Source organism: Lolium perenne, chromosome 2, assembly GCF_019359855.2.
Source record: "Lolium perenne isolate Kyuss_39 chromosome 2, Kyuss_2.0, whole genome shotgun sequence".
Lineage (NCBI taxonomy): Eukaryota > Viridiplantae > Streptophyta > Magnoliopsida > Poales > Poaceae > Lolium > Lolium perenne.
In genome coordinates, this window is record NC_067245.2 from 330150339 (window position 1) to 330222427 (window position 72089).

The window sequence follows — 72089 nt, forward strand, 5'->3', positions numbered from 1 at the left end:
GCTAGCTCAGGTCCAGGCGGCCCAGACCTTCTCGCCGATGAAGCGCACGAGCTTCCCCACAGCGCTCTTCTCGGCGGTGCTGGCGCAGTCGCTGTCGTCCGTGAGGGCCTCGTCCTCGCGGTCCCCGCCGTAGACGCTGTCGGCGCCGTCGTCGTCGTCGCCCTCGTAGTCGCCGTCGTCGTCCCCGCCGCCGTCGGAGGCGCAGCAGGGCTGGAGGTCAACGCGGCATGCGTCTGGCAGGAGGGCGTCGGCAGCGGCGGCGGCGTCGAGGGCGTGGCCGGCGCGCCCGCCACGGCGGCGGCGGCGCTGTCCACCGCGGCGCGTTGACGGGCCGGCGGGGCTGGAGGCGGCGGCGGAGCCCTCCTCGACGGCGTCGATGATGCGGTGGATGAGGTGGCGGTTGGGGGAGGCGTCCCAGCGCGCCCAGTAGGTCTTGTAGCAGCCGAAGCAGCCGCAGCCCATGTCCGGCAGGTGGGGCCCGTTGTGGCGCTTGGTGGTGCGGCGCCCGCTTGGTGCTCCTCCGCCGCCGGTGCCGATGCCGGAGAGCAGGTAGGCGAGCACCTCCTGCTCCTCGGGCGTGAGCGTGGCGGCGAGGGCGAGCAGGGCGGCAGGGAGTAGGGCGAGGGCCGCGTCGGGCGCGGGCGGCGGCGCCGGGTGCACCCGCCGGCCCTTCCCCTGGTACAGCTTCTTCATCCCCGACACCGCCGGGCTCGCTAGCTCACTTGTAGTGGTCGCTCGTAGCCGGCAGGCAGGCAGAAAGGTTAGGTGCGCACTAACGAAAAGGGCGCGCGAGGAGGATGGATGTGAAGCTCCCTGGTTGCCGGCGGCAGTGGTTGGTGGGGGTGGGTAGGGAAGGAGCTAGCAAGTCGTCGGCTGGGAGGTTGCTGTTCGTCCCCAACTGCCGGATGGCGCCCCGGCAGCTCTTCTCAGCTTCTTCTTGGGAGCTCAGCTCAGGCGAGAAGGACTGGAGGAGAAGAGGGTTTGGGTTGGGTCTGGTGGTGGGTGGGATAGCAGGAGGAGAGCCCTATTATTGCAGCACCACGGCACGGGTATCTGATATCTCACTGCCTCCCAATTTCCCGGTCCAAATTGGCTTTTGTTTCTTGGGTTTCTTTGGCTTGGCTACTTCCGTACTACTACTCCCGCTTGTGGTGTGTGATCTCCTGTTTGGTCGTGTCGCCACGCCAAACAAAGTCTCATTTTTTGTGAAGAATCGGCAGCCAAAGTCCTGGTTACGACCACGTAAACGGAACACGGTCTACGGCGCAGGCACGGCGCGGCACGCACACGAGTGGACGCCGTGGCTCCACCCGTCACGTTCAGACCTTGTTAGCAGCAGTCAGTCACTCGGGTCACCACCTACCACTCGCTACGCTACTAGCTCGAACTACTGCGGCAGTGCAGCCACGGTGCAAAGTTTTGAAACGGAGGCGATAGCTTAGGGCCCGTTCGGTAGCGTAGTGCGAAGAAGTTGCCTGCGCGTCGCAGATGTATCATGGACCAAAAAAGACACGTTATTCGGTGGCATGCACATAATTTTTTTTTGGCCCCGTCGAGATTTAGGCTCTGCCCGTCTGGTAGGTCGGTTTTCAGGTCTATCAGCAGCCCAGAACTGCCCCCTGTTATTTGGTTACAACTCATAATCTGCTTCTGCTAAACTCTTTCCTTCAGTGGTGAGTTTACCAGCGATCAACGGCATAACAAAGAACACAATAACAGTTCAGACAAACTTAGCACCGATCATAGTTCAAACAGGGTCATAGTTGATGAAACATGACGATCATAGTTCACGACACACCAGAGACGATCATAGTTCAACACACGATAGGAACAGCAACTAGGCATGGTAGCAGCGACACAGAACCAGGTAAGCTTCATACATGACTTTGGAAGACGACACACCTGGTGGCGTCGCCATGGTAACGGCACCTGGTCATCACCTCAGTGCAGGTGTGGTCAAAGATGACCACACTGCACTCGAAGGAGGACACCTTCTTGAAGATAAGAAACTGGCCTATCTGCAGCTGATGCGCGACGGCGAAGCCCGCCCACCCCTGGTCGATGTATGCGTCATCGCCTTCTCAAACCGCAGTTATCCTCCAGTTGCAGCCAGTGTTGGTGGTGACGATGATGTTCGAAGGGATTTCTCCGAACCACCTGAAGAAATCTTTAGGGATTCAGAGCCGGCTGAAGGTTGGCCTAAAGACGATGCTTAGGAACTGGTCCGGCCCTACGTCCGGCTGGAAGTGGCCAACGTTAGCCGCCCTTCGCTTCCTCGACGGTCCCTCCTCGGGGGTCTCAGGTGACCCAAGGTTGAGCTTCTCAGTCTGCCACAAAAACACATGCCATTAGAGGTGTGCCTGCTCACAAGTATATAGATGAAAACGAACATTAAAAACATGTGATGCCTTATACATTGGATCACACGGCAGTTCAAGGGACTGCCCTCAAACTAAGTCTAGTGTGCAAGTAATCACACACACACGACTAAGTTTGAGGGCAGCACCTTGACTACCAGTGTGCTATTGTTCAATCATTGGCCAATGCACTAGACAAAGAAAATGAGGCCTAACAAATTGGATCACACGGCAGGCAAAGGGACTGTCCGCAAACTAAGTCTAGTGTGCAAGAAATATGGAACACATGACTAAGTTTGAGGGCAGCACCCCGCCTTCTGTTGTGCCATAGTTAAATTATTGGCCATTGCACAACTGAAGAAGTACAAACACGAAAAGCAAGGTAGCATATGCCTCATACAATGAGCACATATGGAGGAGATATTTGATCAGAACCAATGACATGGTGATGTTCAGTCATGCCATAGGTTCTGATCAATCATCTCCTCACACTATGATTTTTGGTTACAATTATTGGCCTAGTTCAATCAGAAACAACACAATCTATAACAAACTAGCACGACTAATTCCGCACAGCAATCTGAACATGCTAAACCCCAGCACAAAAAACCCTTCCGCATGCACCGTAAAATCAGGCAGTTTCAGCAATCCACTGTCCAATCTAGGAAGGATCTACCGCAATCTGATATTAAAGTAACAGATCTAAGCAAATCGACACCGTGAACAGCAAGAACTGGACAAGAACAGCAAGCAATAGGGACGAACACCTTGAAAACATCAATCCGAACCCTATCCTAATGAAAACCCTAGCAGATCTAATGTGCATGTCGTCGCAAATGCCCGAGAATGGCATGTTCTGGCAGAACGAGTACGAAGGTGACAAGGAGAAATCGTTACCGCCATTGTTCCGGCCGAGGGCGAGCTCGAGGTCGCGGGCGAACTCGAGATGCCGATGAAGACTGCGGAGCAGGTTGCGGCCGATGTCCCGGTGCTGCTCGCTGATACGTCCCCGACGTATCCATAATTTCTGTCGTTCCATGCTTGTTTTATGACAATACTTACATGTTTTGCTTGCACTTTATGATGATTTCATGCATTTTCCGGAACTAACCTATTAACGAGATGCCACGATGCAGTTCCTATTTTCTGCTGTTTTTGGTTCCAGAAAGGCTGTTCGGGCAATATTCTCTAATTGGACGAAATCAACGCCAAACCTCCTATTTTTCCCTAAGGCTCCAGCACAGCGAAGAAGAGTCGGAGAGGGGCCAGGGGGCCACCACACCACAAGGCGGCGCGGGCCGGACTCGGCCGCGCCGGCCTAGGGTGTGGCGCCCCCAGGTGCCCCCCTGCGCCGCCTCTTCGCCTATAACATCCCTTGCGACCCTAAAAACGCAGTACCAATTGACGAAACTCCAGAAAGACTCCAGGGGCGCCGCCACCGTCGCGAAACTCCAATTCGGGGGACAGAACTCTGTTCCGGCACCCTGCCGGAACGGGGAAGTGCCCCCGGAAGCCATCTCCATCAACGCCACCGCCTCCGCCATGCTCCGTGAGTAGTTCCCCCATGGACTACGGGTTCTAGCAGTAGCCATGTCGGTATACTCTCCCCCATGTACTTCAATACAATGGTCTCATGAGCTGCCTTACATGATTGAGATTCATCTGATGTAATCGGTGTTGTGTTTGTTGGGATCCGATGGATGATACATTATGATTAGTCTATCTATAAAGTTTGTGAAGTTATTGTTGCTGCAATCTTGTTATTCTTAATGCTTGTCACTAGGGCCCGAGTGGCATGATCTTAGATTTGAGCTCTATATGTATTGCTTAGATTGTATCTACAAGTTGTATGCACATGTCACTGTCCGGAACCAAAGGCCCCGAAGTGACAAGAATCGGGACAACCGGAGGGGATGGCGGTGATGTGAGGGACACATGTTTTCACGGAGTGTCAATGCTTTACTCCGGTACTCTATTAAAAGGAGTACCTTAATATCCAGTAGTTTCCCTTGAGGCCCGGCTGCCACCGGCTGGTAGGACAAAAGATGTTGTGCAAGTTTCTCATTGCGAGCACGTACGACTATATTGGAAAACATGCCTACATGATTAATAATCTTGATGTTCTATCTTAATGCTTTGATTCCTATCAATTGCCCAACTGTAATTTGTTCACCCAACACTTGTCACTTATTGGAGAGTTACCACTAGTGTAGATCGCTGGGAACCCCGGTCCATCTCTCATCATCATATACTTGTTCTACATGTCATTGGAAGTAGTATCAACTATCTTCTGGTGCCATCGCTCTCATACTGCTATTACTTCGCTGTTATTCTTGTTACTATTGCTCTCATATTACTGCTACTTTCACATCACCCCTGTTACTAGTGCTTTTCCAGGTGCAGCTGAATTGACAACTCAGTTGTTAAGGCTTATAAGTATTCTTTACCTCCCCTTGTGTCGAATCAATAAATTTGGGTTATACTACCCTCGAAGACTATCGCGATCCCCTATACTTGTGGGTTATCAAGACTGTTTTCTGGCGCCGTTGCCGGGGAGGCATAGCTCTACTCATAAGTTCACCTGGGGAGTGCACTCTACCTCTCTCTCAGTTTTTATTTTGTTTTATTTTGTTTCGCTTAGTTTACTTTTATCTAGTTTATTTGTGCTTAGTTTATTTCTGTCTAGTATTATTTTGCGTAGTTTACTTTTGCTTAGTTTATTTTTGTCTTGTTTTATTTGTCTCATATACCCAAAAATCCATAAAAATTTGAAAAACCAAAAAATTAAAAACTGTTGTTATGGGAGAACCTACAACCTACTTGGAGCTTATAGAATGTTATAATAATTATAGAGAATCAAGAACTGGTAAAATAATGAGTGCTATGATAGAGAAATTAAATACAATTGCTAGAATCTTGCTTAGACGCCATGATATAAACTGTTGCTCTCAACAGGATACTAAACATCTTAAATTTCAATGTGGCTTTAGTGAGGAATTTTTTATTAAGAACTATAACCGGAATTGCTATATTCGTTATGGGTTCGAAGAGGTAGAACAATTTGTCTTATTTATGGGAGCCTCCGAGATAGAATCCTTCATGGTTGAGAATTATGAAACTTGTGCTATTTGTAAGGACCTTAAAGATTATGTCTCTACTATCCTTAATTCTTGCATAGAATGCTACAGTAGGAATCCTTATATCCTTGATTATAAAGAGAGACACATTAATGCACAAGAATGCACTCACAATTTGCAGGAACCGGTGGAAGAAGAAATTGATGAACCTGAAAGCTCATTGGATGAAAAAGAGGAGGAAATTGATGAACCTGAAAGCTCATTGGATGACAAAGAAGAGGAGAGCGACGAACAAAAGGGGGAAGAATGGATTAGCTACCCATGCCAACCTTCTAATGAGAGTAACTCTTTATCTCTTACACTATTTGATTGTCCTCCATGCTTACCGGAAGAGGTTGAATGTTATGTTCCTGTGGATTCTCTTGAAATACTACCTATGAGTAAAACTTGTGAGAATAATTATGCTACTGTTATATATGATAATCCATGCTACTTTGATAAATCTTATGATAATGCTTTGTTTGTGCCTGATGTCGAAATGCATGGTACTAAAGAATTTTGCTTAGCAAATGTTTATGATAAAGCTCTAGATGATGGTCCTATGTTACTTGATACTATTAATTGTACTACTAATGAAAATGGGATTGGAGAGTTCTTGACTTTATCTATGTGTCCCATATCTTTTGAGATTGATCAACTACCTTGTTATATTATTAATAAAAGTAAGCTTGAAAGTTTTAATTCCACTATTCTTGAGATTGATAAAAATTATGAGTTTGTGGATCATGAAAAGTATGCTGCATGTGATAGTTATATTGTTGAGTTTGTTCATGAAGCTACTGAAAATTATTATGAGAGAGGAAAATATGGTAGTAGAAATTTTCATGGTACTAATACACCTCTCTATATGCTGAAATTTTTCAAGCTACACTTGTTTTATCTTTCTATGCTTGTTGCATTATGCTTCTTGAACTTGTTTATTTACAAGATTCCTTTTCATAGGAAGCATGTTAGACTTAAATGTGTTTTGAATTTGCCTCTTGATGCTCTCTTTTGCTTGAAATACTATTTCTTGCGAGTGCATCATTAAAACTGCTGAGCCCATCTTAATGGCTATAAAGAAAAGAACTTCTTGGGAGATAACCCATGTGTTATTTTTCTACAGTACTTTGTTTTTATTTTGTGTCTTGGAAGTTGTTTACTACTGTAGCAACCTCTCCTTATCTTAGTTTTGTGTTTTGTTGTGCCAAGTGAAGCCTCTAATCGAAGGTTGATACTAGATTTGGATTTCTGCGCAGAAACAGATTTCTATCTGTCACGAATCTGGGCTGTTTTCTCTGTAGGAAAATCAGAAAAATATGCCAATTTATGTGCGTGTTCCTCAGATATGTACGCAACTTTCATTAGTTTTGAGTTTTCTGATTTGAGCAACGGAATATTTTATTAAAATTCGTCTTTACTGGCTGTTCTGTTTTGGCAGATTCTGTCTCTGTTTTTTGCATTGTCTCTTGTGGACTTTAAGCGAGCTTTTCTAGACATAGAGAGCTGTAGCTAATGTTTTATTGAGTTCTTGCAATGTGCCACTACAGGACCAAGGTGGATTCAAATTTTTTGAGTACTAACCCCTCTAATGAAGTTTATGAGAAGTTTGTTGTGAAGGAAGTTTTCAAGGGTCAAGAGAGGAGGATGATATATGATCAAGAAGAGTGAAAAGTCTAAGCTTGGGGATGCCCCCGTGGTTCATCCCTGCATATTTCAAGAAAACTCAAGCGTCTAAGCTTGGGGATGCCCAAGGCATCCCCTTCTTCATCAACTTATCAGGTTCCTCCCCTGAAACTATATTTTTATTCGGTCACATCATATGTGCTTTACTTGGATCGTCTGTATGTTTTATTTTTGTGTTTGAATAAATTCGGATCCTAGCAATCCTTGTTTGGGAGAGAGACACGCTCCGCTTTTTCATATGAACACTTGTTCTTCGTTTTACTTTTAATATTCAATGATAAAAGTTGGAAGCTACAATACTTATGGTTATTTGGTTGGAAACAGAAAATGCCTCATAATGTTTTGGATAATTTGACACTTGGCAATTGTTTTGAGCTCTCAAGTGGATCATGATTAAGTTTTTTCATGTAGTTTAAACCTATTAGTGGAGAACTACTGTAGAGCTTGTTAAAATTGGTTTGCATAATTGATCTCTCTTAAGGTCTAGATATTTTCTGGTAAAGTGTTTGAGCAACAAGGAAGACAGTGTAGAGTATTATAATGCTTGCGATATGTTCTTATGTAAGTTTTGCTGTACCGGTTCATACTTGTGTTTGCTTCAAACAACCTTGCTAGCCTAAGCCTTGTATCGAGAGGGATTACTTCTCATGCATCCAAAATCCTTGAGCCAACCACTATGCCATTTGTGTCCACCATACCTACCTACTATGTGGTATTTTCTGCCATTCCAAAGTAAATTGCTTGAGTGCTACCTTTCAACAATTCAAAATTTATCACCTCTGATTTGTGTTAATATTTTATAGCTCATGAGGAAGTATGTGGTGTTTATCTTTCAATCTTGTTGGGCAACTTTCACCAATGGACTAGTGGCTTCATCCGCTTATCCAATAATTTTGCAAAAAGAGCTGGCAATGGGATTCCCAGTCCCAAATTAATCAAACTAAATAGACACTCCTCCATGGTATGTGATTGTTGGACGGCACCCGAAGGATTCGGTTAGCCATGGCTTGTGTAAGCAAAGGTTGGGAGGAGTGTCATCATAATAAAACTAAAATAAAAAGGCACTCCTTCATGGTATGAGATTGTTGGCAGGCACCCGAGGATTCGGTTAGCCATGGTTTGTGAAAGAAAGGTTGGAAGGAGTGCCACCCAAAAATAAAAATAAAATGGGAGCCGCTCTTTGAAGGTTTGTCTGGCAAGGGGGTTAGAGTGCACACTACCATTCGTTGACAACAACAAACACCTCTCAAAATTTTACTTTTATGCTCTCTCTATGTTTTCAAAACCAAAGCTCTAGCACAAATATAGCAATTAATGCTTCCCTCTGCGAAGGGCCTTTCTTTTACTTTTATGTTGAGTCAGTTTACCCATTTCTTTCTATCTTAGAAGCAAACACTTGTGTCAACTGTGCATTGATTCTTACATACTTGCATGTTTGCATTCATCATATTACTTTATGTTGACAATTATCCATGAGATATGCATGTTGAAAGTTGAAAGCAACCGCTGAAACTTGTATCTTCCTTTGTGTTGCTTCGATGCTTTTACTTTGAATTTATTGCTTTATGAGTTCACTCTTGTGCAAACCTTTTGATGCTTGTCTTGAAAGTACTTTCCATGAAAAGTTTTGCTATATGTTATCTATTTGTTAGCAACTATAGATCATTGCCTTGAGTCACTTCATTCATTTCATATGCTTTGTAATAGTATGATCAAGGTTATGTAAGTAGCATGTCACTACAGAAATTATTCTTTTTATCGTTTACCTGCTCGGGACGAGCAGGAACTAAGCTTGGGGATGCTGATACGTCCCCGACGTATCCATAATTTCTGTCGTTCCATGCTTGTTTTATGACAATACTTACATGTTTTGCTTGCACTTTATGATGATTTCATGCATTTTCCGGAACTAACCTATTAACGAGATGCCACAGTGCCAGTTCCTGTTTTCTGCTGTTTATGGTTCCAGAAAGGCTGTTCGGGCAATATTCTCGGAATTGGACGAAATCAACGCCAAACCTCCTATTTTTCCCGGAAGGCTCCAGAACACCGAAGAAGAGTCGGAGAGGGGCCAGGGGGCCACCACACCACAAGGCGGCGTGGGCCAGACCCTGGCCGCGCCGGCCTAGGGTGTGGCGCCCCCAGGTGCCCCCCTGCGCCGCCTCTTCGCCTATAAAATCCCTTTCGACCTAAAAACGCAGTACCAATTGACGAAACTCCAGAAAGACTCCAGGGGCGCCGCCACCGTCGCGAAACTCCAATTCGGGGGACAGAACTCTGTTCCGGCACCCTGCCGGAACGGAGAAGTGCCCCCGGAAGCCATCTCCATCAACGCCACCGCCTCCGCCATGCTCCGTGAGTAGTTCCCCCATGGACTACGGGTTCTAGCAGTAGCTATGTCGGTATACTCTCCCCCATGTACTTCAATACAATGGTCTCATGAGCTGCCTTACATGATTGAGATTCATCTGATGTAATCGGTGTTGTGTTTGTTGGGATCCGATGGATGATACATTATGATTAGTCTATCTATAAAGTTTGTGAAGTTATTGTTGCTGCAATCTTGTTATTCTTAATGCTTGTCACTAGGGCCCGAGTGGCATGATCTTAGATTTGAGCTCTATATGTATTGCTTAGATTGTATCTACAAGTTGTATGCACATGTCACTGTCCGGAACCAAAGGCCCCGAAGTGACAAGAATCGGGACAACCAGAGGGGATGGCGGTGATGTGAGGGACACATGTTTTCACGGAGTGTTAATGCTTTGCTCCGGTACTCTATTAAAAGGAGTACCTTAATATCCAGTAGTTTCCCTTGAGGCCCGGCTGCCACCGGCTGGTAGGACAAAAGATGTTGTGCAAGTTTCTCATTGCGAGCACGTACGACTATATTGGAAAACATGCCTACATGATTAATAATCTTGATGTTCTATCTTAATGCTTTGATTCCTATCAATTGCCCAACTGTAATTTGTTCACCCAACACTTGCCACTTATTGGAGAGTTACCACTAGTGTAGATCGCTGGGAACCCCGGTCCATCTCTCATCATCATATACTTGTTCTACATGTCATTGGAAGTAGTATCAACTATCTTCTGGTGCCATCGCTCTCATACTGCTATTACTGCTGCTGTGTTACTGTTACTATTGCTCTCATATTACTGCTACTTTCACATCACCCCTGTTACTAGTGCTTTTCAGTGTGCAATTTGAATTGACAACTCAGTTGTTAAGGCTTATAAGTATTCTTTACCTCCCCTTGTGTCGAATCAATAAATTTGGGTTATACTACCCTCGAAGACTATCGCGATCCCCTATACTTGTGGGTTATCACTCGCCGACATCTCCTCCTCCGGTACCGGTGCTCCTCCGTGCGGCGATGCGGCGGATTGGTTGGCGGGAGGGGAACCGCTGGGCGATTTATGACAGTGTGGGGGGAGGTCGCGAGTGAGAGGAAGGAGAGGGAGCGGTGAGCCTAATTATGGCGCGTGTTCTCGAAGGGACGCGGCGTTTCCGCCTCCCTTCTCCACGCGTACAACCTTCTGGCCGCAACGGGCCTGGCCCCGGAGAAACTGCCATTCCGGACGTTCCTCCAGGGCTTGTCTCGGGGGTGCTTTAAAACCCGGTTCGTGCAAGAATGTGACGGCCTGCAGGCATCCAAACGGCCCATTCCATGACCCAGCCCATGCAAAAAAGTCATATGCAGGCTACCAAACGCGCCCTTAGACCTCGTCTCATTAGAGCTCGTCGAGTTTATTAGCGAAAAACCGTCACAAAAAACCTCACGTTTTATCCAACCGTCGCGAGGGCACACGCCGGCCAACCTGGTTACCCAAACACGTCCCGCACAGACCACCTCAAAGTCGACAAATCATCGTTAAGGTTGCCTAGGTGTTACCGCCGTCACTCCCTCCACGAGCCGGAGGCTCCGACTTCATGAAAGAAAAGACCTGCTAGGAAGTCATCGCCATAGCTAGCGGTGTTGCAAAGCCCACGTCGGACCATGCCAAACAACCGACAATCCGCGCATGCAGGCAGCTCCGATTTCGATGGTGAGCTCTGAAGAGGAGATGCGCCTGACCCACGTCGACAAAGATCTTCATTCCACCACTCTCCGCCGAGGCTGCAACTCCGACTTCGTAGTTTGAACAAGAGCCAACTGTTAGGATCTTCCCGCAACCACACCACGTCGTTGCCGCGCTAGACAACAGAGGAAACCTTGCACCTACCACCAAATATGCCCTCTGTTCCCTGTAGCCGATGCACACCTCCAACAATGATGCCCCGATGGGGAACGACAGAGGAACACCGCCATCATTTGATCCACTGATCTGGGGTTTTCCCCGGAGGAAGTAGAACGAAGTAACACCTCATCTGATATCTTTAGAAAGTATAGATGGTGCCCAAAGCACCGCCACCGTCGGCTCCAAACACTCAGATCTGCTCCTAGAGACCTCCATTTTACGCATCGAACCCAACCTCTTTCAAGCCCTTGACGTCGAACAAAACAGACCTAGGCCAACATTGTAGGGCCCAAAAACCAAATCAGGAGAGTTGCTCTGTCGCCAGGGTGCACCACACGCCTTGGCCCAAACGCCTCGTCGAAGAGAACCCCGCCACCGCTGCCCGCTCAAGCTTTGCACGACGATGCATGCCAATGGCATTCGGGGGAGGGGGAGTTAGGGAGGGTGCCAATACCGGTTAGGTCTGGGGCACCCCATGGCCACCGGAGGAGACAGGGAAAGAGGTTATGGCCCGTTTGGTAGGCTGGGCCGATTTCCTGCGTGACTGCACCAGTGAGACGGGAGTGACCGCGCGTTGCGAACCGACCATGGGCCAGAAAACGCCTCTCATTTGGCAGTCTGAGTAGAAGATTTTGGCCCAGCAGGAACGTATGACTCAATCTGTTTGGTTTAATACGAGCCAAGCTTTAGCCTCACCACTTATCCACATGGTGACATAACCTCTCACCTCACCTATCACAGAGCCTCACGCCGCTGTTACAAAGCCTGGCACCACGCCGGTGCGCAGAATGACCACCATGCCACTCTCGCCAACGGTGGCCAAGGCGGTGTGCGCAATACTAGGCTGAATATGATAGGCCGAAGCTTTTGGTGTAGCACAACAAGAACGTCACCGCCACTGGCTACACCTACACGGTTACCGCCATGGATTAATGCCTATCACATATCATAACCATCACCACCATGACATTGCCAGTCACGCCCGCCGCAGGCATCACCACGTCGCCGAACACGAAGACGAACACCACCATGACACCGTCGTTCACGCACGTCACAAGCATTACCATGTTGCCGACGATGTCGCCAAACACCACCATGACACCGCCGGTCACGCCGGTCATATGCATCACCACGTCAGCGAACATGAAGACGAACACCACCATGAAAGCGCTGTTCACGCCCGTCAGAAGCATCATCATGTCGCCGGCCACGAAGCTGAATACCACCAAAACACCGTCGGTCACGCCGGTCATAAGCATCACCACGCCGTCGACCACGAAGACGAACACCACCATGCCGCCACCACCATAGATTATCAACTCTCACTTGTCACATATCATCAGCATGTCGCCCTCCATGAAAACGCCAAGCGAGAAGTTGAGCAAAAGTACTCCAAACCTTACTCACACCTACGTACAGATTACAGTATACTAGCGCGTCATTTATCTTTCTGCGTATGTACACACCAAAACAAAAATCTGTCAAAATGAAAATTATGCGGAATGCTGAGGTGAACCTACTGCTCAAAGGAAATTTCAAACGGTTGAGCGTGTGCAACGAATTTGATGAAATTCGCTTAAAACTTCATACACGGAATTGATAATTTACCACTGACAAAACTTGAAACCGATTGTGGGAATTGATTCGTATCATTGACATATCTTTTTCATGTACAACTTATTTTGATTCGGAGTATGGTTGTGGTTATTTGAAAAGAGGGTGTTTGAAGTAGTGTAAGGGAGAGTGAGATATAAACAGTCCACGTGCACAAGTTGCATCGATCAAGCAGACAGACGAGGAAAAAGAATGGGCTAACCCTCGAGAAACCGCCGATTCGGACGTTCCTCTAGATCAGGGCCGGGCCGGCAAAATTTGGGGCCCTGTGCCGAGATAGAAAAATGGGTCTAACATTCCAAAAAAAAAAATCAAGGTGAAAGTTGGTTAATCTGTTGGAGATAACTAAGGTATCTAAATGATAGGTACATCATCACAAAAACACGATCGCATAGTTGGTTAGCTCAACGTCTCCACCCTATTTCACTTGGTGGCGGTGTAGAGATCGAATATTACTGTGACCATATAATTTTTATCAGCTTAAAACCATCTGTTGTATTGTAAATGGGCCGAATTTGGGGCCCCCGAAAATCCAGGGCCCTGTGCGGGCTGCACTGGTGGCACACCTGTCCGCCCGGGCCTGCTCTAGATGTAGGCAAAACACTGCTTTAAAAATCATGCGATGCAGTAACTCGAGCGAGCCCACAAACCAAACGAGGTGTTTTGTTTCTCCATCCATGTAAAAAAGGTAAATCTCAAAAAAAAACCCATGTAAAAAAGGCCCTCCCCGCGCCCTATGGGAATCTAGGTCCGAGAACAAATTTCGAGCTCGTCCGCCCCAAACCTGTCGATTTAGCAGTCAAATGGCATGGATTTCACGGAAATTTTCCACAAGGACGACATGATGCGGTTGCCGAACGCTTTGGCATATGCAGCGCTTCCCTGATATGGATATCGTACGTCTGTCTCCCAGTCACTGGTATGGGTTCCTGAACTGCTTGAGGAGGTCTGGGATGTCTTTTTTTTAGAGGAGGTCTGGGATGTCGTAGGCGAGCATGTCGTCCACACCCTGCACCATCTTGGGCCGCAGCCGCTCGAACCGGTCGAAGTTGTAGGCGCTCATCCACGCTCGGGATGTCACCGGCGGGGAGGTGCATCTCCTTCTGAACCTTGGCGAATTGCTCGTCAAGGGTCTCCAGCAGCTTCTGCTGCGCCTTGGCCTTCCCCATCAGCGCCGGCATCTCCTTCTTCAGGTGGCTGATGATGTGCGCGTGCACCTTCGCCGAACGAGCACGCTTCACAATCTCGTTGATCTGCCAACAAAATTGTTGCAAAATTTCTTGGTTTTAACTGGAGTACCGAGACTTCTCTGAACATTCGCGAAAATAATGCCTGTTCATGCTGACTGATCGGCCTGCTTACCCGGCGGTCGCAAGCCTTCTTCGGGGTGTCGTTCAGGTCGGAGAGCCAGTCCTCCTCTCTCTCTCAAACAGCTCCATGCCCAGCGGCCCGGCCGCCGTCTCCCGGATCAGCTTGTCGCTGAACGATCTACAAACAAAAATAGTTTAGTGTAATCATCATCATTGACGATGCTGCATAATTAAATAACACTACTACATCAGATCGATTAGTGAGTTGACGCTGTACCTATGTACACACGCATGACCTCTGGCGTGTTCAGGACTTTGCCCAGCGACCATAGCAGCGCTCCGTAGACTCTCATCAGCTGCAAATATATTCAACAAAACAAAAACAGAAGTTGTCAATTTGCTCACAATCTACGTGGATAGATACCATATGTTCTGCTGCCGCTTGCCATGCGAAAACCTTCATAAATAAACATATGTATAAATCTGATCTCACCTCAGGCATCAGCTGCTTTGAAATATCTTAATTAGATATTCAGTGTCACTAAGATATGACACCTTCAAGGGGTATAAATATGTACATTATTTGCTTTCGCTTTTAGGTATCTGTTGCCTTCGATCAGCTTAGTTATTCTATTTGCTGCCACTTGGGATATGAAAACTTCAACTCCGATGTTTTCAGGAATAAAGGAATATGCTCAAATATTGAGGGAGGCAAGGCAATAGGCAGGCGCATTCACCTGCTGCGCGTCAACTTGGTCCGCTTAACCGCTTTGTTGAGGACTATCCGTATCTTGTCGTCGTGCCCACGAAGCGACCCGATTGCAGGCTTGAACTCGTCGCTGATGTCGAGCTTATGGGGATTAAATAGGAGAAGGATCAGGTCACACTTGGCTGCGAACCATGATGTAACTCCGGTGAAATCGTAGCTGCGCTGAGTTCGCTGCTTCTTCCCTGATAAAACTCCAGGGGTGTCCACGAAGGTAATGTGATCCAGTAACTGGAGAGACAAAATGAAGCTGATTATTAATTATTTTCTCTAAAATGCAAAAAATCGTGAATAAATACTCAGTGGAAGAGAACATATACTGGATGAGGCATTTGAGAACACTCATAAAAATGCAGTTCCAAACGATGACAGGCCACTGTATGGCATGTCAGCTTGCACTGCAATTGTGTTCCCAGGAATGTATCTTTCATCTGGTCCAGACTGCAGAGGTTGAAAAATGTATCATCAAAATGGGAATGTAACCTATATGTACTGGACTAAATTATGCAGAGTAGCATTAACCAATGTCAGGCAGGGAGTGACATTGAAAGGTCCCCCTTCTTTTCCCCCTTCCCCTCTCTCAGTGCTGAACAGTAGCTCCCGAGTCTTCCTCTCTGTGTTGGGCCTCTCCGATGCCCTCTCCGCCGGATTAGCCGGCCGGAGCTGGACATGGAGCAGAGCCAGAGTAGTTTCTAGTTGTTTTAGGGTTTGTGCTTTGTCCTTAATGGCATCTTGGAGTCGGTCACCGGATCTCTTCGGCCGGATCGGGTGCGTTCTTTGCTCCGTCTTCTTCGTCGGCCCGCTCTCGTGGCTGGAGCGGTTGCTTACGAGGGATCTGGAGCGAGACATCTCCAGCAATAAGGCCGTCTCTCCCTTCTACTCTAGCGATATGCCGTTGCTGCGTCGTTCTCCATCGCCTCCGAGCAGCGACTGGAGAAGGTTCCTTCTGCTGCTCTGCTACTGTCCATGGTGGATGGAGGCGGATTGCAGTAGATTTGGAGAAGGCGCTATCTCAAATAAGCTCGAAGATCCATCAAATCTGGTGGATTTGTTTTGCCATGTTGTGATGTGGAGCTTTGGCGCGGGTAGGCTTCCTCCGGCCGGCCTTGGCGGCGAGGGGAGGATGTGGTCTTGCGTTTACTGCTCTGGAGCACAGCGATGGTGGGGAAGTTCGACTGCAAAGTGGAGTTCACACACAGCAGATTTCCGCTGCTGTGATCTTGGGCAGGTCAGGCGGCCACTCCACGCGTTTCTTGAGAGCTTCTTCTCGGCGGCACTTCAGTTTCTGTCGTCGAACTTTCTAGCCGAATGGCGGCTGCTCTCGCCTTGGTCGCCGGAGTCAGATGAGAATAAGCAGTACTCTCTTGGCAGATGCAAGGTCTTGCTCAACCTCCTGGCTTTGATGCTGATATGGAGGCCCTTCGTCTTCAACACGGTGTGCTCCCGCTGCAGCGCTCCAAGTGGCCATGTCCCCGGTGGTGCTGTGGTTGATCGTGTTTGCAAGATCTGTGAAAATCTCGGTGGTGATGGAGCTGGGAGAAGACCTGGAGTGGATCGCGTTTTCTTTTTTTATTCTAGGGTCTTTAGTGCAAATTTCAGGGATCTGGTTGTACTTTTGTTTTCTTCTGTGATCCTTTCTATAAGTTGTAACCCACCGACGATGCAATGAATGCAGTTTCGGGGTCCTTCGAGGCCCCTTCCCCTGTCAAAAAAAAAAAAAAAAAAAAAAACATTGAAATAACAACAAATCTGTCGGCTGTAGGCTCTGGTCCAAAATGGGCACCTAAAGAAGTAATATCAGGGATACTATTAAACGGTTGACAGGAAATGATGACATGCAAATGAAAAGGAACAATTGATTCTCAAAGCTCGCATGGGTATCTCACTTCACTGCCTCCCCATTTCCCGGTCCAATTTGGCTTTTGGTTTCGTTTGGCTACTTCCGTTCCGTTCCGTACTTCACTTGTGGTGTGTGCTCTCCTGTTTGGTTGGGTCGCCACGGCAAAGAAAGTCTTATATTTTGTGAATTCCATCAGCAGCCAAAGTCTTGGGTACGACCGCGTAAACGGAACATGGTCTCCGGCGCAGGCACGCACACGAGTGGACGCCGAGCCTCCATCTGTCACGTTTAGACCTTGTTAGCAGTCAGTCAGCTCACCACCTACCACTCGCTACGCTACTAGCTCGATCTAGTGCAGCCACGGTGCAAAGTTTTCAAACGAGGCGATAACTTAATCTCATCTCATTAATTAGGAATTGTCCATTATCCTATATAATGGAAATCGATCCCACGGTTGTTGGGTTTCGCGGTGAATTTTTTTATTTTATTTTTTTGAACAAGTTTTTTTTTTTTTTGAACAAGGTGAATTTTTTAAAGGAATTGTCCATTTTATTAGCAGAAACCGGGCAAAAAGAAACCGTCACAAACACCTCACCTGCAATCATGAATGAAACACCACCGTTGCTAGCCTAGATACAGAAGGGCCGTAGTACCCTAAGGCTAGTCATAATGGGGAGTAACTTAGACTAGTAATATGACATATGTTACTAATCTAAGTTATTACCTCCATAGTGGGTAGTAACTTATATGTGGTATCATGCATTGTGTCATTTAATATGGTGTAGACTCAACTTGTCTTGGGGTGTGTGATGTTATGGTAACATAGCTAGTTACCACCCCACTCTCTTTCTTCATTTATTGTCATGCCATGTCACCAAAATGTTTTGGGTTGTGTGATGTTACTAGCTAAGAGCATCTCCACTCGTCCCCCCGACGAGGCCCCCGGCGAGCGTTTTTTCCATCCGGACGGCGTAATTCGGCCCAATCGCGCCCCCGGTTCCTCGTTTTCGTCCGGATTTGGGCCTAAATCCATCCGGCGATCCCACGCCATCCCCGGCCCCCCGGGGAGCGCTCGGGGACTCCGGACGAAATGAAAGCGCGCGTGGCCCCAACTTGTCGGCGACAATGGCCTCCGATCTACGGCAAAACCCTCGTCTTCCCGATCTACGGCAAAACCCTCGTCTTCCCGATCTACGGCAATACCCTCGTCGAACGAAAGTTTTGAACTCTCAAGTGGTGCAACATAGATAGATTATATATATATTTCGAATATAATTCGAATAAACATAAAAATTACATATAAAAACTTTAAAACTAAACTACTTCTTCTTCTTCTTAGAAGGCCCCGCCTCATCGTCGTCGCGGCGACGCTTCCGGCTCGTCACCTCCTCGTCGGAGGAAGTTGAGTCCTCGTCGTCGTCCTCATCAGCCTCTTCGTCCTCCTCCTCCTGCTCCTCCTCCTGCTCCTGCTCCTCCTCCTCTTCCTCGGCCTCTTCCTCGGCCTGCTCCTCGGCCTGCTCCACGGCCTCTTCGTCCTCCTCCTCGTCGTCCCACTCGTCCTCGCTGGCCGGCGGGGGAATCGTCGCTGCTGGACGATGCAGCTGGATCCCACCAATGGCGCCATCCAGGCGGCTTCCCCTCGCTGTCGGTGTCCGATGGCCAAGAGATATCGCTCATGGTTGACGGAGGATGGTGACGAGAGAACAGATGAATGGCGTCGCCCGTCGAAAACCGTATATGTAGGTCTCTCGACGAAAGAGAGCGCCGGTTGCTCTTCCGCGGAGTTCGTGCTCCATTACGGCGGTTCTCGCATCGAGGCCACTTCGACCGTTCCCGACGAGTCGTTTCGGCTCTCCAGTCCACTTCGCGACGGTTCAATGCATCGAGGGAACTCCGACGATTGCCCTTCCCGGTGACTGCGCCGTCGCTATGCACGCGGTGGGTGCGCGTCCATGGGCTCGCGGCTGGAAAAATGGGCCTCCCCAGGCCAAAAACTACATCCATCCGGCGCTAAATTTCGCCGGATTTGGGCGTGGGGAGCCCAAACGAGTGGGGATGCTCTAAGTTACTCCCACTATGAGCAGTCTAATAGCACCGCGCTTTCTAAAAAGGTATCTTCGTGTTTTAGAATTTATTCATGCTTTACAACATCATTTATTATATCTACTACTACTTGTTTATTTCAAGTATCGACATGCCATTCGTGTTTTCATTGAAATGTGGTACTAGAATATCAATCTAGATTGTAAAAAAAATCCTATTTTAAAGTGAGGACATATGGTTCAAAAGGTACATCACGCACCAGACACATGGACAGACATTTCAGCTACAGCTCGTTCGTTACCAGACAGATGAATCTCTTTAAATATTCGAGTTTAATAGCTATATCCATCATCGCCGAGCACAAACCCAACACGTCGCACTGCTCAAACAGCTCTCACTCACATTCTCGAGTCATCACTGAGCTCCAAACAAAAAGGGGAGACAGTTCTGTAGACTCTGGATACGCGACCTAAATCGAGTACAATTGCCGGAGAACGCCATACATGTCTTCTTACCACTACAACTGCTACCACTATATCGCCATCTCCATCTCTATCTTCTTGTGCGGGTCGTAGCCATCCAGCTTGAAGTCCGACGCCACGAAAGAATCAATGTCCTTCTTCAAAGGGTTTATCTTCAGAATCTGAACGCGGGGACCATAAAAAATTACTATGTATGAGAACCAAAAGCCACACAAAAGGTAAACGGCATCACAAGAGTTGCTTTTTTTTTTTTGTCTGCAAATCTTGTGGGTTTGAATGAAATAGATTTGCTCAAATCTGCTTACTGGGAACGGTTTGGGCAGCTTCTGGATCTGCTCCTCTAGAGCTCGAACATGCGTTCTGTACACATGGGCGTCCCCTATGACATGGATGAAATCTCCAGGGGAGAGACCTGCACACAAATATAGACAGATGATACATGAATAACAGGATAGGACAAGGATGTTAAGCATCTTCAACATTACACGACAGGGTACAGTTCGCAGGATGACTCTTCCCCAACTACTACTGCCCTTCTAAATGCAAGAAATAGGTGGGGAAAACAAAAGCAACTCTTACAGAGAACAGTCTAACACTGATTCATGAATAACTGCTGTAAAAAAAGGCATTTGAGTTTCAGAAGTCCTCAAAATGTTTCCCTGGCACTTACTCCTAAAATCAATCGAAATTCGCAGTGACATGCACAGCCACTTACTAAGTTATTAACGGCAAACAACATTTTTAACTGAACATTAAGTTGGACATGTTGCAGTTAACCAGAGTCCTGTAATCAGGGAGATAAGAATTAAGAACATACCACAGACTTGAGCAATCATGCATGTCAGAAGAGAATATGATGCAATGTTGAAAGGAACACCAAGTCCCATGTCTGCAGAGCGTTGATACATCTGGCATGATAGCTCCCCATTCTCAACATAAAACTGCAAGACATAATTTACAATAAGCAAGCAGCATGATTGTTGTCTCTAAAATTACCACACGAAATATGTCTATCATTGTAAATATATTTAAAAGGCAGAAGAGCATCTAGACTCTAGAGGATCTATTGGTTGCATGCAAGAATCAGAACCTATTCACATGTGAAGCATATCAACAGCATTAAAATTTACTTGTGAAAAGGATACATTTAGAGGGAAGAATAACTCGCTAGGCTTACCATCATAATGAACAAACTTTAATAAGTAAAAAGTTCTTAGTGGTCGTAGCAAATACAGTGGACTCAGATTTTACCAAAGCATTATTAAAATACACTAACTTGTGCAAACATGTGGCAGGGAGGAAGGGCCATCCTTTTTAGATCTGAAGGATTCCATGCAGACATGATGATTCGCCGATCGTCAGGATTATTCTTGATCTTGTCAATCACATCGATTAGCTGATCAAAACCTTTTCCAGTATAGTCAGCATGCATGTCGGTGTATCTGTATATATCGTCATTGCTTAGAAAAGAGGGATAGAAGTACAAAGGGAGGATGAGAGGGAGAGGGAGCAATGCGAACTTACTCAGCACCAAAGTGTCGCCATTGAAATCCATAAACGGGGCCTAAATCACCTTCCTCCCTATTTGCTAAGCCGACACTACAAAATATTGCCAGGTAGATCAGATCTCAGAAATAATAGTGTCCATTGTTTTTTAGTCACTTATATCCAAGAGATATACCTGTCAAGATATTCTCTTGACGCATTGCCATCCCATATATGAATACCCTTTTCCTGCAGAACCTACGAATAGAAAATAATACATTATCGTACCAAAATCAGAAGTCTGAAGCACAGTAATTTCATGTGAAGAAATTAAAAACTAATAACATATGTTTCTGCCTTAAGTGCTGGTAATGTTAACAAATACACCTAACGAAACTGGTAGCATTAACTTTCTTTCAGGATACGAGGGATAGGACTTGTCTCGATTAAGATAGGAGGGACACTCGACCATCACTACACCCAAGGATCTCAATGGATACAGAAACTAGACTCGCAGATATGTTTCATAAAATTTGTTAACAAAGCACACACCCAACTTATTAACTAGCATATAACACATTCACAAACAAGCAACACAAAGAAACCTTTTACTTCAGTTAGAAAGCAGGGAGAAAATTAAAAAAAAAAAATTAGAGGTCTCTAAGAACAACTACATGCATATCCGGGGATCACGTAATATTTGTCTGAGCTTTCCAAAAGCTTGGAAGCCTTGCGCTATTTGTGTGAATGGGCAAGTAAAGTTAATGTGGTTTTCTTGAGAGCTTAACTGAGCAAATCCTCTCCAAGACTTGCAGACACCATATGAGACTTCACAATAAAAAAAAAATCAACAATGTAAAGGTACTCCCTAACATCTCAATGCAACAATTTGAAAAGGGGAAGTTCCCAACTAGCCATGGAAAGCAACTAATGAAACAAAGACTCGTAAAAAGTCATTCAAGGCAAAAGATCATGCACCCAATCTTTCAGGTGTACAGGTTTTATAAAGTTGATAGACACGATAATTCTTTTCTTGCAAATAATGTAAAGCCATGGGAATTGTTAGTCATGGACAGTTAGATACATGGTGCAACAAGATGAAGCGCTAGTCTTTTATGGTGCATTCTAGTCTGTGGATACAACCTGGGGCATAAACATGATAAGTGACCAAAGTATTGAGTATAGATACAAAATGAGACATGATAGAAACTGATCCAATAAAACATTTAAGAAGGAAGTACCTTTGCACTTGTCGAGCCACTGATGAACCACAGCAGTTCTTCAAGAACACCACGCCAAAACACCCTCTGGTAAAGAGGAGATGCTATTATATTATTCATTAAAGCAAAAGAGGAATACCAAAGCTCTCAATTCACAGTTCAAGGCAGGTCAGCACAGTTTAAGGACGTTAACACTGATATGCATCAGTGCCCACATATCAGCATTCACCATCATCACTACTGAAATAATGAAAGGATAAGCATCTTCCTAACGTGAAGGGTCAGAAGCGGCAACATAATACATACATCACACACAGCTTAGTTTTCCTGAGTGAGAGATATAGCTATTATTACTAGACAATAACTATAGAAATCAGATAATGCAATAAGTTTCCACTTAACCATGAAGTACAAGCGCTGTGTAAATTCTCTGCAATTATAGTAACTTAGTAAGACTGAAAGTACCGCGGCATCATATTAAGATTGAAAGTACGATAAGTTTCCACTTAATCACGAAAATGCTGTGCAATTATAGTAAGATTGAAAGTACAGCAGCATCATAATTGATAGGATATACAAGTAAACATCGCAAAATAGAGAAAGCGGCAGCAACCTAGGTGGCATGCATTGACACTAGGTTTGATACACTAGGAAGATACGAAAACTGGGGAAACAGATGCAATTTTCAAATCGCTGTTTTCCCTTGTTTCTTTATTGTTATTTTTATTTCTTTAGTATAAAAGGAGGCAATTCTAGTAATGACCCAGTGTTGTTAAGTAGTAATTACACCTGGGTGTAGTCCAGTGCAAATAGATGCATACCTTTGTTGTCAGCAAGGGGAAGCTCTTCCTTAGGTTAAACCGCATCTAATAGGAAAAAGGAAGACAAAGTTCATTATGTATTTTCATCAAAGTAAATATTAAGGAAAAATAGAGAAATACCTGACAACCAAATTTAGACAATGTTCCTGTTCCAGTCCTGTCACCTTTCTGAGCACCACACCTTATAATATCATCAACAAGGTTGAGGTAGTAATACTCTTCATGGCGCTCAAATATCATCTTAGGGAGAAAAGAGAAGTTCTCGATTTCAAACTTGCTACTCTTGGTATCTTGCTCGGTTGATTCCTTGCCATTTGAGTCATGAGATTCTGAAACTGATGTTCTCACACGAACAAAGGTCACAAAAGAATGCCTAATGTTGCTCTCAACCACTGGCAAAGATGAACACCATGGTTGGAACACCGAGAAGTCAACTGGAGGAATGAAGGTGTCGCACTCAATGTTTGACTGAATGTCAGTTAGATGGATGGCCTCACATGCAGGTCCATTAAGTGAATCCCTGCACAACGATTTTGCAGACAGGGTCAACAACAGTACCGCAATTCAGTTGAATATATATAACATAGCGCAGGTAGAATAAGTTCCTGGAGAAGGCGATAACTCACCTCAGTATATGCCCACCCCCTATCACGAAAACCTTCTCAATCGACAAGCAATACGGAGTGGACGCTAGAAGTTCCAAGGCAGAGTTCATGCTTCCACAGATAACAACATTCTCAGCAGTTGCAAAATCAAAACTACCAGACCGGGTCAATATGACGTTCAGACGACCAGGTAAAGGCCTTGCTTTAAGGGGTATGCTCTCCCAGGTTTTCCGTCCCATTATGACCGCGTTCTTCTTTGCAGGGTCAGACGTAGTCAGCGTAAGCTCCTTGAAGAACTTAAGGTCGCCAGGAAGCCTCCAAGGCAAGACTCCATCCTTCCCAATGCCCATGTCACGCGTAGCGGCAACAACAACCTGGTAGTTCCTCTGAAGGCTGTTCTGTGAATCACCATTGGCAAGAGTGGCAAGAGTGGCTGCCATGGCTATGAGCCGAGGTTGATTGAAGCTGTAAGATCTTCTTAGGCTGCTGATGTACAGAGACTGACGTTTTGCAAAGCGAGAAATGGGTGCAGAAGTAATGCTGAAAAATCTCGCAGCCTGAATCTGAAGAAGCAAGATGTAACTTGTAAGCTCACAGTTTAGTCAACTGTAGGAAACTATACGGCACAGAACACTACACAAATAAAAACACAAAAGGCTCACTATTTCTTGGAAAACAATAGAAGCGCCATGATAGCAACAAGATATATTGTGTTTTCTATACCACTACTAAGAAAAGGAAATGAAGGTCATGGGCCATCACAATATAAAGATAAGTGTCCACGCAACAGGCAATCGAGTAACGATCTACACAACCTCCCGATCAAATTTCTGCATCCCATTTGGAAGGAAAGGCATTTGACAAGCAATGTGCTATGATTTAGCCAGTAGTGGTATACTTGGGATGTATGTCGAGAAACCCTAGTGATGCAGGCTCCTGCTCTGAACACCTCTGCCAGTAGCATCTGGATCCTGGACTAACAAAATGAGAAAATTACCGTGTCTGCTTGAATTTCAGCAATTGAAACAATAAAAAGCAACGAACTGGCTGAAGCAAAAAGTAGACAGAACAGAGTGGCATTATATGCAGTCCTAAGGTGATGGAAATGTTATTTCTATGCAATGTTATTCAATCAGTTGTTCAACCTGGCGATATTTGGTTGGCCACTTTATGCTACAAACCCCAGTATACAGCTGAAAATATGCGTCAGAAACACGAAGTACCCAAGGAAGCATACAGAATAATATTAAATAAAAGCCTAGTCGGTACTCGGTGGTCTTCTTGTGGGGTTGAACATCATGATAGGTTACTAGCTGCTTTCGTCTTGGATCAGAACTCGAGATCAAGCAACAAATCCATCAAACCGAGCAACAGAACTACGCATGGCGTGCTCGCTCGGCATGTCAGTTACAGCTTGCAACGTCAACGCCGGCAACCCGAAAGAACAAAACTGCTAGCGCCGATACATTGGGGATCTCCGAACGAATGCAACGAAATAGCAAATCTACCAAGTTGCTAGAGAGATGAAACGGTTGCCAGATTGAAACGCACTCGGAGTCGTCAGCGGTGGTGGTGGACGGCAGCCGCTCGCCGTCGCTCGCTGGGAGGAAGCAGACGAGACTCGCTGCGGCGTCGGCGCAGTCTTCCGTTGTTAGGGCTGGCTCCCTCCCACTCCTCTCGCTGCCGAGTGGTGGGTGGGCCGGAAGGGTGGGGCGTAGGCCTTTTGGATGGGCCTTCAACTTCCAGATTTTCCTTTCGGCTGTTCTCCAGCAGGAAACTGAAGAGGAGGTGTTCTTCATCAGGCTGCAATCAGAGGTGCCACAAACACACCTGAATTTTTTTTTTTGGAATTGTTACGTATTTCTTGTCTTTTGGGGACAAGGATCACATGACCCTGCCATGGACCATAGTTCCATTATTAATTGCCTAGAATGTGGATCTATCCTAAGAAATTTTCCTTTAATTAGATTTCTCGACAAGGACCACGTCGACCATTTGGAAGGAAAGGCATTTGACAAGCAATGTGCTATGATTTAGCTAGTAGTGGTATACTTGGGATGCATGTCGAGAAATCCTAATTAAAAGAAAATTTCTTAGGACATATCACATTCTAGGCAATTAATAATGGAACTATGGTCCATGGCAGGGTCATCTGATCCTTGGCCCCTAAAAGACAAGAAATACGTAACAATTCCAAAAAAAAATGTTCTGGTGTGTTTGTGGCACCTCTGATTGCAGCCTGATGAAGAACAGTGACCTCCTCTTCAGTTTCCTGCTGGAGAACAGCCTAAAGGAAAATCAGGAAGCCGAAAGCCCATCCAAAAGGCCTATGCCCCATCCTTCCGGCCCACCCACCACTCGGCAGCGAGAGGAGTGGGAGGGAGCCAGCCCTAACAACGGAAGACTGCGCCGACGCCGCAGCGAGTCTCGTCTGCTTCCTCCCAGCGAGCGACGGCGAGCGGCCGCCGTCCACCACCACCGCTGACGACTCCTGGTGCGTTTCAATCCGGCAACCGTTTCATCTCTCTAGCAACTTGGTAGATTTGCTATTTCGTTGCATTCGTCCGGAGATCCCCCAATGTATCGGCGCTAGCAGTTTTGTTCTTTCGGGTCGCCGGCGTTGACGTTGCAAGCTGTAACTGACATGCCGAGCGAGCACGCCATGCGTAGTTCTGTTGCTCGGTTTGATGGATTTGTTGCTTGATCTCGAGTTCTGATCCAAGACAAAAGCAGCTAGTAACCTATCATGATGTTCAACTCCACAAGAAGACCACCGAGTACCGACTAGGCTTTTATTTAATATTATTCTGTATATGCTTCCTTGGGTACTTCGTGCTTCTGACGCATATTTTCAGCTGGGGTTTGTAGCATAAAGTGGTCAACCAAGTATCGCCAGGTTGAACAACTAATTGAATAACATTGCATAGAAATAACATTTCCATCACCTTAGGACTGCATATAATGCCACTCTGTTCTGTCTACTTTCTTGCTTCAGCCAGTTCGTTGCTTTTTATTGTTAATAACGTTGCTTTTTATTGTCTCAGAGGTGTTCAGAGCAGGAGCCTGCATCGCTAGGGTTTTTCGACATGCATCCCAAGTATACCACTACTAGCTAAATAGTAGCACATTGCTTGTCAAATGTCTTTCCTTCCAAATGGTCGACGCAGTCCTTGCCACGGCTGTAGAGCGGGACGAGCTTGTCCTCCTCGACGATGGCCTTACACACAGGGCACTAGGGGGAGTGCGAGTGGATGTGCAGCCACTTGTAGAGGCATGGCCTGCAGAAGAGGTGCCCGCAGAGCGTCACGATGGGCTCATGCGGCAGCTCGAAGCATATGTTGCACTCGAAGCTGCCCCCACCATCGCCCACCACGCTGTTGCCGCTCGTGGACTCCCCAGCGTTGGCCACCATGCTGGGCGCTGTATTGGAACCACAATGAGCTGCAATGGTTGAAAATTGTTGCAACCACAAGTAACAAAGAGTAGGTAAGCTGGAAACAAAAGCAACAACCGGCCAAACGTACACTAGCAGTAGAGATATTCAGGGTTTTAGTTCACCATGAATACTAACGATGCGTGTGCATGGAAGATACAGAGTTTATGCGCTCAAACAGGGTCAAACGAAATCCCTAGTAAATAAATCTACTACACAAAACCAACGAGTCGGTTCTCGGTTAAGTGTGTAAATTTACAAATTTACAGCACCAATTGGCAAGCAGTGCTATACAAGGAAAACTGAAATGATAGTCATTAATTAAGAGGAGGAATAATAACGCAAAAATCTACTACATGGTACAAACAGACAAACAAAAAATCACCAACCTCTCTTTCGGCAACATCAGTCAGAGAGAGAGCGCGCGCGCCACCGACGGGATCTGAAGCTGAAACTTAGACAGAACAGACACCTCAACGGTTCAACGAAGCTCTACTACTGCTAAAACAAGCTGGTGCCGGCAGCACGCCTGGGACAGCCAGAAACTCCCCCGGCCAAAATCCGACGAAACCGACAGCGCTATATCGCCCCCAAGGGAAGGAAGGGCCATAAACCGTGAACGCGCGCCGACGAATCTACCCTCCACCACCCACGGCGACAGATCGCCTGGCTCGATCCGAATCGGCGATCTGGCCTGTACTACGAATCGCGTCGACTGCCGAGCTATGAATGGCGCCGAGGGAGAGGAATCCGGTGAGCGGATCGGGGAGACTTACCGGCGACTGGACCGAGGAGACGACGACGCGCCTCCCTCCCTCCCGTGCGCTCACGACGAGAAGCTTCCAGGAAGAAGAAGCAGAGTAAAAGTCTTTTTTTTTTTTAGGGATTGAGTAAAAAGTCTACTAGTTGTTAGGTTAATCTCTCCGCGTGGTGCCCAACGGCCCACCGGATGCCCTTTACTGTTGGTGGGCCCGTGTCGCATGTGCTATAAAGATAGGTGGAGGCCCGCGGTACGCAGTACGAGGTTCACCACGAGGCCGCACGGCACGCCCCACTGACACACCCACCGATTAGGGTTAGCGCTGTGCTGACGGGAAGTTCCGTCGCCGCCACCACTTGCTCACCCACACGCATCCGTCGATCCAACCATGTCGACTTCGGCGGGTTCCTCCTTGAAGGGAGAAGGTAATACCCTCGGTCTCACTCTCTCTTGTGGCACAGATCCTACACCTAGTCGATCTAGTGGTTCAACATAGGTATCAGAGCCGCTAGAGTTTGTAGATCTTGCGCTCGGGAAAAGAAATCAAAGAGAAAACAGAAAAGGAAACCCTAGTTCATCCCCAAAACCCTAACCCTAGATCGAAATCGAGAAGGGGAAAAGGGCAAAGAAAAAGAAAGTGAAACCGGCCGGGGCCCTCGGGCTCGCCGGCAAAGCAGCGCCGCCACCAGGCCGCATCTGTTCCTCTCCATCCGACGCGCATCGGCAAGCCGAGGCGTCGGAGGAAGAACGCTAACCCTACGGGGTAAAATTCTTACCAGGCGTTGCTGCGGTTGTCGTTGTTGCGGCTGCTGCTGCTCGTCGCTGGCAAAGCAGCGCCGCCACTGAGCCAGTTGACGGCGGCACGTTCACCCTCAGGGTGCTCGCGCACGCCGGCAATGGGGCCAGAGGGGCGTCGGGTCTTCGCCGCTTCATGTCCTCGTCTCCGTTAGTTTTTTTGGTGGAGAGGAGGTGGAGAGAACGGCAGGAGGGAAAGGAATCGTCTTCGCTCGCCGCCGACCGGTATTTTTGGTGGAGAGGAGGCGGGAGAGAACTGCTGCAGAGTGGCGCCGTCGTCGGTCGCTCGCCGCCAGAGAGGTCTACGGAGAGCAGTTGCTCCTCGTGTGCGGCGCAGGCCGCTGGCGGGCCGTGGGCCACGGCCAGCAGGCCACAAGGAAGCGCGATGTGCATCGTGTAAATAAGTTTCGCTCGCGTGGGCTGTGGGCCGCGCAGCGTTTTTAGGCCCTGCACGGTATTTTTCAAAAAAAATCTGTTTTATTAATTTCTAGAGGCATTTTTGACATTTTTGAGCTGTTTTTTGTCCATATTTTGTCTTTTTTTTCCTGGACAAATAGGACCAATGAAATATTTGTTTGGGAAATTAAAGTTGAGAGTTATGGCTCTGAAAAGTTCAAAGTTAATAGTTTAAATTCAAAGTATCCGCTGCAAATAGTTAAAAGATGCATTTTAAATTGAATAAATGCAAAAGTGATTATTAAATTTTAAAAGCATGATTAAAAGTGATTGTTGAAAAAATTAGTATTATGTCATTTTATGACCAACGTTATTAATGACATGATCATGTTTTGTTGCAATACTATGTGCATTTATTTCTATTTTCTGCCCAATGATGATATAGTTTTAATTGCACTAATAGTTGCATGCCTTAATTTGGACCAACGTTGGATTATAACATGCAATTGTTGTACTGTTCTCACTTATCTGTGGTGTTCAGGAGGGTGCTACTTGATGAGCTGCATCAAGGATGTTCCAACCCTCAGAGGAGACAACTACACTGAGTGGAGGAAGAAGGTAGATTTCGCCTTCGTATGTGCTGAGGTGGACTGGGTTTTGGAGACCCCAAAGCCCACAAAGCCAATAGATCATTTCAGAGATTACAAGGATAATGATGATGCATGGGAGAAAAAGAAAAGAGACCATGCTCCAGTGGAGATGGCATACACTTTAGAGAACCAAAAGTGGCTGACAGCCGATAAAAAGTGCATGGCATTTATAAAGAACACAATTGAGAATGCCATTGTGGGCTCAATTGCAGAGTGTGCTTCCGTAGGGGAGTATCTTGAAAAGATAAAGAGCTAGTTCACTGGATCTTCAAAGATATATGCCACCTAGTTGCTGAAGCAACTGATGACAGAAAAGTACACAGGAGGTGGACATGGCAGTAGAGAGCATATCCTCGGGATGTGCAACATGGTTGCAAAGCTGAAGCCCATGGATGATGACTTGGATCTTAAGCCTGCACTTCTTGTCCACCTGGTCATGGCTTCATTGCCACAACAGTTTGACACCTTTGTTGTCAACTACAACATGTCTCCTAAAAATGAGACATAGAAAATACCATAGCCATGTGTGTGCAAGAGGAGGACAGACTCAAAGCACAAAATGGAGGTTCTCTGAACTATGTGAAGGACAACAAGAAAAGAAACTTCACTCAAAGCAACAATGGCTCCCCTTTCGAGCCATATGGAAAAGCTCCAATGCAACATCAGAACAATCCAATCCAAGTGGACAAAGATCAGTGTCTTCACTGCAAGAAGACTGGGCACTACAAGAAAAATTGTCCTGATTGCCTAAAGTCTATAATGGCAAAGAATGGTAACAACATAGTTTCCTTTGTAAATGAATCCTTGTATCCACGGTTTTCGAAATCTACTTGGTGGATTAACTCAGGTGCAACTGTTCATGTTGCAAATTCTTTACAGGGATTCCATTCGACGCGGACTACGCAAAGAAGCGAAAGATGCATTGAAGTTGCGAATGGAGTTCAAGCAGAAGTTGAAGCTGTTGGTGACATCTCTTTGGAGTTAGCTGATGGTTTAAATATTCTACTTAAAGATGTTTTATTTGTTCCTTCATTACACATAAACTTGATTAGTGTTTCACGTTTGGACAAAGACAGTTATGAGTGTTATTTTGGACATGGCAAGTGTGCCATATGGTGTAATAATACTTATGTGGGTGTTGCTTTACTTCATGATGAGCTTTACTTATTATCCCTGCGTGAAAAAATGTTGGCTGTGTGTAATGTGAATGAGCAAGTATCCGCGTCGGAAAAAGAACAAAAGAAAAGAAAACAAACTGATGAATCATTGAAATTATGGAACTGTCGCTTAAGCAATATTTCGAGGGGGAATAAAAAGACTTGTTAAAACTGAAATTCTTCCTCTATTAGAATTCTCAGACATAGAACAGTGCATAGATTGCATTAAAGGAAAATTTGTAAAGCAAAAATTAAAAAGGGTGCAAATCGAAGCACCGCAACACTAGAAATAATTCGCACCGATATTTGTGGACCATTTCCTGTGAAAAGTGTGGATGGTTATGATTCATTCATAACATTCACAAATGATTACTCTCGATATGGTTATATTTATCCAATCAAAGAAATAACAAAAGCATTGGATAAATTTAAAATATTCAAAGCTGAAGTTGAAAATCAGCATGATAAATGAATAAAAATAGTAAGATCTGATCGTGGAGGGGAGTACTATGGTCGACACACTCCATATGGCCAAGTCCCGAGACCTTTTGCAAGGTTCTTACAGGAGACTGGTATAGTTTCCCAGTATTCGATGTTGGGCGAACCTCGGCAAAATGGAGTAGTTGAAAGGCGTAACCGTACGCTTATGGATATGGTGCGCAGTATGATAAGCTACGCCACCCTACCATTGGGATTGTGGATTGAGGCGTTAAAAACCTCTATTCACATTCTCAACATAGTACCAAGCAAATCGGTGCCCAAAACACCGTATGAGCTATGGGCAGGGAGAGTGCCTTCTCTATACCACCTGAAAGTGTGGGGGAGGCCTACTGAGACCAAAGTGTTTAATCTAAATATTGCAAAGTTAGATACAAAAATAGTCAGCTGCCATTTTATTGGCTATCCTGAAAAGTCAAAAGGTTATTGTTTCTACTGTCCAGACAAATACACAAAGTTTGTAGAAATGAGACACGCAGTCTTTGTGGTGACCCGGCATACCACTGCACGGTGTAGTATGCAAGTCTGACATAACACCAATGAAACACCGTTCCACTAGTGTTACATCGCTCAGAGTGGTACAACAGAAACATATGCGGGTCCAAGGCATGTCTATAGAATTACAACTCCGACTCTTTACATAAGATCAACATAGCCTCCTACTTTACAATGAGGTAAGACTGCAAATAAACTCCAGAAGAACGACTCGTAGTCTAATCTTATCACTAACTCTACTTGTAGAGGTTTTTACTAGCTATAGAGGCTATGCATATATTCTAGCTAAATAGGAGCTAGGTTTAGGAAGCTAGTTCCCTTATATTGCTAATCTAGGTTTTCTCCTTGTTGGATGTGGTGTTTGACTCTTCTGTCAGAGTTCTGTCCCTTGAAGTAGTTGTTGATTCCTCGGCCTTCGAGTTGCACTGTGTATCCTCCTTCGATGCCTCCAAATCTAAGCAGGGGATTTAAGAGTGGGATGAGTACGAGCGTACTCAACAAGTTTATTATAGGAAAGAGGTGTTTAAGGCACTAGCTACAATCAAGGACCAGAAAGTCCAAGACGATGCAGGTTTTTGTAATCATTTCTTCAAAAGGTTGCTTTTATTCTGAAGAGCTATGTCCGTCAGCCTTCACCGGTTTACTAGAACTTCATGGATTTCCTTTCCGGCAGCGTTCGCAGTTCCATAACCCGAAACAGGGAGTGACAGGTCACGATTCATTACACTCTGCAGAGGTGTGTTGCTTTACCCATAAGAGATCTTAACCTTGGTGCCAACCGGGCAATTTCCCCGTTCACACTTCCGTGGTGTGAGGCCCGGTATAAGGTCCTAGCCAATATTGCATTCTCCCGCGACCTCGCACACCCACCCTTTGTTGCAACTCCGACCATGGGTCCTCGCCGGTGAGCGTACCCCTTTGGATAGCCTCTGACCCCGACTACAATCAGGTCTCTCCCTGATTCCTTCGCCGGTGGTTGCAACCCATCATAAACTGCATTACCGTGGGGACTTAGGGCTCCCCAACCACTCCGCTTGTCCTTAACTGGATCAAGTGGCTATGGTAAGCGCATCCGTTGATGAACGAGAGGAGTGAACACACTTGACTACTCCGTCCCATTCCAGATCTTATGGTTAACACGGGTATTACAGCACAAGAATCACTGGACGACATTTGTTGTTTAATCCAAGATGGATATAAACCCTTGCAATGGAACCTCCACCATACGCATACCATGGTTCCATTGCCCACCACATAGTCATATTCATAGTTATGAAAATAGCATTTTTGCTTTTCATGCAAGAGTGATAAGTATAGTACTTTGCAAGTAATTTGGTAAAAATATTCAAATGACATGAGCAAGCGATGAACTTGCCTTTCTTGACTGCAAGATTATGCAGGCAAGGTCTTCGATACGCAATAACTCCAAATTCTGAAATAGCATCATCGTCCGGTAAGGACGATGTTTAAAAGATTGGCAAGGATGCAATAATGCATAAGTATGAGATGCAATCGTTCTAAACGTGACCTAACCCTGATGATTTAGGATTGGTGAGTTGGTATGATTGGTTTAGGGTGTGTTGCACTTTTAGAGTGATTCACAAACAAGGTTCTTATGCAGGGTTGGTTACTTGGTATCATAAACAAGTAATGCAATATATCATAACAATAACATTACTAACACACAGCAAAAGCATTTGGTATAATTGTAACATGTAATGAATAGTTGTTTGTTTTAGTACTATATGACACGGTTAATGATTGCTTATCATATACTTCAAAAGAATAACTTTTGAAGAACATGTTCTTTAATAGAGAACAAGTATGATAATTATGGTTGTGGAGTGTTATGGTTTACTATGGGTTCCAAACTAGTTTCTGGAGTAAGTATGGGATGGATCACAACAAAGTTGGATTCATCAGCAACTAGGGCTTGTATTGTTTTAATTAAGCATAAGCATCTTAATTATCAATTGTTGCTATCAAGGTATATTTTGCTGGTGATAGCTGGCTATTGGCTATAAGTCTTATTAGGCAAGGTTGATGACTACTCTTTATTTTCTTCAAAAGAATAACTTTTGAAGAACATACTTCTTAAGTAATAAGAAGTATTATAATTAAGGTTGAGGCTGTCTAGGGTTTGCTATTGGATTCACTAGGTAAGGAATAGTTGATTCCTAAATAGGATGGTTCATAAATATCTAATACTAGTAAGATTTAGTGTGGATGGTATATGAGGCTCAATATTGGGTATGGTTACTATGAGGGTTCATCACAATGTGTGATGCTAAAGATGGTTAGATAAGGATGATGTCTCTGAGAATAGGAACTAGGGTTTACATTTATAAGTGGCCCTACTAGATCTTTTAGGTTTTATTAGCATGAACATAGGGAATACCAATTCATTATTGAAAAGGCTCTCCCTATATTTTATGTGAACATGGGTATGCATCTAGTTGCTAACTATGGAGCTATAAGTGATAGGAAATTATCATGATCATATTATATAACCTAGGGTTTAGGTTAGGAGCAAGTTAAGGTTCACATAAAATAATAGAGTTAGGGTTTGGGTTCATAATGGAATTAGGGTTTTAGGTTTTCACAAGAACTTGTGACTTTAGAATTTGATTCTTAATGGAACTAGGGTTTCCTAATTACCATATAGTTCTTAGGTTAATAACTTCATTATAAAGTTGAATTTATTAATAACTTTGAAGTAACAATAATATTGGATTTGACATTTTATTATTTTTAAAGAATTAATAATTAAGATAATTATTATTCAGGGTTTAAATCCCTCTAATAAGGATTTAATAAGATAATAAATAAATAAAATAAGTTTTAGTGTTTCTTTATTTACTTAACTGTTTTTACTAAATTTAGAAGTTTTTCCTAATTATTGAATTTTAATTGAATTTAGAATTAGAATAAAAGGCTTAAATAATGAGTATTAAATAATTAAATTTTTTTAAAAAATAAAAATTTCATATTATATTTTTATTGGATAGATTTTATTTTTATAAGAATTTTTATATCTCATTTATATTTTTCTGAGCTAAATTGAATTTTCTATATTCTTTCAAAGTTACAGCAATTTAGGAAATTTAAATTTAAAAGAAAACAATACTAAAGCTACCCGGTCAATCTACCCACACAGTCTCTGACTGGTGGGGCTAGGCCACGTCACCCGCCACGGTGTCATTGACCAGGGTCAAAATAGAAAACATGGCAGGGGTTCCTCTGCCGGCGGAAAGTCGGCGACGGCGCCGCCGTTCCCGGGCATACGCGGACGGACTTCTCACACCACTCGAACTAGCACGTCACGGTGAGCATAATGGTACCAGCGCCACCCCGAAATGGTCATCGGAGCGTGCTCGCCGGCAAGGCCGAGCGGCGGCGGACACGGGCACACACGGCTAGGGGGCTACGGGCGACGATTCGATGCAACAGGAAGCTCAGGAGATGCGTGGGCTCACCGTGAGCACGACGGGCGTGTCGGCGAGGCGAGGGGAGGTCGCAGTCACCGGGATTGCTCGATGCCGACGTCGGGGCTTCTCAGCTCAATTCCTCCCGTATGATGGGCATGTCGAAGGTGGTGGTGACGATGGCATCAACAACGAGGCTCGGGGAGGTCTCCACCGGCGGTGATAGTCGGAGTCCGGCGTGCTAGGGTTTCGTGATTTTTGGGAAAAAGAAGAACAGGAGCGAGGGAGGCTTCGGCCTAGTATTTATAGGGTCGAGGTCGGTTGTCGTCGGTCGCGCGGTCCACAATGGCGGCCGGGATGTGGAGCTCGTCGTCGCCGTGGCGGTCTCCCGTGCGTCGACGGTGGCGAAGACGGAGACGACGCTCTCCTCGCTCTTATCCGCACGAAGCGGTACACGGCTGGGCTGGGCAGCCTTCGTGGGCTGCTGATACGTCTCCAACGTATCTATAATTTCTGATGTTCCATGCTTGTTTTATGACAATACCTACATGTTTTGTTCACACTTTATATCGTTATTATGCGTTTTCCGGAACTAACCTATTGACGAGATGCCGAAGGGCCAGTTGTTGTTTTCTGCTATTTTTGGTTTCAGAAATCCTAGAAAGGAAATATTCTCGGAATCGGACGAAATCAACGCCCAACATCCTATTTTTCCCGGAAGCTTCCAGAGCACCGAAGAAGGGCCAGAGGGGAGCCAGGAGGGCCCCACCCCACAGGGCGGCGCGGCCAAGGGGGTGGGCGCGCCCCCCTATGAGGAGGGAGCCCTGTGGCCCCTCCGACTCCGTCTCTTCGCCTATAAGATGCCTCCTGACCTAAATCCTCGACACGGAAAAACCACGATACGAGAAACCTTCCAGAGCCGCCGCCATCGCGAAACTCCAATTCGGGGGACAGAAGTCTCTGTTCCGGCACGCCGCCGGGACGGGGAATTGCCCCCGGAGCCATCTCCACCGCCGTCTCCACCGCCATCTTCACCGCCATCGCTGTCTCCATGATGAGGAGGGAGTAATTCACCCCTGGGGCTGAGGGCTCTACTGTAGCTATGTGGTTAATCTCTCTCTCTCTGTACTCCAATACAATGATCTCGTGAATTGCTTTGCATGATTGAGATCCATATGATGAGCTTTGTATCGCTACTAGTTTATGTGCTACTCATGTGATGTTATTAAAGTAGTCTATTCCTCCCGCATGGTGTAAAGGTGCTAGTGTGTGCACCGTGTGGTTCTTGTCGTAGGCTATGATCATGATCTCTTGTAGGTTGTGGAGTTAATTGTCATTATGATAGTATTGATGTGATCTATTCCTCCTTTCATAGTGTAATGTGGACAGTGTGTATGCTATGTTAGTTCTCGGTTTATTTTGCAAAGATCTATTATGCTCTAAGGTTACTTAAATATGAATACCGAATGTTGTGGCGCTTGTTAACTCCGGCTTGAGGGAGCTCTTGTAGCCCTACACAACGACTGGTGTTTGTCATCCAACGAAAGAGTGTATGTAGCACATAAGAGAAAGAGTTATTTATTATGCGATCAATGTTGAGAGTGTCCACTAGTGAAAGTATGATCCCTAGGCCTTGTTTCCAAACATCGAATCTCCGTTTATTTACTGTTCTGTTGCATGTTTACTCGCTGCCATATTTTATTCAGATTGCTATTACCACTCATATACATCCATACTACTTGTATTTCACTATCTCTTCGCCGAACTAGTGCACCTATACATCTGACAAGTGTATTAGGTGTGTTGGGGACGCAAGAGACTTCTTGTATCGTGATTGCAGGGTTGCTTGAGAGGGATATCTTTGACCTCTTCCTCCCTGAGTTCGATAAACCTTGGGTGATCCACTTAAGGGAAACTTGCTGCTGTTCTACAAACCTCTGCTCTTGGAGGCCCAACACTGTCTACAAGAATAGAAGCACCCGTAGACATCAAGCTATTTTCTGGCGCCGTTGCCGGGGAGGTAAGGTAAAAGGTATTCACATCCTCCGACTACTAAGCTATTTCCTAGCACTGTTGCCGGTGTGTGAGTGCTCGAAGCTATCTCCTTTAGATTCTGCAATTGCATCTTTTTGTTTCTTGTTTTTATTTTCACTAGTTAGGCATAATGGAAAACAACAAAAAAATTGGTGAGCTTTTTAATCTTTTTCCTGATTTAGAATTGTTTGATGCGAAAATTAAAAAACCTATGGAACCTTATTTGCATGCTAGTAGCGATGTTATTAGTATGAATGCAATTACTGCTAATGCTATGGAGAAGTCTAAGCTTGGGGAAGCTAGTTTTTGTGATCTTTTTAGCTTCCCATTTTTAGGGGAGAAAATTTGCTCTGATAATACTTTATCTCCCATATGCGATAACTCTAATGATGCTTGTGATATTTTAAATGCACCTACTGAAAGTATTCCATATAAAATACCTATGAAAATTATTGAACGTGTTATGGATAACCGCAATGAAGGGGATGGAACTGTCCATCCTGGAGATCATTTACTGTTTTTGCATGAATTATGCGGGTTATTCAAGTGTGCAGGTATCTCTATGGATGAAGTGAAGAAGAAATTATTCTCTATGTCGTTGTCTGGTGAAGCGGCGCATTGGTATAAACTGCTGAAGGATGAGCATCCTCTTGATTGGAAGGATATTGTGCCTCTATTTTATTCTAAATTCTATCCTCCAAGTGAAATTCACAAAGACCGAAACCGAATATATAATTTCTGGCCTCATGATGGAGAGAGTATTGCCCAAGCATGGGAGAGATTGAAGTCTTTAATGCTCAAATGCCCCAATCATGAGCTTCCTGGTAATGTTATTATTGATAATTTCTATGCAAGACTTTCTTTTCAAGACAAGACCTTGCTGGATACTTCTTGTTCTGGATCATTCACGCGCAATAAAGAAGAGTTTAAATGGGACCTTCTTAATCGGATTCAGGAGAACGCTGAAGATTGGGAGAACGACAAAGGTAAAGAATCAGGTATAAACTATGATTATGAATGCATTGAAACTTTTATGGATACTGGTAAATTTCGAAATATGAGTGCTACCTATGGTCTTGACTCTCAAGTTGCTGCAAATCTTTATAAATCTTTTGCCTCTCATTTTGAATTGCCTAGGAAGAATTTTGATAAGTATCATGAACCTTTTAAAGAGGCTTGTATGAAAGATGAAATTGTTGTTAATAATTGCAATAGACATGCTCAAACTCCTAAGAATGCTATTTCCTATAAGCATGTTAATTTTTGTGGAATGCATAGACCTTGTGGAATTAATCAAATCGAAGATGAATATTGTATCCATCATACTAATGAAAAAACTAGAAAGTGGTCTAGGGCGCTAGATGATCTTGGTAAAAAAGTTTGTGTCCTCTATCCTTTTATTTGTGAACTTTGCCATAGAGTGGGTCATTTTAATTTTCAATGCTCCTCCAATGATAATTTGAACCCCATGAGCGCTGCAAATTTGTATTGTGATGATGAAATTACTCCTAATCAGCATGATGAACTCACTTTATTTTTGTGGTGTGAAGAGTTATCAAGAAAAATTTCTTTGTTAGATATTAATGATCTTGATGTTGATGATGTCCTGCATGGGTGTTTTTCTTATTGCATTGATAATTGCCATATAAATACTTACATACAAAATATTTTAGAAGATGACACCTTGCCAAAATATGATAGGACCGCTGTGTGTTTTGAACTTATTAATGAAAAGGAGGAATCCTCCCAAGTTTCTTCTATTGTTTCTGGAAATAAAGCAGGTTATGTGGAGAAGCCTCTCATCAAGCCTCTCCCTCCTAAAGAAGGGAACGAGGAAAAGGAGAAGAAGAAGAAGAAGAAGAAGGGAACGAAGAAGAAGAAGAAGAAGGGGAATAAAAAGAAAGAGGTAACAGCATATCCCCGCGTGTATGAGATAACGATAGGTAACCGTAAGTATGTTGCCCCTAATGATTATTATGATAATGAATCTGAATACAATGATCTTCCTATGCCCTTTACATACATTAGTGATCATGATTTGAATGAGCACACTACTTTTGATATTGCAAATCTCTGGGAAACTAATTCTGAAAATGATGATGATAATAATTGCCATAGTATCAGTGCTATCCATGCTTCCTCCCATAATGATATAGAAAGCTCTAAGCTTGGGGAAGAGGTGTTTGAAAATCCTTTTGCTACTGATCATTATGTGTTTGATACATCTCCTTCTAATAACAATGATGGTATGGTTACAGATAAACCAACTGTGAAAGATAACTATTCTATTTCTTATGATGACACTGTGCCTCCGACCTTTAATGATTATTATAAAGAATGCTATGATATAGGTTATAACTATCCTTATGAAACTTGTCATAGTTATGATTGGATTGCCAAAAACAATTCCCTTAATATGCAACTTGTTTACCATGTTCAAATTCTTGATAATAATCTTGCTCCAATTACTATTAATGAGAACAACTCTTCTTATGCCAAAATTAATGATACTTCTATACATATGAGCCATGATAAGAATGTTTTAAGTGATGGATATATTGTGGATTTCATTAATGATGCTACTGAAAGTTATTATGAGAGAGGGAAACATGGTTATATGCATCTTAATAATATTAAGTTTCCCCTCTTTATGTTGAGAATCTTGAAGTTACTCGTGTTTTATCCTCTTATGCTTGTCACTTTGTTCTTCATGAATTCATTTGTGTACAAGATTCCTTTGCATAGGAAGTGGGGTAGACTTAAATGTGTTTTGAATTTGCTTCTTGATGCTCTCTTTTGAAGGAGATATGCCCAAGAGGCAATAATAAAAGTGGTTATTATATATCTTTATGTTTATGATAAATGTTTATATATCATGCTATAATTGTATTAACTGAAACATTAGTACATGTGTGATATGTAGACAACAAAGAGTCCCTAGTATGCCTCTTAACTAGCCTGTTGATTAATGGATGATTAGTTTCATAATCATGAACATTGGATGTTATTAATAACAAGGTTATATCATTATATGAATGATGTAATGGACACACCCAATTAAGCATAGCATAAGATCACGTCATTGAGTTATTTGCTATAAGCTTTCGATACATAGTTACCTAGTCCTTATGACCATGAGATCATGTAAATCACTTATACCGGAAAGGTACTTTGATTACACCAAACGCCACTGCGTAAATGGGTGGTTATAAAGGTGGGATTAAGTATCCGGAAAGTATGAGTTGAGGCATATGGATCAACAGTGGGATTTGTCCATCCCGATGACGGATAGATATACTCTGGGCCCTCTCGGTGGAATGTCGTCTAATGTCTTGCAAGCATATGAATAAGTTCATAAGAGACCACATACCACGGTATGAGTAAAGAGTACTTGTCAGGAGACGAGGTTGAACAAGGTATAGAGTGATACCGATGATCAAAACCTCTGACAAGTAAAATATCGCGTGACAAAGGGAATTGGTATCGTATGTGAATGGTTCATTCGATCACTGAAGTCATCGTTGAATATGTGGGAGCCATTATGGATCTCCAGATCCCGCTATTGGTTATTGGTCGGAGTGAGTACTCAACCATGTCCGCATAGTTCGCGAACCGTAGGGTGACACACTTAAGGTTTGATGTTGAAATGGTAGAACTTGAATATGGAATGGAGTTCGAATATTTGTTCGGAGTCCCGGATGAGATCCCGGACATCACGAGGAGTTCCGGAATGGTCCGGAGAATAAGATTCATATATAGGAAGTCATATTCCAAGTTTGGAAATGATCTGGTGCATTTATGGCAGGTTCTAGAAGGTTCTAGAAAAGTCCGGAAGAAATCACCATGGAAAGTGGAGTTCCGGAGGGACTCCACCTTGCATGACCAGCCAACCCTAAAGGGGAGGAGTCCAAGGTGGACTCCCCAAAGGGTGGCCGGCCAACCCCCCAAGGAAGGGGTGGGAGTCCCACCTTGAGTGGGATTTCCCCCTTGAGTAGGTTTCCCACCTATGGGAGGTTTCATCGTTGGGGTCTTATTCGAAGACTTGGATACCAACACTTGGGGATTTCCACCTATATAATGAGGAGGAGAGGGAGGGGGCTGCCTACTCTTGGCCGCACCACCTAGGGCTGCCCTTGGCCGGCGCCCTAGCCTCCCCCTCTCCCCAAACCCTAGCCTCTCCTCCTCCACATAATACTCCCGCAGCGCATAGGCGAAGCCCTGCCGGAGTTCTCCACCACCACCGCCACCACGCCGTCGTGCTGCCGGATTCAAGGAGGAGCTACTACTTCCGCTGCCCGCTGGAACGGGGAGGTGGACGTCGTCTTCATCAACAACCGAACGTGTGACCGAGTACGGAGGTGCTGCCCGTTCGTGGCGCCGGAACCGATCGTGATCAAGATCTTCTACGCGCTTTTGCAAGCGGCAAGTGAACGTCTACCGCAGCAACAAGAGCCTCCTCTTGTAGGCTTTGGAATCTCTTCAAGGGTTAGTCTCGTTCATCCCCTCGTTGCTCCCATCTTCTAGATTGCATCTTGGCTTGGATTGCGTGTTCGCGGTAGGAATTTTTTTGTTTTCTATGCAACGTTATCCTACAGTGGTATCAGAGCCGTGTCTATGCATAGATGGTTGCACGAGTAGAACACAATGGTTTGTGGGCGTTGATGCTTTTGTTATCTTTAGTTGAGTACTTTGCATCTTTGTGGCATAGTGGGATGAAGCGGCTCGGGCTAACTTTACATGACCGCGTTCATGAGACTTGTTCCTCGTTCGACATGCAACTTGTATTGCATAAGAGGCTTTGCGGGTGTCTGTCTCTCCTACTATAGTGAAGATTCAATTTACTCTTCTATTGACAACATTAGTATCACCGTTGTGGTTCATGTTCGTAGGTAGATTAGATCTCTCTCGAAAACCCTAAACCACGTAAAATATGCAAACCAAATTAGAGACGTCTAAATTGTTTTTGCAGGGTTTGGTGATGTGATATGGCCATGATGTGATGATGAATATGTATGAGATGATCATTATTGTATTGTGGCAACCGGCAGGAGCCTTATGGTTGTCTTTAAATTTCATGTTGAGTAGTTTTTCAAAGTAGTTGTAATAGTTGCTACATGAGGTGAACAACCATGAAGACGGCGCCATGAACCTTGATGCTACGCCGACGATGATGGAGATCATGCCCGTTGATGATGGAGATCATGTCCGTGCTTTGGAGATGAAGATCGAAGGCGCAAAGACAAAAGGGTCATATCATATCACATATGAATTGCATGTGATGTTAATCCTTTATGCATCTTATTTTGCTTAGATCGCGACGGTAGCATTATAAGATGATCCCTCACATTAATATCAAGATAATAAAGTGTTCTCCCCTCGTATGCACCGTTGTACAGTTTGTCGTTTCGAAGCATCTCGTGATGATCGGATGTGATAGACTCAACGCTCACATACAACGGGTGTAAGCAATGTTGCACACGCGGAATACTTGGGTTTGCTTGACGAGCCTAGCATGTACAGACATGGCCTCGGGACAACGGAAACCGAAAGGTTGAACACGAGTCATATGGATGATATGATCAACATATTGATGTTCACCATTGAAGCTACATCATCTCACGTGATGATCGGTTTTGGTGTAGTGGATTTGGATCGTGTACCACTTAACAACTATGAGGGATGTTGTATTAAGTGGGAGTTCATTAGTAATTAGATTAAAACATGAACTAATTATCATAAACTTAGTCTGAGTAGTATTTTGAATTAGTTTTGTAGTATTGGCATCCGTTTACTACTATGCGCTAGTCTTGTTATTGAGATAGAAATACTGTTAACATCTGACAAGAAACTTTACGGATTGGTACCGTATTGTTAAGTATCAAGAATTGTTTAAGTCCTATTGCAAACTTTTAGTAAACCTCACATTGTTGACTCAAAGAGCTATGTTTTCAATTAGTACCTAAAGTTATCTTGTCTCCGTTCAAATCTGTTTGAAAAGTAAGGAGCTGAAAATTTAGTTTTCAGAAATAATCAAGGTATAAGATATGTGTGATATCTAAGACCTTATTGCAAGATGATAGAATATAATTTGGTGAGACTACATAAACTCATAAGTTTTATGGGAATGTATGAAGGTTGAAGACGCAAGGCGTCACAATCCTCCAACTATTGGGGCACTAACGACATTCGCATATCCATGAAGTGACCATCCTTAATATGCACCGTTGCTAAGACTCGTCGTTTCGAAGCATCACGTGATGATCGGGTGTGATAGATTCTACGTGTGCATACAACGGGTGCAAGCTAGATTTGCACATGCAAATACCAAGGTTAAAACTTTACGAGCCTAGCATGTACAGACATGGTCTCGGAAAGTCGTCATGATATGATGGATAAAATTATGAGTGAAATTGTTCATCATATTACAAAGTTACTAATAGTGAAATCTGGAACACTTGTCATATGATGATCAACTTCAAAGTAAGAACCTCAAGGTTATTGGTATTTGACCAACAAACCTAGAAGTTAATGATGTTGAAGTGTTTTTCTGAATAATGAGGAAAGCTAAAAGAGAAACTGCAAAAGATATTTTGGCAAAAAGAAAAGAAAAGACTAGAAAGTCTAGCTCAGGTGTATATAAATGATATACATGTTATGGTTGTATTCCTAGTTAAGTCACACTTTGAAATTCTTGGGTATTAGTACTATAATTGGTTGGTATGAAGTGTCATACAAAACAACGCAATACAAGAATACAATGGCCTAAGTGACTGACAAGGAATATGATAAGAATGCACGCCTGGAACAAAATAAAGTGTTATTATGTTCGTCATTAGCATTCTATCTAGCCCTTAGAATTTATAATAAAGAACTTAATAATTGTTATTTTGCTCTGGTCAAATGAAAACAATGAGTTGTTTAAATTATGACATTACTCCATGTACAATGGATAAGTTATTATAAATATTAATGGTGAAACACACATACATAACACTGACGCTAAAAATGCCATAAGGCAAATGATTTGAATTCCACTTATTTGTGGAACCGCCATTTAGGTCATGTTAGAAAGGAACGCATGAAGAAACTCTATGCAAATGGATTTTTGGAGTCATTTGATTTTTGAATCATTTGGCGCTTGCAAATCTTTTCTAAAGAGAATGATTAAAATACCGTTCATAGGCCAAAAGTTGAACGGGCAACTAACTTAGTGAAAAAATACATGATGATGTATGTGGTTCACTAGGCATAGTTGTGTGCGGGAGATTCTTCTACTTCATGAAAACTTTCAACAATGAATTGAGTATATATATGTGGATATATTCAATAAGGAAGAAGTTTGAAACATTTGAATGGATTCAAATAAATTTCAGCATGAAGTGGAAATCATCGTAATAGAAAAGTCAAATATCTATGATTGGATCATGGTGGAAATATTTGAATTACGAGTTTTAGCGAACATCTAAGAGAGTTATGAAATTGTTCTACAACTCACATTTCTTGGAGTATCATAATGATGATATAGTATCCAAGATATGTATCCAAACCTTGTTGGATTAATGATGAGATAAAAATATTATGACGCCATTATATTTTTGTGGATTATGCTTTAGTGACTACCGCTTTTACACTAAATAGAGCATCATCATGATCCGTTGAAATGACACCATACGAGTTATGGCATAGGTAAAAAAAACCTGATAGTCTTTTCTTAAATTTTGGTATGCATAGCATAAGTAAATAAGTTTACAACCAAAATCAGATGAATGTCTTTGTTGGTTATCCCAGAGATTTGATTGGGAATTCTTCCCACGAGACAAAGACAAAAGTGTTTGTCAATGTTTCTTATTTCCGAGAAATTGTTTCTAGTGAAGTATTTGAGTGGGAGGACAATATAATTTGATAAGGTTTATGAACCTGAGCATAATGATCAGAGTAGCGCAGCATCGGAATTGGTTTCGGAAGCGGCCGCAACGATCATGGCTCCCATGACTACAAAGTGTTTTAGTCATGGAGATCGAAGTACATATTGAACCTTGTAGGTATGGTTTACTTTGTGATCAAATAAATGATTTGTGGACAAATGATTGATTTTGAACAATGATAAACCAACTACAAACAAGGAATTTATGATGGGCCCTAACTCCGTTAAAAATGGCTATACGCCATGAAATCCAAAATAGATGAATACTTTTTGAAAGTAAATGGATCTATAAAATTGATGGACTTGGATGGAATATCCTTGAAGAAGCTCGACTTGTTGAAAAGTTGTTTACAACAAAGTTCAAAGAGTTGACTACGATAAGATTATATATTCCGTAGCAATGCTTATAGTCTATATGGATTATTCTAGTAATCACTACATATTTCTTTTATGAGATATGCTAGTAGGATGGCAAAATACACTACTTAACAGAAGTGTGTATTAAAGGTGTATACAAGATACAACCAATTGATTTGCTAGTTTGTAGAATACTAGATAGGTATACGAACTTCAATTGGATGAAGTGAGTATCACGGAGTTGGAATCTTCACCAGATGAAATAGTCAAAGAGTTTTTTGATTTCATCAGAGACGATGAAGAGACTTGCATTTGCAAGAAATTAAGTGGGGGCGCTGAGACATATTTATAATACTTATGTAGGTGACATATAGTTGGTTATAAATGATGTAATATATACTTGATTAAAAGGTTTCATTGAGAAATTAACTTCAATGAAAGGATATAGACAGAAACAAATTTTGTGTCAAGATTTATAAAGATAGATTAAAACACATAATATGTTTAAAGTCAAAGTACATAGAATAGATATTGAAATAGTTCAATATAGAAAATATTCTTGTCATGTTAAGTTTTAACAAGACTTGAGTGTATCTGACACTCAATGAGTAAAAACACATGAGTGATTATAGATCACAAATAATATGTACACAATCAGATGTCATGTGCTATAAAGTGTTATGAGCATATACCAGAATGATTCAGATGATGATCATTGGACGACGGTAAGAGTATCCTTGAGTACTTTAGAAGAAACAAAGGATATATATATAGTTTTGTATGGAGAAATGACAAACAAATCGCTGTAAGGTGATTACACCGATATTTGTTTTGTCACATATAAAAAATAGAATTTCAATCTCAAATTAGACTAAGTGTTGTTTTAAAGGTAGCACGATGAGCTAGAAGTTGTCTATGCTAGATTTAGAAGAGTTCTAAATATTATGACGGATTCTATAAAAGAAGGCAGAATATGTCATTGTTTTGACAATGACAAAGGATGTTAAAGTCAAGAGGTTCTTTGAGAACTTGGTGTAGTTCCGACAGAGTCAGAACTTTGAAGCTATATTGTGTGTGACAATACTAGTAACATATTTCAGACCGCGGAATTAAGGTTCCACCAGAAGACCAAACATATTTAATGCCGACTCATTTGGAAATGAGTGATGCGTTGAGACGCAAATGAATTACAAAATATATACTTTTCTGAGCATGTCAGATCCGTTGACTAAAACCTCTCCCGTGAGCAAAACATGATAAAACACCAGAAGGACAAGGTGTTATATCTTTACAAATGTAAACTAGATTATTGACTCTAGTGCAAGTGGGAGACTGAAGGAGATATGCCCAAGAGGCAATAATAAAAGTGGTTATTATATATCTTTATGTTTATGATAAATGTTTATATATCATGCTATAATTGTATTAACTGAAACATTAGTACATGTGTGATATGTAGACAACAAAGAGTCCCTAGTATGCCTCTTAACTAGCCTGTTGATTAATGGATGATTAGTTTCATAATCATGAACATTGGATGTTATTAATAACAAGGTTATATCATTATATGAATGATGTAATGGACACACCCAATTAAGCATAGCATAAGATCACGTCATTGAGTTATTTGCTATAAGCTTTCGATACATAGTTACCTAGTCCTTATGACCATGAGATCATGTAAATCACTTATACCGGAAAGGTACTTTGATTACACCAAACGCCACTGCGTAAATGGGTGGTTATAAAGGTGGGATTAAGTATCCGGAAAGTATGAGTTGAGGCATATGGATCAACAGTGGGATTTGTCCATCCCGATGACGGATAGATATACTCTGGGCCCTCTCGGTGGAATGTCGTCTAATGTCTTGCAAGCATATGAATAAGTTCATAAGAGACCACATACCACGGTATGAGTAAAGAGTACTTGTCAGGAGACGAGGTTGAACAAGGTATAGAGTGATACCGATGATCAAAACCTCTGACAAGTAAAATATCGCGTGACAAAGGGAATTGGTATCGTATGTGAATGGTTCATTCGATCACTGAAGTCATCGTTGAATATGTGGGAGCCATTATGGATCTCCAGATCCCGCTATTGGTTATTGGTCGGAGTGAGTACTCAACCATGTCCGCATAGTTCGCGAACCGTAGGGTGACACACTTAAGGTTTGATGTTGAAATGGTAGAACTTGAATATGGAATGGAGTTCGAATATTTGTTCGGAGTCCCGGATGAGATCCCGGACATCACGAGGAGTTCCGGAATGGTCCGGAGAATAAGATTCATATATAGGAAGTCATATTCCAAGTTTGGAAATGATCTGGTGCATTTATGGCAGGTTCTAGAAGGTTCTAGAAAAGTCCGGAAGAAATCACCATGGAAAGTGGAGTTCCGGAGGGACTCCACCTTGCATGACCAGCCAACCCTAAAGGGGAGGAGTCCAAGGTGGACTCCCCAAAGGGTGGCCGGCCAACCCCCCAAGGAAGGGGTGGGAGTCCCACCTTGAGTGGGATTTCCCCCTTGAGTAGGTTTCCCACCTATGGGAGGTTTCATCGTTGGGGTCTTATTCGAAGACTTGGATACCAACACTTGGGGATTTCCACCTATATAATGAGGAGGAGAGGGAGGGGGCTGCCTACTCTTGGCCGCACCACCTAGGGCTGCCCTTGGCCGGCGCCCTAGCCTCCCCCTCTCCCCAAACCCTAGCCTCTCCTCCTCCACATAATACTCCCGCAGCGCATAGGCGAAGCCCTGCCGGAGTTCTCCACCACCACCGCCACCACGCCGTCGTGCTGCCGGATTCAAGGAGGAGCTACTACTTCCGCTGCCCGCTGGAACGGGGAGGTGGACGTCGTCTTCATCAACAACCGAACGTGTGACCGAGTACGGAGGTGCTGCCCGTTCGTGGCGCCGGAACCGATCGTGATCAAGATCTTCTACGCGCTTTTGCAAGCGGCAAGTGAACGTCTACCGCAGCAACAAGAGCCTCCTCTTGTAGGCTTTGGAATCTCTTCAAGGGTTAGTCTCGTTCATCCCCTCGTTGCTCCCATCTTCTAGATTGCATCTTGGCTTGGATTGCGTGTTCGCGGTAGGAATTTTTTTGTTTTCTATGCAACGTTATCCTACATCTTTTTGCTTCAAATACTATTTCTTGCGAGTACATCATAAAAACTGCTGAGCCCATCTTAATGGCTATAAAGAAAGAACTTCTTGCGAGATAACCCATGTGTTTATTTTGCTACAGTAGTTTTATTTTGTATTTGAGTCTTGGAAGTTGTTACTACTGTAGCAACCTCTCCTTATCTTATTTTTATTTCATTGTTGTGCCAAGTAAAGTCGTTGATAGTAAGGTTCATACTAGATTTGGATTACTGCGCAGAAACAGATTTCTTGTTGTCACGAATCTGGGCCTAATTCTCTGTAGGTAACTCAGAAAATTATGCCAATTTACGTGAGTGATCCTCAGATATATACGCAACTTTCATTCAATTTGAGCATTTTCATTTGAGCAAGTATGGCGCCTCAATAAAATTCGTCTTTACGGACTGTTCTGTTTTCACAGATTCTGCCTTTTATTTCGCATTGCTTCTTTCGCTGTGTTGGGTGGATTTCTTTGTTCCATTACCTTCCAGTAGCTCTGAGCAATGTCCAGAAGTGTTAAGAATGATTGTGTCACCTCTGAACATGTGAGTTTTTGATTATGCACTAACCCTCTAATGAGTTTGCTTTGAGTTTGGTGTGGAGGAAGTTTTCAAGGGTCAAGAGAGGAGGATGATATACTATGATCAAGAAGAGTGAAGAGTCTAAGCTTGGGGATGCCCCCGTGGTTCATCCCTGCATATTTCAAGAAGACTCAAGCATCTAAGCTTGGGGATGCCCAAGGCATCCCCTTCTTCATCGATAAATTATCAGGTTCCTTCTCTTGAAACTATATTTTTATTCGGCCACATCTTATGTACTTTACTTGGAGCGTCTGTGTGCTTTTATTTTTGTTTTTGTTTGAATAAATGCTTGTGTGGGAGAGAGACACGCTCCGCTGGTTCATATGAACACATGTGTTCGTAGCTTTTATTTTTCATGGTGAAGGTTGAAACTGCTTCGTTAATTGTTATATGGTTGGAAACGGAAAATGCTACATGTGGTAATTGGTATAATGTCTTGAATAATTTGATACTTGGCAATTGTTGTGCTCATATAGATCATGTTTAAGCTCTTGCATCATGTAACTTGTACTCATTAATGAATAACTACATAGAGCTTGTTAAAATTTGGTTTGCATGATTGATCTCTAGAGTCTAGATATTTTCTGGTTGAGGTGTTTGAACAACAAGGAGACAATGTAAAGTCTTATAATAGCTACAATATGTTCATATGTGAGCTTTGCTGCACCTTTTATACTTGAGTTTGCTTCAAACAACCTTGCTAGCCTAGCCTTGTATTGAGAGGAATTCTTCTCGTGCATCCAAATCCTTGAGCCAATAATCATGCCATTTGTGTCCACCATACCTACCTACCACATGGTATTTCTCCACCATTCCAAAGTACATTACTTGAGTGCTACCTTTAAAATTTCCATTCTTTACCTTTACAATATATAGCTCATGGGACAAAATAGCTTAAAAACTATCATGGTGAAGAATATGTACTTATGTGTCTTATTTCTTAGTAAGTTGCTTGTTGTGCGGTAACCATGTTTCTGGGGACGCCATCAACTTTTACCTTTGTTGAATATCATGTGAGTTGCTATGCATGTTCGTCTTGTCTGAAGTAAGGGCGGTTTTCACAATCAAATGGTTTGAGTATGCATACTGTTAGAGAAGAACATTGGGCAGCTAACTAAAGCCATGAATCATGGTGGAAGTTTCAGTTTGGACATAAAACCTCAATCTCTTATGAGAATATTAACTGTTGTTGAATGCTTAAGCATTAAAAGAGGAGTCCATTATCTGTTGTCTATGTTGTCCCGGTATGGGTGTCTAAGTTGAGAAAGATCAAAAGCGAGAAATCCAATGCGAACCTTCTCCTTAGACCCTTGTACAGGCGGCATAGAGGTACCCCTTTGTGACACTTGGTTGAAACATATGTTATGCAATGATAATCAGTGTTAACCCAAGCTAATTAGGACAAGGTGCGAGCACTATTAGTATACTATGCATGAGGCTTGCAACTTATAAGATATCTTATACATAACTCATATGCTTTATTACTACCGTTGACAAAATTGTTTCTATGTTTTCAAAATGAAAAGCTCTAGCACAAAAATAGTAATCCATGCTTCCCTCTGCGAAGGGCCTTTCTTCTACTTTATTGTTGAGTCAGTTTGCCTATTCTTTCTATCTTAGAAGCAAACACTTGTATCAACTGTGTGCATTGATTCTTACATGTTTACTTATTGCACTTGTTATATTGCTTTGTGTTGACAATTATCCATGAGATATACATGTTAAAGTTGAAAGCAACCGCTGAAACTTTTATCTCCTTCGTGTTGCTTCAATGCTTTTACTTTGAATTTATTGCTTTATGAGTAACTCTTATGCAAGTCTTATTGATGCTTGTCTTGAAAGTACTATTCATGAAAAGTCTTTGCTATATGGTTCAATTGTTTACTCATTGCATTAACATTGCTTTGAATCGCTGCATTCATCTCTTATGCTTTACAATAGTGTGATTAAGATTATGTTGGTAGCATGTCACTTCAGAAATTATCTTTTATCGTTTACCTACTCGAGGACGAGTAGGAACTAAGCTTGGGGATGCTGATACGTCTCCAACGTATCTATAATTTCTGATGTTCCATGCTTGTTTTATGACAATACCTACATGTTTTGTTCACACTTTATATCGTTATTATGCGTTTTCCGGAACTAACCTATTGACGAGATGCCGAAGGGCCAGTTGCTGTTTTCTGCTGTTTTTGGTTTCAGAAATCCTAGAAAGGAAATATTCTCGGAATCGGATGAAATCAACGCCCAACATCCTATTTTTCCCGGAAGCTTCCAGAGCACCGAAGAAGGGCCAGAGGGGAGCCAGGAGGGCCCCACCCCACAGGGCGGCGCGGCCAAGGGGGTGGGTGCGCCCCCCTATGAGGAGGGAGCCCTGTGGCCCCTCCGACTCCGTCTCTTCGCCTATAAGATGCCTCCTGACCTAAATCCTCGACACGGAAAAACCACGATACGAGAAACCTTCCAGAGCCGCCGCCATCGCGAAACTCCAATTCGGGGGACAGAAGTCTCTGTTCCGGCACGCCGCCGGGACGGGGAATTGCCCCCGGAGCCATCTCCACCGCCGTCTCCACCGCCATCGCTGTCTCCATGATGAGGAGGGAGTATTCACCCCTGGGGCTGAGGGCTCTACCGTAGCTATGTGGTTAATCTCTCTCTGTACTCCAATACAATGATCTCGTGAATTGCTTTGCATGATTGAGATCCATATGATGAGCTTTGTATCGCTACTAGTTTATGTGCTACTCATGTGATGTTATTAAAGTAGTCTATTCCTCCCGCATGGTGTAAAGGTGCTAGTGTGTGCACCGTGTGGTTCTTGTCGTAGGCTATGATCATGATCTCTTGTAGGTTGTGGAGTTAATTGTCATTATGATAGTATTGATGTGATCTATTCCTCCTTTCATAGTGTAATGTGGACAGTGTGTATGCTATGTTAGTTCTCGGTTTATTTTGCAAAGATCTATTATGCTCTAAGGTTACTTAAATATGAATACCGAATGTTGTGGCGCTTGTTAACTCCGGCTTGAGGGAGCTCTTGTAGCCCTACACAACGACTGGTGTTTGTCATCCAACGAAAGAGTGTATGTAGCACATAAGAGAAAGAGTTATTTATTATGCGATCAATGTTGAGAGTGTCCACTAGTGAAAGTATGATCCCTAGGCCTTGTTTCCAAACATCGAATCTCCGTTTATTTACTGTTCTGTTGCATGTTTACTCGCTGCCATATTTTATTCAGATTGCTATTACCACTCATATACATCCATACTACTTGTATTTCACTATCTCTTCGCCGAACTAGTGCACCTATACATCTGACAAGTGTATTAGGTGTGTTGGGTACACAAGAGACTTCTTGTATCGTGATTGCAGGGTTGCTTGAGAGGGATATCTTTGACCTCTTCCTCCCTGAGTTTGATAAACCTTGGGTGATCCACTTAAGGGAAACTTGCTGCTGTTCTACAAACCTCTGCTCTTGGAGGCCCAACACTGTCTACAAGAATAGAAGCACCCGTAGACATCAGCTGCTTGCTGGGCTGTGGTTTGGGCCGTGTTGGTGGGCTGCACGGCCAGGTGAGGTCCAGGTGAGCCCCCTTTTCTTCCCTTTTATTTTCTGTTTTTTATTTCTTGTTTTGAATTCTGTTTTGAATTCAGATTTGGATTATTTTCTATTTTGCAGGTCTGGCTCATTTAATTCATACAAGGGTTAGTCCAGGGGACTACAAAGTCTTTAGTGGTGTATTAGCAAATTTAATATGACACTATAACATTGGTTTATTATTTAGTATTTGTATTTGGATTAAATATCCATATTGACATGAATTTGAATATCATCTTGGAAATATTCAAATTATTCTCCAAATGATATTTTTCTCACTTAGTGACATGTAGAGTTTTATTTAGTATTACTTTGCAAGAAACAATTTCAAAGTAATATTCACTTATGGATTTATAATAAGAAGTGATTTAATGGCATGATTTCATGTGCTAAAATATCTCTCAGGACTTGATTTCTATTTGAGAAGTGGTCACTTGCCTATTATTTTATGTGCATCATTATGTGTTCATAAACTGGAAATTCTGCTAGAACTCCTTCCAAGTGTAGTACTATTATTATATTTTAGTAACCCCCTAAAATACCTAGAGTAGGTACTACTCTCATCATGGTTTGGTCTTGGTTATAATGATAAGTGGTTGATCACCACACATGGGTTTTAATTATAGAATTTAGCAATAGGTGTTTCTTATGTTTCATAATTAAGCATAAGCTTTAACTAGTGAGCAATTCTAGGGTTCTAATGATATTCACCTAATGGCACATGGTTTGAATCTCAAATAGGACATAGGTTTTAAGTGTGATCACCCAAGTGATGCACAAACTAGAATTGTGGTATGGTTTAGGGTTTTACTTGTGAACATCTAATAATTCACAAGTTAGTTTGAGATATGAGCATAGGTTCTATATGTGATTTAACATCATATTACTTTGGCTAGGGTTGCTCTTCCTCACCACTCATAGGAGGGTTCAATCAATATCATTTAGATTGATATAGGGCTGAACTATACAAAGGTTTGTTACTATTCAATTATTTCTCTAATTAATATATTGAAAATAGTTTAGGGTTGCTAGTAATCTCCCTATGATTTTATGTGAGGTTTTGTGTCTGCTATCCTATTAGGATTTAACTTATCCTCACATATCTCTAAAGCATGATCATGGATTAGACATGATCAACTTGTTCTTAATACCTTCTACCTCAAGTTCTTAGGGATTATGATCATTACTCAATTTATAATGATCAAGGTTTGGCTTCCTAAGGTATCTCTCATGAACTAGGTTTCTCATTTCCAAGATCAAGTATTGTCTTGATCATCTAGGGTATAATACTTCTATTTTACTTTCTTGGATGGACATAGCTATGGTTGCCTCAATAGTTTATATCCCAGGAGAATGCCTGAGATATTCACTTAGAGTTCTTCTCAAAGAATGATGATTTAATCATCTGGATATATGAATGGTTCTCTCCCTCAAATTCAAGTGTTGCCTCAACTAACTTGAGTGTAACACCATAGCTTGAGCTCTCTTATATAGGAATGGATTATTCTAGGGTTTATGGTGTACTCACAAGATCTCTTTAGGTATCTAGGCTAAGAATCCATTTGTCTAGCTTAGTTGGATTGGTCTCATTCTTACTTCATCAACTCATGGATATAGTCTTATCCCATTTGATAATAGTTCATCTCACCCCTCCATGGTGAAATGGTTTATCTCCTAATACTTTAGTTTCAAAGGTTGTCCTTGATTCTTAAATATGTAAAGCTAGGATTGGTATGAATGGTCTCTCTCATTTGGTAAGGACTTTAATACTAACCTAAGGTTAGACTCCATAGAGAATGATGTGATCATCAATATCTATGTTTAACATAACTGGTTTCTCTCTTTAGGAAATGTATTAAATAACATCCTAGGGTTCTTCTTAAAGATGGTGTTGTGATCATATGGATATATACATCCAAGGTTTGTCATTGCTTCTCTAATAAATAATATAGAACTCTCAACTCTCTAGGTCTGATGTATAATAATTTGGAATAGAGAAGAATATATACTTCTAGAGTTGATCTCCTTGTCATGTTTCCAAGATTAAAGTGGAATGGTTACCATGGGGTTCATGGTAGGAACATGAGTTAGTTTAAGATATGGAAAAGATAAGTCAATAATGGTTTCTCCATTTTATTCTTACTTGATTTCCAATTAAATAGATGTTCAAGAATACCATATTATGATCTTTTATAAGATCAAGAAATTGATCATTGATTAAAGTGTTGTTGTGTTAGTTTTAGTTTCATTTGATCTAACCCCTTAGATCAAATCGTCTCTACAAAAAACAAGGTTTTAGCAAAGGTCACATTGAGGTTTATAGCGCTTGACTTGATGAGCTACTTCAATTCCACCAAGGTCAAGTGAAACTTCAGTTACTGTGACTGTTTTACTTTAAAGCGCGAAAATTCCCCGGATTTTCTATGCATGAATGCAATGCACACATCTATTTCCTCTATTTTTGTAGCCCTAAATCCTGGGATATTACAGTCTCTACCCCTTAAACTAAACTTCGTCCTCAAAGTTTGAACTCTCTCACATTTCCGGAGTGTGGATCTGACTTATGCAGACTACAACTTTTCTCGAACTCCGTGGTGTTACTGGATATAATTGAATATACCCCTTGTCCAGATTCTTCCTGGAATCCAATAGTGTCTGTCTCTGAACCATGGCTTCTTACTTTGATTCTTTGATTTCTTCCAACTTTATAATCTTGTTTCCTTTATCTTTGAAGATTCACTGCTTGGAACTTCTTCTGGTGCTGATAGTCTTAATTGAACACTAATTTGATAACATATTCCTAATTGGTTATCCAAAAACTTGGTTCTACAAGATTTATTTATGGTAGATTTTGTTTTCCCATTACCAGCTAAAACTACAGTAATGGTACTAAGTAAGGTATTTACCATGGAAATGGTCTTGATGGTTTATTTCCCTAAGGATGGATTAGACTCACTTAGTCTATCCAATCATGGATTATGATTGATACCTGTAACTATTTTGGGTTCTTTAGGTTCCATGAAAGGAATCTTTTAATTAATATTTAGTTTTGGTATGGTCAAACTCCTTTGGTCTTTGACCTCCTTGAGCTTTATTTGGGCTCTGATATTTCCTTCGTCCAACTTCATTAAACTTGGCTTATTTGAGCTTTCATACTTCTGAGTAACTATTATTCAATTTCTCAAGCTATAGTCCAATTATTACTTCCTCGAGGTATTAACCTCGGCTTCTGGTCTGACATCCTCCTGAAAGTATTATTCAACAATCTTATGAAAATAAGATCGAACTTCCTCTCAGTTCAGACCTTCTTCTTCTATCTTGCTCAAAGTATTGAGTCATTGTATATCCAACTCAATCTTTACTCTCCCCCTTAGAGTTTTCTTATGATCTTCAACTCCTTTTCCTCCAACCATTGGACTCATGGTTAGAATATTGGTTTAGGTCCGGCTTATGGTTTGTACTCTTCTAAGGTCTCGCGAAGAATCTTTGTGGTGTATCCACTCAATTGTGGACAACCAACCTGAATCCTTCGACTGAATGTTTCTAGGTCATAGTTATTTTGCTGACAAAATTTTAGTTGTTCACAACTTCTTGTTACAATTAATCCAATTGTGGACTACTTGATAACAATTGTGGCTATTTGATAACCAAAAATGAACTCTTTTATAGGTTCTAATCAATTGGATGAGACATCTACTACTTTATCTTCTAATATTGATCCTATACCAATTGCGGTCTTCTTATACCCGCTATGGTTTTACCCTTCATTTTCCTTCTTTCGGGTTTTATTTTGCAAGAAAACCACTAACTGACACTATGAATATAGTATCCTAAGTGATTTCCCATGCATTACCTCTTCCTAATGACTATGGTTCTACTTCTACTTCTCCATAATCATCATATTTCTCACCTTCATGCTTCTTCCGTACTAAAGTACTCCTCTGTTGAGGTTAAGCATGAGTTTTGGTTGGTACTTCCTTCAGAATATTGTGGTTACTTCCCACAACTTTATTTCCTTTTACTAATGAACCTTCCTCTTGTCTTCAAAATCTTCAGAATTCAACACTTCCTCACACGAATACCATTACCCTCTAGATCTATAACATCAAGTAAAAACTTGATATTGCAACATGCACTTGCATATCAAAGTCAAACTTCATGTATGGATCTAGTCAATCAATGAAAATCCAATAAAATCCAAGAAGATTCAGCTTTGTGTTTATAATACACATCCTCATAAGCCTGGATATAATAGTTGAGTAAGACATCTCTAAACATCAGGCTGAGAATTGTAGTATATAACACCACATAAGATAGGTTTATATTGTGATACTTATCACGGATATATGGCATACTACTATTTGCTTTGACATTTACCTGAATTTTATAATTGCAATGAGGTAAACTTGAAACAAAGTGGTCTAGGATAGTTTAAGGTTAACTTAATTTCCTTTGGAAGTATTATCTTAACTTCCATTTTGTTGAGGACTACCTCACATGATATATCTAGGTTCTACATTGCTACTCTAATCACATAACTACTAGAGTATATCACCTATAACTCCAGGGTTTCTCTATAAGCTATGCTCTAATAAAGCCTTCTTCAGACTCTCAACTATGGTTCTGGCATACTTGGCACAGTTGCCATGGTTTTTGGAACACAATTCTTGCACTATTGTTGAACACCTGACTTCTTATTGTACTCCTCTTTAGATTTATGATGTTCTAGTCCATCACATAATGACTCTCAAGTGAATCATAGATGATTACTATCTCTACCATGTAAATAGACATATGTTATTCCTATCTCTCTTCCTTACCTCCCATGATTGACTCATCATGGTCTATACTACCTTATGTAGCTTATATTTATTACTTAGTATCAGTTACTTCACAAGTTTGGATAGATTTTACTTACCCATTACTTGTCTAGGTATACATCTTCTAGTAGGATATCTTTCTTATATACTTATCTTCATCACTTGATATCACTCCTAGCACAGGTCTGAATAACTCTTACTTAATCATAACATGTGTTGGTACACATCTTCTAATAGGATATCTTCCTTATGGTTGTATCCTCTCTTTGGACTACCATGTATTGTATACCAACTATGGTCTATTCATATATTGTTTTAAGGACTTAATGGTATGCTACATACTTGGGATTAGCTAACTTCACTTAGGAGAGATAGGTAAGAAATGTCGACTCAAGTGTGTCAGGATTATTCTCAAATGAATATCTATCTCAAGTCATCAGAAGATTTGGTTTAGCTAAGACAACTTCCTATAGACACTACCAAACCTATAGGTCTCCTTTAAAGGGTTTTAATCCTAGGGTCAAAGCATTTGCTCTGATACCAACTGTGGTGACCCGGCATACCACTGCATGGTGTAGTATGCAAGTCTGACATAACACCAATGAAACACCGTTCCACTAGTGTTACATCGCTCAGAGTGGTACAACAGAAACATATGCGGGTCCAAGGCATGTCTATAGAATTACAACTCCGACTCTTGACATAAGATCAACATAGCCTCCTACTTTACAATGAGGTAAGACTGCAAATAAACTCCAGAAGAACGACTCGTAGTCTAATCTTATCACTAACTCTACTTGTAGAGGTTTTTACTAGCTATAGAGGCTATGAATAGATTCTAGCTAAATAGGAGCTAGGTTTAGGAAGCTAGTTCCCTTATATTGTTAATCTAGGTTTTCTCCTTGTTGGATGTGGTGTTTGACTCTTCTATCAGAGTTCTGTCCCCTGAAGTAGTTGTTGATTCCTCGGCCTTTAAGTTGCACTGTGTATCCTCCTTCGATGCCTCCAAATCTAAGCAGGGGATTTAAGAGTGGGATGAGTACGAGCGTACTCAACAAGTTCATTATAGGAAAGAGGTGTTTAATGCACTAGCTACAATCAAGGACCAGAAAGTCCAAGACGATGCCGGTTTTTGTAATCATTTCTTCAAAAGGTTGCTTTTATTCTAAAGAGCTATGTCCGTCAGCTTTCACCGGTTTACTAGAACTTCATGGAGTTCCTTTTCGGTAGCGTTCGCAGTTCCATAACCTGGAACAGGGAGTGACAGGTCACGATTCATTACACTCTGCAGAGGTGTGTTGCTTTACCCATAAGAGATCTTAACCTTGGTGCCAACCGGGCAATTTCCCCGTTCACACTTCCGTGGTGTGAGGCCCGGTATAAGGTCCTAGCCAATATTGCATTCTCCCGCGACCTCGCACACCCACCCTTTGTTGCAACTCCGACCCTGGGTCCTCGCCGGTGAGCGTACCCCTTTGGATAGCCTCCGACCCCGACTACAATCAGGTCTCTCCCTGATTCCTTCGCCGGTGGTTGCAACCCATCATAGACCGCATTACCGTGGGGACTTAGGGCTCCCCAACCACTCCGCTTGTCCTTAACTGGATCAAGTGACTACAGTAAGCGCATCCGTTGATGAACGAGAGGAGAGAACACGCTTGACTACTCCGTCCCATTCCAGATCTTATGGTTAACACGGGTATTACAGCACAAGAATCACTGGACGACATTTCTTGTTTAATTATAGATGGATATAAACCCTTGCAATGGAACCTCCACCATACTCATACCATGGTTCCATTGCCCACCACATAGTCATATTCATAGTTATGAAAATAGCATTTTTGCTTTTCATGCAAGAGTGATAAGTATAGTACTTTGCAAGTAATTTGGTAAAAATATTCAAATGACATGAGCAAGCGATGAACTTACCTTTCTTGACTGCAAGATTATGCAGGCAAGGTCTTCGATACGCAATAACTCCAAATTCTGAAATAGCATCATCGTCCGGTAATGACGATTTTTAAAAGATTGGCATGGATGCAATAATGCATAAGTATGAGATGCAATCGTTCTAAACGTGACCTAACCCTGATGATTTAGGATTGGTGAGTTGGTATGATTGGTTTAGGGTGTGTTGCACTTTTAGAGTGATTCACAAACAAGGTTCTTATGCAGGGTTGGTTACTTGGTATCATAAACAAGTAATGCAATATATCATAACAATAACATTACTAACACACAGCAAAAGCATTTGGTATAATTGTAACATGTAATGAATAGTTGTTTGTTTTAGTACTATATGACATGGTTAATGATTTCTTATCATATACTTCAAAAGAATAACTTTTGAAGAACATGTTCTTTAATAGAGAACAAGTATGATAATTATGGTTGTGGAGTGTTATGGTTTACTATGGGTTCCAAACTAGTTTCTGGAGTAAGTATGGGATGGATCACAACAAAGTTGGATTCATCAGCAACTAGGGCTTGTATTGTTTTAATTAAGCATAAGCATCTTAATTATCAATTGTTGCTATCAAGGTATATTTTGCTGGTGATAGCTGGCTATTGGCTATAAGTCTTATTAGGCAAGGTTGATGACTACTCTTTATTTTCTTCAAAAGAATAACTTTTGAAGAACATACTTCTTAAGTAATAAGAAGTATTATAATTAAGGTTGAGGCTGTCTAGGGTTTGCTATTGGATTCACTAGGTAAGGAATAGTTGATTCCTAAATAGGATGGTTCATAAATATCTAATACTAGTAAGATTTAGTGTGGATGGTATATGAGGCTCAATATTGGGTATGGTTACTATGAGGGTTCATCACAATGTGTGATGCTAAAGATGGTTAGATAAGGATGATGTCTCTGAGAATAGGAACTAGGGTTTACATTTATAAGTGGCCCTACTAGATCTTTTAGGTTTTATTAGCATGAACATAGGGAATACCAATTCATTATTAAAAAGGCTCCCTATATTTTATGTGAACATGGGTATGCATCTAGTTGCTAACTATGGAGATATAAGTGATAGGAAATTATCATGATCATATTATATAACCTAGGGTTTAGGTTAGGAGCAAGTTAAGGTTCACATAAAATAATAGAGTTAGGGTTTGGGTTCATAATGGAATTAGGGTTTTAGGTTTTCACAAGAACTTGTGACTTTAGAATTTGATTCTTAATGGAACTAGGGTTTCCTAATTACCATATAGTTCTTAGGTTAATAACTTCATTATAAAGTTGAATTTATTAATAACTTTGAAGTAACAATAATATTGGATTTGACATTTTATTATTTTTAAAGAATTAATAATTAAGATAATTATTATTCAGGGTTTAAATCCCACTAATAAGGATTTAATAAGATAATAAATAAAGAAAATAAGTTTTAGTGTTTCTTTATTTACTTAATGGTTTTTACTAAATTTAGAAGTTTTTCCTAATTATTGAATTTAATTGAATTTAGAATTAGAATAAAAGGCTTAAATAATGAGTATTAAATAATTAATTTTTTTTAAAATAAAATTTTCATATTATATTTTTATTGGATAGATTTTATTTTTATAAGAATTTTATATCTCATTTATATTTTTCTGAGCTAAATTGAATTTTCTATATTCTTTCAAAGTTACAGCAATTTAGGAAATTTAAATTTAAAAGAAAACAATACTAAAGCTACCCGGTCAATCTACCCACACAGTATCTGACACTACTAGGAAAAAGCTATTCAGTGGCGCACCACTATTCCCCATCAGTGGCGCACTGCTGGTGCGCCACTACTATCACGCCACTGCTAAGTTTTAGTAGTGGCGCAGCTCTGGTGCGCCACAACTATCCTATGTAATAGTGGCGCACTACCCGGTGCGCCATTGATAGGTACAGTGGTGCGCCACTACTACTCCAAAGGGGTGCGCCACTGTTGTTCGGCAGTGATGCGCCACTATCGTCATTGTCGGTGCGCCACCGTCGCCTCCTTGGGTGCGCCACTGTTACGGCGAGCTGGTGCGCCATTGCTGCCTGTTTAGGTGCGCCACTGTTGCATCTCAGACGTGCGCCACTGCTGGCAGCTTTGGTGCGACACTGGTAGTTTCGAAGGTGATCAGAGGGTTGTGCGCCACTGGGTCCAGGCTGGTGCGCCACTGTTACTTGGTGGTCGTGCGCCACTCATGATCCAGTAGTGCGCCACTACTAGTAGTTCGTTTTCATTTTTTGTATTTCTGGCATGTATTTGTACAGGTTGTATAGCACAGTATAACAGCACAGATACAGAATATATAACACATATATATAACAGCACAGTATATCAATACATAGTCCTTCACATTAGCCTCCATGATTCACAAGATTTCAAATATTAGACAAGTGTTACGGTGTTACAAGTCAAATGAGCTAGTGGTTACACAAGGTCGATCATCTAAACTAGCATCACATAGAAGAGAGCTAGAGTCACTACTAGCACCGTCCCGATGAAAGTGGTCTTCATCCGGTTCCTCCTCCGCTCCGTCCTCTCTCCCGCCAGATAGCGTGCGTATCTGTCTTCGGCCTCCGCTCTAGTGGTGTACCCTTTGTAGCTGTTACCGCTAAAACGGTGAACCTGTCTCCGACACTCCTCCCAGTCGTTGTAGACTCCGGGAACCTTGCCCTTGTACACGACATACCACGTCATATCTGCGTACATATGCACAAGCCAAAGAAACATTAGTGCACGCTCATAGATGTTTGCAACGAATAAGAGCAAACTCAAAAACAATCCAAGTAGTATGAACTAAAAGGCATGCCTCATACATTGTTGGTCGGAACAAATATTAACATTTAGGGACGGAGTCAGTGAAACCAAGTAGGATGCACAAGAGATTGATACTTGTGTCATCGCACCAGGTTCACTGACCCCTCCCCCAAGTGTATAGGTGACCAACATTCTAATCATCGGCATTTTGAGATACCAAAGCAAATGGAAGAATGACAAGGGCCTCATACTTTGTCAGTCCAAACAAATATTAACATTTAGGGAAGGCGTTAGCGAGGCCAAGTAGGATGCACAAGAGATTGATATTTGTGCCATCGCACCAGGCTCGCTAGCGCCTCCCCCAAGTGTAGTGACCACAAAATTTAATCATCGGCCAATGCAATTAAGAAGTGCCAACTCAAATAAGAAACAAGTAGCTAGTATGAACTAAAAGGCATGCCTCATACATTGTTGGTCGGAACAAATATTAACATTTAGGGAAGGGGTCAGCGAAACCAAGTAGGATGCACAAGAGATTGATACTTGTGTCATTGCACCAGGTTCACTGACCCCTCCCCCAAGTGTATAGGTGACCAAACATTCTAATCATCGGCATTTTGAAATACGAAAGCAAATGGAAGAATGACAAGGGCCTCATACTTTGTCGGTCAAAACAAATATTAACATTCCGTGATGGCGTAAGTGAGGCCAGGTAGGATGCACAAGACATGGATATTTGTGCCATCACACCAGGCTCACTTACGTCACCACGGAGTGTACAAGTGACCAACCATTCTAATCATCGGCCAATGCAATTAAGAAGTGCCAACTCAAATAAGAAACAAGTAGCTAGTATGAACTAAATGGAATGCCTCATACATTGTTGGTCGAAACAAATATGAACATCCCGGGATGGCGTCAGTGAGGCCAGGTAGGATGCACAAGAGATTGATATTTGTGCCATCACACCAGGCTCACTGGCGACACCCCGGAGTGTACAGTTGACCGAACATTCTAATCATCGGCATATGCAAACAAAATTAACGACCAAATCAAGTGCGGAAAACGATAGAGCCATATATATAAGCACAAACATAGCCGAACTAGTAATTAAACAGACATGCAAGTAAAGTGCTGGATAAAGTTTATTACAACAGAAGCTCGTCTTTAGTTCACAACTACATAACTAGGTTCGCACATCAAGACTTTCTCGGAGCGTGGATAAAACCGCCGCCTTTCTTCAAGCACATCCATGAGCGGTAGTCGTCACCCTGCATTTGGAGCATTCTATCTATATCACTGTTTGACGGCTGATAGCCGGCGAAGAACTCCCCCGCGCTTCTAACGACATCTTGATGGATGATTTCACAAAACTCTACTTGGATGCGGAAGAAGTCTTGCTTGATGCCGTCGTCAGGGACCCGCGCCAATTTGTTGGCCCAGTATCTGAGATGCTGATACGTCTCCGACGTATCGATAATTTCTTATGTTCCATGCCATATTATTGATGATACCTACATGTTTTATGCACACTTTATGTCATATTCGTGCATTTTCTGGAACTAACCTATTAACAAGATGCCGAAGAGCCAGTTCCTGTTTTCTGCTGTTTTTGGTTCCAGAAATCCTAGTAAAGAAATATTCTCGGAATTGGACGAAATCAAGACCCAGGTCCCTATTTTCCCGGAGCCTTCCAGAACACCCGAGAGCCGCCAGAGGGAAGCCCTGGGGGCCCCACACCACACCCTGGCGCGGCCAGAGGGGGGGCCGTGCCGCCCTATGGTGTGGGCCCCCCAGGCCCCCTCCGAGGCTGCCCTTCCGCCTATTTAAAGCCTCCGTCGCGAAAACCCTGATACGAAGAACCACGATACGGAAAACCTTCCAGAGCCGCCGCCATCGCGAAGCCAAGATCTGGGGGACATGAGTCTCTGTTCCGGCACCCTGCCGGAGCGGGGAAGTGCCCCCGGAAGGCTCCTCCATCGACACCACCGCCATCTTCATCAACGCTGTTGTCTCCCATGAGGAGGGAGTAGTTCTCCATCGAGGCTCGGGGCTGTACCGGTAGCTATGTGGTTAATCTCTCTCCTATGTGCTTCAATACAATAATCTCATGAGCTGCCTTACATGATTGAGATTCATATGATGATGCTTGTAATCTAGATGTCATTATGCTAGTCAAGTGGGTTTTACTTATGTGATCTCCGGAGACTCCTTGTCCCACGTGTGTAAAGGTGACAGTGTGTGCACCGTGTGGGTCTCTTAGGCTATATTTCACAGAATACTTATTCACTGTTATGAATGGCATAGTGAAGTGCTTATTTATATCTCTTTATGATTGCAATGTGTTTTGTATCACAATTTATCTATGTGCTACTCTAGTGATGTTATTAAAGTAGTTTTTTTCCTCCTGCACGGTGTAATGGTGACAGTGTGTGCATCCGTGTTAGTACTTGGCGTAGGCTATGATTATGATCTCTTGTAGATTGTGAAGTTAACTATTGCTATGATAGTATTGATGTGATCTATTCCTCCTACATAGTGTGAAGGTGACAGTGTGCATGCTGTGTTAGTACTTGGTTTAGTCGTGTTGATCTTTCATGCACTCTAAGGTTATTTAAATATGAACATTGAATTGTGGAGCTTGTTAACTCCGGCATTGAGGGTTCGTGTAATCCTACGCAATGTGTTCATCATCCAACAAGAGTGTAGGGTATGCATTTATCTATTCTGTTATGTGATCAAAGTTGAGAGTGTCCACTAGTGAAAGTCTAATCCCTAGGCCTTGTTCCTAAATACTGCTATCGTTGCTTGTTTACTGTTTTACTGCGTTACTACTGCTGCGTTACTACTGCTTGTTTACTGTCCTGGGCAAAGCACTTTTCTGGTGCCGTTGCCGTTGCTACTACTTATTCATACCACCTGTATTTCACTATCTCTTCGCCGAACTAGTGCACCTATTAGGTGTGTTGGGGACACAAGAGACTTCTTGCTTTGTGGTTGCAGGGTTGCATGAGAGGGATATCTTTGACCTCTTCCTCCCTGAGATCGATAAACCTTGGGTGATCCACTTAAGGGAAACTTGTTGCTGTTCTACAAACCTCTGCTCTTGGAGGCCCAACACTGTCTACAAGAATAGAAGCTCCCGTAGACATCAGGCACTTTTCTGGCGCCGTTGCCGGGGAGGAAAGGTAAAAAGGCACTCATACTCCGGTTCCTGTAACAAGATACTTTTCTGGCGCCATTGTGTTTGTGCTCGAAGCTATTTCCTTTAGATCCTGCAATTGCATCTTTTTGTTTCTTGTTTACACTAGTTTGGCATAATGGACAACAATGAGCTTCTTATTCTATTTCCTGATTTAAAACATGGATTGTTTGATGCGAAAATTAAAAAACCTATGGAATCTTATTTGCATGCTGGTAGTAATATTACTATGAACGCTTTGAACACCATTGTTGATAATAATGTAGAAAGTTCTAAGCTTGGGGAAGCTGGTTTTCATGATCTTTTTAGTCCCCCAAGCATTGAGGAGAAAATTTTCTTTGATGATACTTTGCCTCCTATTTATGATGATTATAATGGTAGTGGTCTTTTGGTGCCACCTACTATGGAGGATAAAGCTTGTTATGATTATACTATGCCTCCTACACTTGATGAGAATAATAATGATAGCTACTTTGTTGAATTTGGTCCCACTACAACTAGTAAAATTGATTATGCTTATGTGGAGAGTAATAATTTTATGCATGAGACTCATGATAAGAATGCTTTATGTGATAGTTATATTGTTGAGTTTGCTCATGTTGCTACTGAAAGTTATTATGAGAGAGGAAAATATGGTTGTAGAAATTTTCATGTTACTAAAACACCTCTCTATGTGCTGAAATTTTTGAAGCTACACTTGTTTTATCTTCCTATGCTTGTCACTTTGCTCTTCATGAACTTGTTTATTTACAAGGTTACTATGCATAGGAAGCATGTTAGACTTAAATATGTTTTGAATTTGCCTCTTGATGCTCTCTTTTGCTTCACATACTATCTTTTACGAGTGCATCATTAAAACTGCTGAGCCCATCTTAACGGCTATAAAGAAAGAACTTCTTGGGAGATAACCCATGTGTTATTTTGCTACAGTAATTTGTTTTATATTTGAGTCTTGGAAGTTGTTTACTACTGTAGTAACCTCTCCTTATCCTTAGTTTTGAGTTTTGTTGTGCCAAGTAAAGTCTTTGATGGTAAAGTAAGTACTAGATTTGGATTACTGCGCAGTTCCAGATTTCTTTGCTGTCACGAATCTGGGTCTACCTCCCTGTAGGTAGCTCAGAAAATTAAGACAATTTACGTGCATGATCCTCAGATATGTACGCAACTTTCATTCAATTTGAGCATTTTCATTTGAGCAAGTCTGGTGGCCTAATAAAATCCATCTTTACGGACTGTTCTGTTTTGACAGATTCTGCCTTTTATTTCGCATTGCCTCTTTTGCTATGTTGGATGAATTTCTTTGATCCATTAATGTTCAGTAGCTTTATGCAATGTCCAGAAGTGTTAAGAATGATTGTGTCACCTCTGAACATGTTAATTTTTATTGTGCACTAACCCTCTAATGAGTTGTTTCGAGTTTGGTGTGGAGGAAGTTTTCAAGGGTCAAGAGAGGAGGATGATATACTATGATCAAGAAGAGTGAAAGCTCTAAGCTTGGGGATGCCCCGGTGGTTCACCCCTGCATATTCTAAGAAGACTCAAGCGTCTAAGCTTGGGGATGCCCAAGGCATCCTCTTCTTCATCGACAACATTATCAGGCTCCTCCCCTGAAACTATATTTTTATTCCGTCACATCTTATGCACTTTGCTTGGAGCGTCGATTTGTTTTTTGTTTTGTTTGAATAAAATGGATCCTAGCATTCACTTTATGGGAGAGAGACACGCTCCGCTGTATCATATGGACAAGTATGTCCTTAGGCTCTACTCATAGTTTTCATGGCGAAGTTTCTTCTTCGTTAAATTGTTATATGGTTGGAATTGGAAAATACTACATGTAGTAATTCTAAAATGTCTTGGATAATTTGATACTTGGCAATTGTTGTGCTCATGTTTAAGCTCTTGCATCATATACTTTGCACCCATTAATGAAGAAACACTTAGAGCTTGCTAATTTGGTTTGCATATTTGGTTTCTCTAGAGTCTAGATAACATCTAGTATTGAGTTTTGAACAACAAGGAAGACGGTGTAGAGTCTTATAATGTTTACAATATGTCTTTTATGTGAGTTTTGCTGCACCGTTCATCCTTTTGTTTATTTCAAATAACCTTGCTAGCCTAAACCTTGTATCGAGAGGGAATACTTCTCATGCATCCAAAATCCTTGAGCCAACCACTATACCATTTGTGTCCACCATACCTACCTACTACATGGTATTTATCCGCCATTCCAAAGTAAATTGCTTGAGTGCTACCTTTAAAATTCCATCATTCACCTTTGCAATATATAGCTCATGGGACAAATAGCTTAAAAACTATTGTGGTATTGAATATGTACTTATGCACTTTATCTCTTATTAAGTTGCTTGTTGTGCGATAACCATGCTTCTGGGGACGCCATCAACTATTCTTTGTTGAATATCATGTGAGTTGCTATGCATGTCCGTCTTATCTGAAGTAAGAGAGATCTACCACCTTAATGGTTGGAGCATGCATATTGTTAGAGAAGAACATTGGGCCGCTAACTGAAGCCATGAACCATGGTGGAAGTTTCAGTTTTGGACATACATCCTCAATCTCATATGAGAATAATAATTGTTGCCACATGCTTATGCATTAAAGAGGAGTCCATTATCTGTTGTCCATGTTGTCCCGGTATGGATGTCTAAGTTGAGAATAATCAAAAGCGAGAAATCCAAAATGCGAGCTTTCTCCTTAGACCTTTGTACAGGCGGCATGGAGGTACCCCATTGTGACACTTGGTTAAAACATGTGCATTGCAAAGATCCGGTAGTCCAAGCTAATTAGGACAAGGTGCAGGCACTATTAGTATACTATGCATGAGGCTTGCAACTTGTAAGATATAATTTACATAACTCATATGCTTTATTACTACCGTTGACAAAATTGTTTCATGTTTTCAAAATAAAAGCTCTAGCACAAATATAGCTATCGTTGCTTTCCTCTTTGAAGGACCATTCTTTTTACTTTTATGTTGAGTCAGTTCACCTATCTCTCTCCACCTCAAGAAGCAAACACTTGTGTGAACTGTGCATTGATTCCTACATACTCGCATATTGCACTTGTTATATTACTCTATGTTGACAATTATCCATGAGATATACATGTTACAAGTTGAAAGCAACTGCTGAAACTTAATCTTCCTTTGTGTTGCTTCAATACCTTTACTTTGATTTATTGCTTTATGAGTTAACTCTTATGCAAGACTTATTAATGCTTGTCTTGAAGTACTATTCATGAAAAGTCTTTGCTTTATGATTCACTTGTTTACTCATGTCATTACCATTGTTTTGATCGCTGCATTCACTACATATGTTTACAAATAGTATGATCAAGGTTATGATGGCATGTCACTTCAGAAATTATCTTTGTTATCGTTTTACCTGCTCGGGACGAGCAGAACTAAGCTTGGGGATGCTTGATACGTCTCCGACGTATCGATAATTTCTTATGTTCCATGCCATATTATTGATGATACCTACATGTTTTATGCACACTTTATGTCATATTCGTGCATTTTCTGGAACTAACCTATTAACAAGATGCCTGATACGTCTCCGACGTATCGATAATTTCTTATGTTCCATGCCACATTATTGATGTTATCTACATGTTTTATGCACACTTTATGTCATATTCGTGCATTTTCTGGAACTAACCTATTAACAAGATGCCGAAGTGCCAGTTCCTGTTTTCTGCTGTTTTTGGTTTCAGAAATCCTAGTAACGAAATATTCTCGGAATCGGACGAAATCAACGCCCAGGTTCCTATTTTACCCGGAAGCATCCAGAACACACGAGAACCGCCAGAGAAGGGAGGCAGGGCCACCACACCACACCCCGGCGCGGCCTAGGGGGCGGGCGCGCCCCCCTAGGGTGTGGGCCCCCCTTCGACCTTCCTGCGCCGCCTCTTCGCCTATAAGAAGCCCCTGGATCAGAAAACCCTACACCAATTGACGAAACCCACGAAAACCTTCCAGAGCCGCCGCCATCGCGAAGCCAAGATCTGGGGGACAGGATCTCTGTTCCGGCACCCTGCCGGAGCGGGGAAGTGCCCCCGGAAGGCTTCTCCATCGACACCGCTGCCATCTCCACCGCCATCTTCATCACCGCTGCTGCTCCCATGAGGAGGGAGTAGTTCTCCATCGAGGCTCGGGGCTGTACCGGTAGCTATGTGGTTAATCTCTCTACTATGTACTTCAATACAATGATCTCATGAGCTGCTTTACATGATTGAGATTCATCTGAGTTTTGTATCACAATTCATCTATGTGCTACTCTAGTGATGTGTTATTAAAGTAGTTCTATTCCTCCTGCACGTGTGTAATGGTGACAGTGTGTGCACCGTGTTAGTACTTGGTTTGTGCTATGATCATGATCTCTTGTAGATTATGGAGTTAACTATTGCTATGATAATATTGATGTGATCTATTCCTCCTACATATGCATGAAGGTGACAGTGTGCATGCTATGCTAGTACTTGGTTTAGTAGCGTTGATCTATCTTACACTAAAGGTTACTTAAACATGAGCATTATTGTGGAGCTTGTTAACTCCGGCATTGAGGGTTCGTGTAATCCTACGCAATGTGTTCATCATCCAACAAAAGTGTAGAGTATGCATTTATCTATTCTGTTATGTGATCAATGTTGAGAGTGTCCACTAGTGAAAGTGTAATCCCTAGGCCTTGTTCCTAAATACCGCTGCGTTACTACCGCTTGTTTCTTGTTTCTTGTGTTACTACTGCTGCAATACCACCACCATCAACTACACGCCCGCAAGCTATTTTCTGGCACTGTTGCTACTGCTCATATATATTCATACCACCTGTATTTCACTATCTCTTCGCCGAACTAGTGCACCTATTAGGTGTGTTGGGGACACAAGAGACTTCTTACTTTGTGGTTGCAGGGTTGCATGAGAGGGATATCTTTGACCTCTTCCTCCCCGAGTTCGATAAACCTTGGGTATCCACTTAAGGGAAAACTTGCTGCTGTTCTACAAACCTCTGCTCTTGGAGGCCCAACACCGTCTACAGGAAAGGAGGGGGAAAGTAGACATCAAGCACTTTTCTCGGCGCCGTTGCCGGGGACCGTAAAGCTACACAACGGGATTTCCTCCCTCGTCAACCACGCGCCGATCCTGGACAGCATCAAGCACTTTTCCGGCGCCGTTGCCGGGAGGAAAGGTAAAGGCTCTCATACTACGGTCCTGTGTAAAGTATTTTTCTGGCGCCGTCGTGTGTGTGCTCGAAGCTATTTCCTATAGATCCCGCAATTGCATCTTTTTGTTTCTTGTTTACACTACATTGGCATAATGGACAACAAGGAGCTACTGGTTCTATTTCCTGATTTAAAACATGGATTGTTTGATGCGAAAATTAAAAAACCTATGAAATCTTCTTTGCATGCTTTGGTAGTAATATTAGTATGAACGCTTTGAACACCATTGTTGACAATAATATAGAAAGTTCTAAGCTTGGGGAAGCTGGTTTTCATGATATTTTTAGTCCCCCAAGCATTGAGGAGAAAATTTTCTTTGATGATACTTTGCCTCCTATTTATGATGATAATGATACTGGTCTTTTAGTGCCGCCTACTATGGAGAGTAAATTTTGTTGTGATTATACTATGCCTCCTACACTTGATGAGAATAATAATGATAGCTACTTTGTTGAATTTGCTCCCACTACAACTAATAAAATTGATTATGCTTATGTGGAGAGTAATAATTTTATGCATGAGACTCATGATAAGAATGCTTTATGTGATAGTTATATTGTTGAGTTTGCTCATGTTGCTACTGAAAATTATTATGAGAGAGGAAAATATGGTTGTAGAAATTTTCATGTTACTAAAATACCTCTCTATGTGCTGAAATTTTTCAAGCTACACTTGTTTTATCTTCCTATGCTTGTTACTTTGCTCTTCATGAACTTGTTTATTTACAAGATTCCTATGCATAGGAAGCATGTTAGACTTAAATGTGTTTTGTATTTGCCTCTGGATGCTCTCTTTTGCTTCAAATACTATTTCTTGCGAGTGCATCATTAAAACTGCTGAGCCCATCTTAATGGCTATAAAGAAAAGAACTTCTTGGGAGATAACCCATGTGTTATTTTGCTACAGTAATTTGTTTTTATTTGTGTCTTGGAAGTTGTTTACTACTGTAGCAACCTCTCCTTATCTTAGTTTTGTGTTTTGTTGTGCCAAGTAAAGTCTTTGATAGTAAAGTAAGTACTAGATTTGGATTACTGCACAGTTCCAGATTTCTTTGCTGTCACGAATCTGAGTCCACCTCCCTGTAGGTAGCTCAGAAAATTAAGCCAATTTACGTGCATGATCCTCAGATATGTACGCAACTTTCATTCAATTTGAGCATTTTCATTTGAGCAAGTCTGGTGCCATTTTAAAATTCGTCAATACGAACTGTTCTGCTTTGACAGATTCTGCCTTTTATTTCGCATTGCCTCTTTTGCT

The 72089-nt window shown here is 42.4% G+C and overlaps 3 protein-coding genes and 1 pseudogene across 6 annotated transcripts in view; 1 reads left to right on the forward strand and 3 right to left on the reverse strand.

Moving 5' to 3' along the window:
* The window catches only part of LOC127337251 (uncharacterized), a 1367-nt gene extending 303 nt beyond the window's left edge, over nt 1-1064 (reverse strand). Inside the window, exon 1 of the mRNA XM_051364215.2 lies at nt 1-1064. This exon is cut by the window's left edge and continues 303 nt beyond it. Within this exon, the coding sequence (XP_051220175.1) occupies nt 7-693 (687 nt within the window). The 5' untranslated portion in view covers nt 694-1064 and the 3' untranslated portion in view covers nt 1-6.
* A 12867-nt stretch (nt 1065-13931) lies between these two features.
* On the reverse strand, nt 13932-17664 carry LOC127329757 (EH domain-containing protein 1-like; annotated as a pseudogene).
* Nucleotides 17665-19254: 1590 nt separating this feature from the next.
* Nucleotides 19255-27954, reverse strand: LOC127337252 (bifunctional dihydrofolate reductase-thymidylate synthase). Of its 4 annotated transcripts, XM_051364216.2 has the most exons (12): nt 27800-27928; nt 24489-24561; nt 23612-24153; nt 23106-23505; nt 22986-23030; nt 22186-22251; nt 21141-21202; nt 20984-21058; nt 20736-20901; nt 20277-20400; nt 19765-19871; nt 19255-19620 (listed from the first exon to the last, which is right to left on the reverse strand). In XM_051364216.2, exons 2-12 carry the CDS (start codon nt 24552-24554, stop codon nt 19510-19512), a joined length of 1764 nt encoding a protein of 587 aa, XP_051220176.1. In that variant the 5' UTR covers nt 24555-24561; nt 27800-27928; the 3' UTR covers nt 19255-19509. The 4 variants fall into 4 exon arrangements, with proteins under 4 accessions (XP_051220176.1, XP_051220178.1, XP_051220179.1 ...); XM_051364218.2 differs by lacking the exon at nt 24489-24561 and having other exon boundaries at nt 27800-27954; XM_051364219.1 differs by lacking the exons at nt 24489-24561; nt 27800-27928 and adding an exon at nt 27413-27780.
* A 1575-nt stretch (nt 27955-29529) lies between these two features.
* Nucleotides 29530-30132, forward strand: LOC127329758 (uncharacterized). Its single transcript, XM_051356213.1, has 2 exons — nt 29530-29820; nt 29914-30132. Exons 1-2 carry the CDS (start codon nt 29530-29532, stop codon nt 30130-30132), a joined length of 510 nt encoding a protein of 169 aa, XP_051212173.1.
* The last annotated feature ends 41957 nt before the right edge of the window (nt 30133-72089 follow it).

What these genes read in the sequence shown, in the direction of transcription:
- LOC127337252 (XM_051364216.2), bottom strand. Translation starts at nt 24,554, where the DNA reads ATGCTACTGGCAGAGGTGTTCAGAGCAGGAGCCTGCATCACTAGGGTT. An exon ending in TTTCTCGACATACATCCCAA is followed by an intron (nt 24,154 to 24,488) that starts GTATACCACTAC and finishes TTGCTTCTTCAG; the next exon opens with ATTCAGGCTGCGAGATTTTT. An exon ending in CCTGCCACATGTTTGCACAA is followed by an intron (nt 20,401 to 20,735) that starts GTTAGTGTATTT and finishes TATGTCTTGCAG; the next exon opens with TTTTATGTTGAGAATGGGGA.
- LOC127329758 (XM_051356213.1), top strand. Translation starts at nt 29,530, where the DNA reads ATGAGCTGCATCAAGGATGTTCCAACCCTCAGAGGAGACAACTACACT. An exon ending in ACACAATTGAGAATGCCATT is followed by an intron (nt 29,821 to 29,913) that starts GTGGGCTCAATT and finishes TATGCCACCTAG; the next exon opens with TTGCTGAAGCAACTGATGAC.